Source organism: Ambystoma mexicanum, chromosome 5q (assembly GCF_040938575.1).
Source record: "Ambystoma mexicanum isolate Mex_15411 chromosome 5q, UKY_AmexF1_1, whole genome shotgun sequence".
In the NCBI taxonomy this organism is placed as follows: domain Eukaryota; kingdom Metazoa; phylum Chordata; class Amphibia; order Caudata; family Ambystomatidae; genus Ambystoma; species Ambystoma mexicanum.
The window spans coordinates 1,032,142,771-1,032,214,859 of record NC_090933.1 but is presented as its reverse complement, the minus strand read 5'-3'; positions in this window follow the sequence as shown (position 1 = coordinate 1,032,214,859).

Sequence of the window (72,089 nt, the reverse complement as noted above, 5' to 3'; positions counted from 1 at the left end):
ATGTATTTATTGCTTCCAGAGTACAGGGCATTGTAGTAGTCTAGCCTAGACATGATAAGGGCGTTAGCTAATGTGATGCAGTTGGCACTGGAAAGGTATGGTCTAGATGCACGGATGAGTTTGTTTGCAGGTGTAGGTGGTGGATGAGGCGAGGGAGTTGACCTGCTTCTTGAGAGTTAGGGAGGAGTCCAGATAGAATCCAAGGGTTTTAACCACAGACATCACCTTGATAGGATTATTATCAATGTTGAAGGATGTGTAGTTTGGGCATAGTTTTTGGATGTTGGCTTCAGAGCCTAGGATTAGTAGCTCCGTTTTGTCGTCGTTCAGGCAGAGGCCATGTGAGGCCATCCATGCCTGAATGGGGGTGTACATTTTGTTCACCAAGGCTGAGTCTGTCTCGTAGTCACCCGAAAGGGGTATGAGGATCTGGGTGTCATCTGCGTAGTTCGTGTAGATGACACCCAGTCTGTCCAACTTGTCAAACAAAGGCTTGGTGAAGATATTGTACATGGTGGGGGAGACACAGGATTCTTGCAGGACACCACAGGTTATTTTGATAGGGTCGGCTGAGTCGGAGGTGGAGAAGACTCGCATGGTGCGATTTGCTAAGAAGGATTGAACCCAGGCTATGGCATCTCTGGGTGAAGTTGGCAGCCGATTCGAGGTGGTTGCATAAAACTGCATGGTCCACCAAGTCGAAGGCAGCCGACAAGTCCAGTAAGAGGAGCAGAGCTGTTTTCCCATTATCCTTAAGTTCCTCAATTTGGGTCTTGAGGTCTAGCAGAGCTGTTTCCGTGCCATGAAGTGGACGGAATCCAGATTGCCATGAGCCAAGCAAGTGGTTCGCTTCCAGGTAATCCTGAATTTGAATGTAGGCAGCTCTGCCTAGGATTTTAAGTAGAAAAGGCACTGTGGTGATAGGTCTATAATTGGTGGGGATAGTGGGGGTCCAGGGTTTGTTTTTTCAGTAATGGTAGGACCCATGATTCTTTGAGGCTGGTGGGTACTGTGTTGGATTTAAAGGAAGAGTTTATGAGCTTGGAAATGAAGGGAGGTAGATCCCTAGCTGCGTCCATTATTAATTGTGCTGGGCAGGAGTCGCCCTTACAATATGAGGGTTTGAGGGAGAGTATTATTTTTTCTGTGTCAATTATGTAGATGGGCTTGAATCTAAATGGTGCAATAGTCTTGCTCTTCTGAGATTGGGGTGTTTGTTGGTCTGGTGGTGGCAGTGCAGCCTTTTTTTTAGCAATTTTACATTGAAGCGAGGAAATTTTGTTACCAAGGGCATTTTGTATGTTTGTGCACAAAGCTTTATTTTTAGGGCCATTGTCTATTGGTTGAATAGGGGATTCCATTTAGCGGAGGATGGCGAAGAGCTCTTTAGTATTAGAGTTGGCTTTTGTGATTCTGTCATTAAAGGTGTTTTTCTTGGTTTTGATAATTTCTTTTTTGTAAGATTTGGCAAATTCAGTTAGGTTGATTTTGTTGTATTCAGTGGGTGAGTGGCGCCAGATGGATTGGAGCTTTCTTTTCTGTAATCTCAGTGATTTGAGGTGGGGCGTAAACCAGGCATTTAAGTGGGCTTCCTGTTTTGCTTTGCGTAGTTTGGCTGGAGCAACTGTGTCTAATACTTTGGTCATAGCATCATTGAAAGTGTTTACCAGGGTGTCCGGGCTGTTACTTTCCAATCCTGATATGGCTGGGAGGAGGAGAGGTATAATGTTTTCAGCAGTCATGTCCTTCTTACTTCTGGTCGGGAGAGGGGGAACCATGTTGTTGATTTTGGGGCTAAGGAGATCTAGTGTGGCAGAGAAGGTTATTAGAGAGTGATCCGTCCATGTTTGTGGAGCAATATCGGTGATATTGATGTTGCAATTCAGTTCCGATACCGACCCTGGATAGCATTCATCTAAACGAAACATGAACTGTGAATTTTTGCCTGGGTGTTTCCGTTCTTCCTTTCAATGTTATCGGCCTCATCAGTTCACAAACAAGCTTTAGCAAGGGGACCCGGAACGGAGCACGTATCGGGCTGAAACCGAACCAGCTGCACTTCGTGAGAAAAGCCCATGCAAAGACAAACTTCTGAAATGCCATTTCAGGCTTAAAGATACACACATGAAAACTAGACGGGGATAAACATGGTGCACGTACCCACTAATCTGTCATCATAAATAAAAGCACTAGTTGAGTATTCGTGTATAATTCTCAACCATCTTTTGCTGTCATTTTTTTAACATAATTCCAGCGTATGTTTTCTATCCTGATGTGGCCCCTTAACCGGGGTACAATACGCTCCGAGCATGTGCTCCGAATGAGAGCACATGCAATCCTCAGATAGGAATCCTCAGATAGGAATCCTCAGATAGGGAGGTGGGTGTCTGTTACACCTCGCAGTTTAGTGAAGTATGTCAAGAACATGTCAGTGGGAAGGAGATATCCGAATATGCACTCTCCTCTGGCTCCTGAATATTGGGTGACAAAACATATTTAGTTTTTTAATATGTGTTAAGGTGGAAAGAGGCCCTAAAGCAGAAGCAGCACAGGCCGTTGATTTCACAACAATGTCTTGCAAAAATGACTTTTTCCAAGTTATACAACACCATGCTCATGCGTGAAGGAAGGGTGAAGGGGGATGCATTTATGAGATGTGATGACTGATAAGGACTTGAGAGTAAATTGATTACACAAAACACCTGGATGCGGTGACTGAAGAACGGGCTGAGGGGAGGGTGCTCTTCCTGGAGGTAATCGATTAACAATACTTGATGTATTTAACTGACTGCCAGATGGGGCAGAAGGGGTAGAGACAAATACAGTGCAACAGTGACTGAAACAGAATGCTTTTTTATTTTTTTTATTTTTTAAAGTGCTCACACAGCCCGGGGGCATCGAGGCACAGTTACAGGAGGAGAATGTCTTAGTTGCGTATTTACTACTAGCCTGTGCCAGCAGTTGCTGCAGCGCCAAACATGTGGCATGGAGCAGCAGGAGTGTGATGGGCTGGTGGTAGGCCGATCTAGGTAGGTCTAGCACTGAACTGGTGCGGCCGGTGCACCCGCGCTAAGGTTGGCGCCGGGCCTGCGCTGTGGACGGCGCCACGCCCGGCATTATGGGGCCAATATTATTTGGGCACTGGCACTTATTTTTTTACAAATTAAGCACTGGCATAGCGGCTGCAAGCATTAACTTTACTTGACTTGCATTGTAGTTAATAAGAACACGCTTGGCCTAAACCTCTGGACTGAAGCTATACGCCGAGTTCATTTTTTAAACCTGCAATGCTAGCCAAGCTCTACGGTTAGCTTGCTTTCCATTTTTTCCAGTCACTTAGGCCTGCTCGAATTGGGAGTTGCCCTTGCAAAGAGGAGAGCAGACTTTGCAGAGTTTGGGTTGCTTGGAAACCAAAATTATCGTCCTTATCATGAGTTCGGTGGCCTGGTCAAAAAAGGGGGATACTATCTTTCCCACTATTTTTTTTGCCAGTAATGAAATGATCACTGTTTTTAGCATACCATCGAATTCAGAAGGTGAACTTGAAGTGGAGGATCAGTTCTTTATTTTCTCGCACTTCTTGTCTGCTGTCCTCCAGCTCATAATCTGGTCTGAGGCAAAACACAGCGTGCGACCTCCAAGAGGGCACACTGTGTGACCAAGATTTGGATGCCAAGAATGTTTCCAATAGAAATGTTGTGGAAGGTAAGAAAACGATTACTAAAACCAAATGGGATGCTACATCATTACATGTCCATGGATGTCTAGAGCATCGATTTCCCCCACTTTCCGGCAACATATGCCCATGCCATTTATTAATGCAGAAGCTCATTGTTCCATGATCTGCTATAGCCCAGCCAGCTAAACGCTCTCAGGAGACATCTGTGTGCATTGTGTAAGGACTGCTCGTTCGATTCCGGGTGGTCTGACTCAGCCTTTCATTCTTAATATGTTGTGAATGGGCTGATCTCGTTAGTTGAAGTCTACTTTTGTAGATGACTATGTTAGTGCGTCTGGCGTGCTGCATGAAGCTGGGGTTTTTCCTTTCATATCCATTAGCAGAACTTTGATAATAGTAGATTTCGCAATGCGGCCTCCTTTTGCATGCGCACTTTAAAAAGCTGCACCGCTGCCCGACTCCTTCTCTGATACTCTACTATCAGCATTGACTTCCTTGGTAAAAACCTGCCCCCATCCGCATTTACTATATTATCGATTCTAACCTGTTTGCAATGCTGACGTGCCACAAACTATGCCCACATTGCCTGGATTGCCTTCTTTGCCCTCTTAAACATTTGCAAAACAGAACACTGAAAAATCACATAATCTGTGGTGTTGTATATAATTCTTTCAAAGAGGCATATATTGCGTCACATGTCTCTCCATAAGTATGCATTCTTGGGTTTTCATCACTTATATAATCCAAGTGGATATAATAAAAAGTCACTGGCCAAACTTTAAGGAAAGCTTTAAATACTTGTCATACTGCCCAATGCACGCTCTGGTCTCACCTCCTGTCCTTTCTCCTTCACACTCCTGTTTCACCTCTCAGACCTGTCTCTCCCCTTCTCTGTGTTTCCTTCTCTCTCATAACCCAGATGCTTTTTTCTAGCTATCTATGTTTTCGCTCTCCAAGGCTACCTTTCTTGTCCTGTGAAGCCCTGTTGTCTATAACCAGGCTTTAGACTATCACTCGTATTTATCCCAACTCAGGCTAATCTTTTTCTACTCCATCCATTCACTCTCTCCCTATCTCTATCATCTCCTCCTTCTCTTACCCGTCTTCCTTATGTCATCCTCATTCTATGCTCCTTGTCTCAATCTCATTCTCACCTTTCTCTCTTGTCTAGCCCATCTCTGTTCCAGCTTTCTGCCACCACCAAATGTTAACCCTATTCGTCTCTCTCCTCTTCAACCCTCGCAAGTATCCCCATGGCTCTCTCTTCTATTCCTGCTCTCTCTTCTCCCTTCTCATCAATGTCCCTCTTCTCAACCACTTTCGTTTCCTCTCCTTTACTGCTTCACCATCATCTCTCTCATCTCCCGTCCTTGCCTTTCCCCAATGTTTCTTTGCTTGTCCTTCTCCATACTCCTGATCACCTTCTTTGACTTTGCCTACTGCCTCATTGCTTTTTCCTCTTGTGTCTTTTCTTTGTCTTGCCCTCAATGTCTGTGCTAATCTCTGATTTGTCATTTTTTGCATTGATCTCCAATATCTCTCTTGGGGTGTAAATTCCTACGGCATCCTCTCTTGCTCACCCTCGTTTTCTGTGTCTCATTTTCTCTGTTCCCTAATTTGTCTCCTCCCTCGGTTGTCTGCTCCATCTGTTGTCTGTGCCTTCTTTTCTCTGTTCCATATTTTGACCTGCCCTGTCTGATTGCCCTTCTCCTCTAACACACCGTCCTTGTCTCTCCTTTCTCTCTGCTCCTCAGGCACACCTTCACTATCCTTAACTCCTTTGTCTTTACTCTATATTGATTCTCTTTGTCGCTCACTCACCCTTTCCCTTTCTCCCTCCTTCTACCACTCTCTGTCCCTCTACCACTCTCCCTTCTTCCCTTCATTCACTCCATCCATCTCACTGTCATTCTGTTTTAAACCCCCTTTAAGCCCCCTACATATCCCCAATCTCCGTTTATCTCTCTCCTCGACTACAAATGGTGTGACATAACCAGAACTAGCCTACAGTTGCATGTCACATTGCATACTGGTGCTTCTAATCCTGTATTTATATATCATAGGAATTCAAATGTATGAACTAATATTTCCAAATGCATTTCATGATTTGATACTCAGCATATTTTTACGAAACACGAATGTGCATGAAGTATCAATGCCTGGGGGGAAAATTGGCTTGTATGTTTTTTAATTATTATTTTGTAACATGCTACATACTCGAAGGCCTCGGAGCACACACAGAACAATCATAAGACATACAACAAAGAGCGGAGGAGGTGACGCCTATGACACAATATATATGCAGTTAATCAATTTCTCTGTTAAAACGTGGGTCTTCATTCCTTTCTTAAATGTTGTCAGACAGGACATATTCCTCAGTGAGTCTGGCAGCTCATTCCCCAGCGAGGGGGCCCAAACATCAAAGCACGCTCCTCCATATGGCTGATCTAGCATATTATTGTTATTGGAACAAATGACTCTCCTAACAGGAGCGGCCTTTAAGCATTCAGAGCGACGTGGAGCATTGCCAAAAAGGGCATTTATAGGTAAGAGTTAAGGCCGTATGCCATATTCTGTGCTGGACTGGTAACCACTGCAAGTCTTGTCGGGCTCCAGTGATATGATCTTGTTTGCCTAGGCCATAAAACCGACTGCACTGCTCCATTTTAGGTAACCCCAAGTTTCTTAAGATTGGACAATGAGGTGCAGACAAGTAGACTATTACAGTAGGCTAACTTTGAGTTAATAAAGGGTGGAGGCAACCAAAGTCCGGTTCTTCTCTGACAGACACGGATAAGTCATATATGAGCAGGAGGAACGAAAATATGCAATATGTTTGTTGAAGTACACCTGTGAGTCGAAAAAGACTCCCAGTATCTTCACATGCTGAACAACAGGATTAAAACAGCCAGCTATAGTACATTGACTATGGCAGGGATCCAATTTCTTTAATCTGGGACCTGATCCTATAATGAGCAGCTTTGTATTTTGTCATTGAGCACCAGAGAATTCAGCATCATCCAGGACATTTCATTGATGGCACAAGTATCCTGTGTATAGTCACCCATCAATTCAAATAGGATCTGTGTATCATCTGCATAGTTGGTGTAAAATACTCCCGAACTACCCAGCAGCTCAGACAGACATTTTGACTAGATATTGAACAGAAGTGGGGACAGGCATGAGCCTTGAAAGACACCACAAGTAAGGGAGACTGGAGCGGCCTGACAATCTCCCAATGCTACCCTAGGACGTAGGGCCCCAAGAATGATTCAATCCATGAAGCTGCTTCATTAGAACACTTTCCAATTTTATATAGTCCCTTAAGCAGTTGTGCATGACCGACCAGGTCAAATGCAGCTGAAAAGTCTAACAAAATCAGAAGTGTAATAAGGCCCTTATTGATGACATCTGCATATATATCATTAAGATATATGCAGATATTTTAAGTCCAATAGGGCAGTCTCATTCCTATGCTTCATACAGAAACCAGATTGTTTTAGCCCCAGCACATTACGAGCTTCAATAAACTCAGAGTTGACAGTAAGCAACCCAGTCAAGGATTTTTAAAAGAAAGGGCACATTTGTAATGGGTCTATAGTTAGCAGGAACTGCAGGGTCCAAGGTATATTTTTGGCAGGAGTAGAGTGATCCAAGACTCCTTAACGTTATCCGGTACACTGGCCTCAGTGAAAGAGAGATTAACAATTCTGGTAATCCAAGGTCATAAAAGTTCTAGTGATTCTTTAATAATATAAGCAGTGCACACATCTTCCTGGCATGTGGTTGGTTTCATATTCTTTACAATAGGGTGAACTTGACTCTCAGACACTTGTCTAAAGGAGAACAGAGACTGATCCTCTCCGGAAAACACAACATCTACAGGAGAATCAACTGAAACAGAGGAGGACTCCTTTAGAAGCAGCTGAACACTGTTAAGAGGTTGTTGGCGACAAAGAATGTTCTTCGTAGACTCATCCTGAATAGATTGACCCCAACAATGATCAATTTCAAATATAGGATTAGTGGAAGATTTTCTTTCTAATTCACACAGGATTGTGAATAGCTCTCTAGCGTTTGGCCTGGCCGTACTAATTCTCTCATTATAATTGGCTAGTTTGGCTGACAATATCGCTTTCTTATATTCCTTTACCGCATTCTTGTATGAGAGCAGTGTCAGAACAGGGATTTGTTCGCCAAGTCCGTTCATGAGCATGCTTCACTTTTCTGGATGTAATGACGTTATCATTAAACTAGGCATTCCTCTGCAACACCAGCTTTATTGGGTTTTAGAACTTTCATGTTGAGCAGTTACTATGCATGCAGGTTACTGCTGTGCGGTAGAAGAAAAATATATTTTGCCAATGAAATGGGTCATCCCATAGAGACAGGTACACACACACACATATGTAGATGCCACCTAACTTTGTTCAACCTGCATGCATATGTTTGAATTCTGACATGGATATCTCTGTTTTTCATTCTTACTCACTCTATACACTGAGTACCATTTAGTTGGGTGAAATCATTATCGCACTATGAAGCTACTGGCACTTACCTTGGTGCTGTATCTTTACTCTTTGTTTCAGGTATCCTTTAGACTGTAATGGAGTGTGGCAGACCACTAAGCAGTCTGGATACGCCTGTCCAGCTATTCTCACCACACATAGTGACAAACATGCATGATGCAGTATGATGCCCCCACCACAGAAAATGGATCCTAGAATATACTCTTAATTTTTCAAAGTATTAAAATAGTATTTGTTTGTGACCCCCTCAGGATGCCCATCCCTCTGGGTCACCTATATCTGCATCCGGCCTGCCCACAGAGACAAAGACAGGGTAGGGCCTGAGCGGGCAAGTCCCACTCAAAATCTGTAAATGTCCAGTCATCAGCGCTGTGTGGGCATATTTACAGGTGTTAATGTCACTGCGGTGGACAAAACTACACACACTTCAGGACCCACTTGTTAGACAATTCTGCCCGCACATTAGAATTCAGGCTTACAAAATACTCTTTCCACATGTCCATCCCCCTTGCGCCATTGAAGGAGTAGCTCTGCATCAGTGCGGTAACATGCAGTTTATCCCCTCAATCTTGCATTCATGTTCATCTGATAAGAACTGATGGGCCATGGGCCACCCATCTTTAGCATTCAAAAGCCCCCCACCCAGTTCCAGATTTCTGCTAGAATTTGTGTCTTCTCTCTGCACCATGTGTGTCTTCTCTCAAGATCATGAAATCCATTGCGGTAAGAGAACTGTAATTGTAACTTTATATTTTATTTTATATTGTACAATTTTTATATCATACATTTTATACCACATATTTTATAAACGATTTTATAACCCATTTATATGTTAAATATTAAGATGAATTTTAGACTATTCATTGTATAAAGATGTTGATTGGCAAATTGGAAGTATAATCATGTATTTTAATTGTGTTGTTTGTAAAGGTCCTTTAAACCATATACAAATAAATACATAAATAAAATTGCTGTCTTTTCAAACTGTTGAGTGCTTTTACATGGTGTCCATTTGTTCTTGGACTTCACATTAGGATTTACCGATTTGTCAGATTGTTTTAGTATATATTTTTACCATTCAGACCATACCTGAAAATATATATGATCAAGTGGCAATATTGCAGATTTGACTCAAATCCCAGCTTCATTACTTTACTAAAGAGTGTGATCTTGGGCAAATGATCTTCGCTTACTCTGCTTTAGCTGCTGAAATATTGAGTCAATAGAAGTGAAACAGTTTACAGTGTATGGTTTTTGAAAAAGCTACCATTGCCATTTAACAGGTATTCTTACTTTGCTATATATAATAATAATTAGCATTCATTGCATATAGCGTAGTTGTTTGTCTCTTGCTTTATGCATAGATGTTTCTTTTAATGTAATGTCACATGATTCATGCAAAAGAGCAGGGGTCTGCAAACTTTGGTTCTCCAGATGTTTTAGACTACAACTCCGATCAGCCCAAATCAGCATAGCCAATAGTGAGGAATCATGGGAGTCGAACTCCAAAACAGCTGGAAAGCCAAAGTGTGTAGACCCCTGCACTAGAGTATCAATGACTGGTTTCACTCCTTGCGGTGCTGTTTTCTGTATTGGTATGTTATGTTATCCAAACGTCTAGATCACAACTGTAACCAACAAGGGCATCTGGCGCTGAGAACTGGAAGGGGAAAAAGGATCAGAAAAAGCCTACAACATACCAACGAAATGGGAGGAGATTCTCAGTGGCCAGGAGGGAATAAGGAATTTTATTCCACAATGAAGCGACTGCGACCGTGAAAGTTGGACCACCAGTTAGAGAATGATAAAAGCGAGGAACCCTCAAGACGGCATCAGAAGAACAAAGAGGATGAGAAGGGACATGTGGGTGGAACTTCGCTTGTAGGTATTCCGTGCCAGTGTCCCTCACACAAAGATGACTGTCCAACTCCGCCCCTGCATACCTTTCACACAAAATCAGGAGAGCACACTTTGAGCCTTGCTCAACCGAAATGCAAATGAGCTATGGCAGAACGATCAAGTTTCCTTACAGTGGCAGCTTCACACTGGGACTAATTTCTGCCTGCCCTAAAAGCGAAGAAATCCTACTGGGTCTTCCGTAAATCATTGAAAATCTGGTTATTTGTTTAAGGATGATGTTCTGGCTTGACTGAAGCATGGAACGTGCAAACTTGATCCAAGCACGCAAACAAGTGCTCCCAGAGGTACAAATGATGAACACTGGAAACCTGGTTATTTGGTTCATGCCAGGGTCCTTGCATGATTGAAGCATGGATCGTGTGACTCGGAGCTAGCATGTAACCCGGTGCTCCTAAAATGAATAATATTAAGCTGAGGAAGTATACCACCTCTATCTTTCCTCACTGTGTGTAACTAGTTATAACAGCGCCCTGATGCCCAAGGGTATATGTGCTTTACAAATCTAAAAATAAATAAATAAAAAAATAAAAAGCACAATGTACAATGTGAAGTGCCTTAAATTCAACACGTTTGGAAACCGTGAGCCAGAAAAGAGTTAAGAGAATAGGGGAAATAGAAACGTGCAGAGGGTACCAGTGGTAATTCTGGCAGCCGTATTCTGGAGAATATGTACACTGTGAAACAAATACTGAGGTTGGTCCAGGTACAAATAAATAAAATAATCCAAGGTCCAAAAGACAGTGGAGGACACCACCAAAGAACAAAGGTGTGCAGGCAAGAAAGGCAGGATCTTACGAAGAATCCCAAGTTTAAAGTGACTGGGTCAACAAATAGAACTCACTTGAGCTTCCATAGAAAATGAGGATGAGATCTCCACCCCTTGTCTGTTCATTGAACAGTGCAAGCCGCCTTCAGCAAAGGCCCACGAGTAGCAGGCCAGAAAGAGGGTTTTCAAACAGAGGGAGTGGTGGGGGGCTACTACCAACACTTTGGTTTTATCACCATCAAGATAAAGTCAATTAGAGCTCCTCCATGTATTAACTGCACAGAGAGAGGAGCAGCAGTGCTCAGCAGTAGCTGATTTTGCACGCTCAAGACGCACTAGAATCTGCGTGGTATCAGCATACCAATAGCACCGAAAACCAAAAGAGTGTAGATGGTTGACCAGAGGCTGGCTATGAACATTAAAGAGTAGTGGTGAAAGAGCAGAGTTTTGGGGAACACCGCAAGTGATGGGAACTGGAGCTGGAAGAAAATAAGGCAGAGAAAGGCATTGTGAATGATCAGAGAGAAAGGAATGTAACCTGGCCAAGACCGAGTTGACGATACCCGCTGAGGAGAGCCTTTCAATCAGGATAGAGTCATTAATGGTATTGAAATCAGCAGATAGATCTAACAAAATCAGCGCTCTGACACCATCTTGATCCACTATCTGACCCAGGTCATCCATCACGGAGAGAAGAACTGACTCGATACTCTGGCCGGCCCAAAGCCTGACTGGAAATAATCATGAAAACAGGAATCCTCCAATGAGGAACGCACGAGGGGAGTAACCATAGATTCAAAAAATGTCATAAGAAAAGGGAGAAGGGAAATAGTTTGAAAGTTAACGGGGGGAGGAGAGGGTCCACAGATGGCCTCTTCAAAAGTGGGATCACCACTGCGTGTTTAAGGAACAGTTGAAGGCACAATCTCTTTCAAAAGCATGATGGCATTGGATGGAGAAGCCGATTTCAACAGTTTGCTTCTGGTATGAGGATGAGACCAACTAGAGAAACACATCATCACTTTAATAGCACGCACACATACAGACATCAATTGTGTGTTGGGACAAGGAGGAGGCCAGCCAGAGCAATGCAAGACTACCATTTCAGTGAGCAGTCTAGTCCTTTTTGGACCAATCGTGATGGCGGGAACTTAAAAGCAGGAAGTACTGTGGAGATTGAGTCAGCTGTGGAAGCAGTGCTACGGACTGCTTGGCGAAAGCAGACCTCTCCAGAAAAGTGGCATGGCAAGTGGAGCACTCTAGACCCTTTGGAAGATACAGAGTGTATGCAGCGGGAAGCAAAGTTGAAAGATGCTGGAGGCCGGTGGCGGACCATTGGAGGGAAACTGGCATGACCCAGAGTAGCGGTCGTATGAACCCCGAGCTGCAGTAGAAGCATTGCTGGGTGAGCAAAGCCACAGAGAGCGTCTGGGAGACTAAGCAAGGCACCGCATGGGAAAGAGAGAGCTTGTGGTGGTAGGAGACCTCACCGGAAAGCCGCAAGCTCGGACTAGTGAGTCTACCAAGTAGGCGGAACACCGGGATGGCAGGTGAACACACAAAGTGAGCAATGAACACTGATTTGAATGAAAGCAAGTATTTATTTGAAAACCGATTTGAGTGAAAGCATGTTTAAGCAATTTTGAATACCGATTTGGGTGAAAGAAAGTTTGTGAAACTTCCTGATTCAAGGAACTGTGTCATATGAGAAAATAAGCATTAGCAAGAGCCAAGATAATTCAAGGAACTGTATGATATGAGAAAACAAGCATTGCAAGAGCTAAGAGAATTCAAAGAACTGTATGATATGAGAAAACAAGCATGGGTGAGAGCCAAGAGAAGATAAGAAAGTGCAACCAGTGCATGGTAGAAAATCAAGCCACGATACAACATCAAGTGGGTGTGATATATGTGAATGAATCAAGCACCACTGTCAAGCTGAAGCAGTGGTCACGTGTTGATCGAAAAGAAGCAAGTATGGTGTTTCAGTTGCATGACCTGTTATGGGTGGAGTGCGTGGTCTGCCAACTGCGCCTAGACTGAGTGCACCCCTACATGGAAAAGCCACTGAAAGCACCCATGAGGAAGCTTTTGTTTGAATTGCAAGGAACGTTTATGTGATTTGAAGTCAAGGAACTGAACTACATATGTGAAAGGTGACCATATCAGAAGAGCTGGGAAGTATCCCAATGAATTTAGTTGTTTTGGAAAGACGAAAGCTTAGAACTCCTGGGGAGGCCAACCCCTGTACCTTGTGAACTGTTTTGAACTCTTGTGGAAGTAAAAACCTCTGCAATGTCAATTTTCTTGAACTTGGGGAAGGGAACGCTGGTTGCAAGCCAGGCGCTGGATGAAACTCTGAACTCTTATTTGAACACTACTTATTTTGTTGCTGACATCCCTGACATCCCTACACATTGTATACATTTAGATGTGAGGGCAAGTATAGGTTTTGGACACATACAGACATTTGCTTTAGACTTTCTGACACAGACCATCCTTAGTTGTCTTTAGGTAGGGAAATCCCACGTTAGCAAAGGGCAGGTTAGGCCTTATTCTATCCTGTATTTTTAGTTAATGAAAGATTGTAGATGAAACCGTAGTCTGTTGTCTGTAATCTGTTGTCTGTGTCTCGTTCGTGATGCCTTCACACCACCCCGTTCATGTATTTCATATTTGTTTCTGATTAGTATTAATTCTGCCTTGTTAACCTTTAAGGTAGCATACATTTGTCATCTTGCAACGTTCCTATCAAACCAAATATTTCAATTGAAAACAATAGGCCTCATTATAATCCTGCCAGACTGGAATGAACGTTTCCAGACCGACACAGTACAGGTTTGCTGGTGGGGTGGCCTGATTTACCTGCAGTAAAGAGCTGGAAGCAAGTCAGGCACCACACTGTCAAAACACAGCCGGTATTACTGGCACTGGTAATACCAGTGCCACTTATACTGGCAATCCCCCCACGTCGTCCTATGGCATCGATGGAACGGAAATTAACAAACCGTTGCTGGCAGGTGTAATCTGCCAGTAATTCCGGCAGATCAGTCACTGGTAACGGTATTGCCATTAGGGGTATCCCACTGTATTTACTGGCGGGATACTACCAAACCTATAATGAGGGCCAATGTGTCTAATGTAGCTAGTAACCACCTCATTACATCCTCAGAATCTTTGGGGGAAACCTACAACAGGCCTTTGTCCATTTCCACTGAAGCCTTTCAGATCATCATTATTCACTAGTACCCGGCAGTTACATTTTCTGCACACAAAAAGGAAGGGGGTTATGTCTCATTGATGCTGCAGGCACACAAGAGGGGTCCGCATCACATGCACGAACAGATGTGCCATTGTCCATTTCAGTAAATTAAACCTATCTCTGGGAAAGAAATGACTGTGTCCATGCTGTTGAGTTTGAATCCAGGGAAGCAATCTCTTAATTTTGTTGATTTGGAGTGGGAGGGTTGGGCTTGTCGTTCGGGAGGGTGGGGATCCCAGCTCTATCTGTGCCTGGGTCCCCAAAAACCGATAAGATAGCCCTGGCATGTTATTTTTACTTGATATTACAATAATGCACTGAACACTTAATCCGTGTTTGGGGTACAGTAATAGGACTGCCATGGAAAATGTTCAAGGTTATTTGTGGTTGGAAGCAAACAAGATGAAGGACTTCCACACAACAACCAAACAACTGCAACTTTTTCCAAAAGGTCACTTCTGAGACTGCACTTACTGGGCCAAACATTCCCCCTTTAATGCTGTTGCAGATTCTTTCAAGGTTCCTGTTGTATGGTTTGGAGAGTTATGATATGATATATTTTATTTATAGCACGCCCATACACAAATGTTTCAGGGCGCGACAAGGCAAGGGAGGGGTACATGGGAGGACCAAAACAACGATCCTACTAGGCCTAGTGACATTGAGAATGTGCAAGTGCAAGGGAGAGGGAAGGGCGAGGGTGCAAGGGACAGGGGAGGAGTGGAAAGTGCTGAACAAGTGGTCAACACAACAACAGGTAGTGCGAGCAGCAGGTGGCAAGTGCAAGAATTAAGCGCAGACAATGGGTGTCTAATAAGTGCAGGTAAGGGGACTGTAGGGTTGCAGATACAGACCCAAGTGCAAGGGTTGCCAGGGGGGCAGTGCGGGTTTGCAGCTGGGTGGGCAGGGATCTGGGCCCGAGTTGAAAGGGTGGCCAGGTCCCCAGTGCAGATACAGATTGAGATCAGCAGGGGAGAGGAAGAGAGATTGGTCGAGTATTAATGAGCGTTCCATTTAAATAAAGCGGGCAAGAATAATGTTTTCACAGCCTTTTGTGGCAGAAGGGTTTATGGCATTGCATATGAAATGATGTGCCCTACTTGTGGCCAAGAGGGTGTTAAAGGACTGGCAAGGTATCTTCCCTTTGTCCAACCCTACCCAAGTCCAAGATGCTAGCGTAGTTCACAGATATATAAGGCAAGCAATTATGTCTGTCATTTTCCTAATTCAGCGACTGCTTTCAAAGACATGGGGCCTCATTACGACTCAGGCGGTAAGGGTTTTACGGCAGCGTAAACAGCGCCGACCCTTACCGCCTGAGTACGAGGTCCCTTAGCGCCATGGCGGACTTAACACCTGCTTTTAGCAGGTGTTAAAATCCATGGCGCTAAGGGACCATGGAGTTAATTACGCCACCGTAATTTACGGTGGCGTAATTAACGCCTTCCCCACTCCCATTATGCCCTATGGGGCAAAATGGGAATGGGGAAGGGTTAATGGGAAAATGGGGATTTACCGCCCCGCCAAGGTTGGAATGGGGCGGTAAATCCGCCAACCACCATGGCGTAAACATAGTTTACGCCATGGCGGTAAAGTCACGGCCCAGGCGGTAACTTACCGCCTGGGTCGTAATGAGGCCCATGGAGCTAAAACTTTATCACTGCTTTTACGAACAAAGTTTTGGACTGGACGCCCTAGATTTCCATCACAAACTTGGCAACCCCGTGTTGCTAACCTGAATGTGTGGTCTAAAAAGGTGCCAACGCTCTCAACCTGAATAAATATATCACGAGTGATTTCCTCGCAGTAAAGAAAGGAGAGATTGTTTCCTGCAGAGGAAATGTTACGTCTACAGCTTAAAATGGTCGCGGATATTGAAGGTTTGGGCTTAGTCTATTAAAAGCCCATGCATCACTCCATTTCTGACAGATATATTGAGTTGAGGTAATAGTATGATATCAGTGGGGACATGGTTCATAAAATATTTTTCAAAAGCGTATGCTCTCACCTCGACTTTAGTGGGTCACTGATGACGGACGTTGCCTGCGCAAGCAGTTCTGGGAAACAAAAAGTTCTATGCTGTTGCTCCACAACAGTGTGACTCCATTGCTCACTATTTTACTCTACTGGTTCACCGTCATCTTGGGCGTGGATACTTAAGCGCACCCTTGTGTACCAACAGCTCGTTCATTTTATGGTACAGCATGTAACCTGTTTCACTTTTTGTGAGTAACCGCTCATAGGTGACTGGAAGCACCCCTATTGTTTAATTGCAGTTCAGAAATGTAGCGTGGTTCTTTCCAGAATGTGGACCTGCAGTATTTTCTGTATACATTCAGTGAGGTCGAAAGACCTATATTGCACTTCTGGCAAAAGGCCCCTGTGTTTTTTTCAATTTTCCTAACTGGCGAAACTGACTTTCATCCAGATGAGCTCGTATTTAAGGCTCATCAGGGTGGTGAATGCTGAATGTTCTTCTGAGAGACTATGAGCCTATCAACATCTGGATACTCCAAGGGCACCATTTTGTCTGTGAAAGTGTCTCTGAACATTGAGCTATGTTTGCTGCATTACTTGGTGCCAGCCTTTTGTGTATGGTTCTATTGGTGTTGCTAGGGGATGTCCCTACAGGGAAACCCCTGCGTAAATCCATTACTGAGACCCACAGCCTTACCTTTTTGACATGTGAGAGTGGGTGGAATACGGATGCTGTCTGCCTCCTGACATCCCCTGCTTGGCTCTGATGGTAAGAGATAGAGTTGTTACAACCAGCTAGGGCCAAATGACTGAATAGTGCATTAATTCATCTTGACCCCTGAAGTAGAGTGAAAGCCTGTAGTAATGCCTTTAAAGGATTGAATGTGGCCAACCCCATCTATTGGGTTGATACCATGAATGTGAATCTATGCAACCCTATGATTTGGTCTCAGCCTCAGTCCCGGAAATAGATGAATCGTCCAGAAAACGAAACATGAAGATGTTCCCGCTGGAAAAGTGAAGGCACCCAGACTCCTTTATGCAAGTGCAGCTGGGCCAGTGTTTGTAAGATTCATCCTTTTCCAGTACCATGCCTGCTACTTGAAGGAACAGATTCCTCCTGGTGATACATTAACCTCATCACAATATACCAGGAAATTGTTCCCTTTGGTGAATATCACTACCTGTTTGATAGTGAGCACTCATTCTAATTTTCATGAAAGTTGGTTTCTAAAAGAGGATACCCTGATTTGAAGTTGTGCATGGATTAGAAGAGTCTTGATTGTTTTTGCTTAAATTGTTGTATTGAAGTTATCACAAAAACAACAGTTTCAAAGGTCTGTCACAAGATACCAATTTGAAATCAACCACACCCATTACAAATCACAAGAACAGATAAATATTAAGCTGTGAGAACATTTCCATGCACATTAACCACTCTACGTCTTTGAATATATATGCCATATTACTTGCATATCTTCCCAGTGCTAAGAACATGACCTACATCATCTATAGGAGTTTACAGCTACTTGTACTTAGCACTGCATAAAAATGCATGCAGCAGCGAAGGGCTTAGCTATATTTAACTGATAACACCCAATTCGGCAGGATGGATCGGTAGTAACGGCCCAGCACCGCCCCGATGGGTGTTACTTAAGATTTTGTAGAGTCCAACTGGTGTGTGACTTTACAAGATTTATCTGCTTGGTATTAGTGACCCAACTCTTAAACACAGGCCTGTACTACACAAGTCGGTAGAGTGGCTAAGCAGTCAGGCTGATCTTAGAAGGTGTACTGTGGAAACCCCTAACTAAGGTGAAACAATATCTAAGAGGAAGTGTAAGCATGTACAATACTTTGCCACCCACAACCCCTCCAACCAAGATACCTGAGACCCAATCTACACCTGTGAAAGAGGTGGTGAGGAATCATCAAGACCCCTCTAGGTCGAGGGATTCCTTTATAAGAACCCCTTTGTAATGTTATGTTATGGTATGAAAATGTATAAAGCGCAGCATTCACCCGAAGGCATCTTGGCACTAAACCAAATGTAGACCGGAAGAACGATAACAGAAGGTTTTAAAAAAGATATGTTTTTTAAGCACGACGAAAGGACAAATGATGTTCCATTTCACGCAGGACAAAAGGTAGGGCGTTCCATGCTCTTGATACAGCCGCAGAGAAAGCGTGTCCACCCATACAGGAACGTTTAGTCCATGGAATTTGGATGGTCAGGGAAGTTTGAGAGTGAAGCGCTCTAAATTGAATATAGGCGGAAAATATGCCTGGAGATATTCTGTCCACTGCTTATAGAAAGCTTTATAAACAATGCACAGAGACTTGAATAACACCCTCTTCTCAACAGGTGCAGTTGGCGTGCACCATAAGGCAGGTGGATAACTGCTCTCACAGCCATGTTCTGTAGTAGCTGAAGGTGATGTAGTAAGTAGGAAGGTTGTGCTAAATAGAGCGCATTGCAGTATTCAATACCGCTCACTACCAAGGAGGAAACTACAGGGGCATGAAAATGTGATGGAATATAAGGACGAGTCTTGCAAAGAACCCTCAACTTAAAATGGCCTGATTGGCAAATAGATGATACCTGATCAAACATTGAAAGAGTGTTAGAAATTTTAACACCTACATCCTTCACCTTGGTGAAGCCAGCCAACCAGTTTGAACTGAATTCTCACAGTCAGGCTGGAAGACAAAGGGCTGCCGAGTTTTGTACTCCTCCCTTGCTTCCAGCCTTCACAGACACTCTGGAGCCTGGGCCGGGAATCCACAGTGTTCCCACCCTGGAACTCAAGGGAAGGAACAAGAAAAGATAAGGAATGCTAAAATGGTGAAAAACGAAGACAGGAGTGAAAGATGTAGGTGTTAAAAAGAAGGAAAGGAGGCCAGGCTAGAAGGACAGAAATCAGAAGTCAGAAGTCCAATACAATAGTGGATCAGCTGTACCCACAACCAGCACCTCTGTTTTATCAGCGTTCAGTTTCAGCCAGTTCCTGGACATCCATTTACCCACAGCCTCCAAGCATCCCCTACACCGTCAGGCAGTATCAGGACAGGACAGATAGTGCCAAAGGAGGATCTGTCTGTCATTGGCAAAGGAGTAGCATAGGAAGCTGTGGTAGTGGATGAGACCAAGAAGAGGCTGAATATAACTGTTGAGAATAGGTGATACTGCAGAGCCTTGAGAGACTCCGCAGGACAGAGGGGCTGGTTTGGATTTGAAAGGAGTCAGGGAGACGGATTGTGATCGACCTGAGAGAAAGGAAGTAAACCACTTAAGCACTATGGCAGATAGGCCAGCCGAGGAAAGGCAGGCAACCAAGGTGGGGTGGTCAACAGTGTCAGAAGCAGCTGATAGGTCTAAAAGAATCAGTGTTCCGACCTCACCCTGGTCTACCAACCATGCCAGATCATCCACTACTGCAACCAGCACTGATTCAGTACCCCTACCAGGGCGAAAACTAAACTGGAAAGGGTCTAGAAAATTTGAAGATTCAAGAAAGGCACCAAGTAGTGGAGAAATGAGGGATTCAAGCACCTTCATAGTAAACAGGAGGAGAAAGAAAGGATGAAAATTATGCAGAACTGCAGGATTCAGGGAGGGCTTTTTAAGTGAAGAAATTACAAGAGCGTGTTTTAGATCATTGGGGATGAAACCAGAAGCAAGAGAATCATTAATTGCCAGTGTTATCCAGGGACCAATGTCATTAGAGATATCTTTCAGAATAGAAAGAGGAATGGGGTCAATAGGAGAAGCAGACTTAAGCCTATTTTTAGCAAATATTTTGTATTTTATTTATTTTTATATACCACCTTGTAGCTGTAATTGGTTATTTATAACGCGCTTAATACCCAGAGGTTTCTAAGCGTGGACCCGGGGATCGAACCTGTGTTGCTCTGTGTGGTCTTGTTTCCAAGGCGAGCACGTTGCCCCTGAGCTATCCTCCTGAGATTTAAATGTACATAAGAGTAAAAATGGCACAAAAGATGCGTAAACGAAAAGTATTACAACAATTGCAATAACCTTTGTAATTAAGATTGCAGTATATGGGATCTTAGAGCGACCCGGAAAGATGAATAAACAGGCATAGAGCATAGAGAAAGTGGAAGCAAGTTCCATTTTAGAGGTGCTAAGAGAGAAACACATTGGAAACGAAATTGAGGACAAGGAGGACGCGGAACCATAAGAAGATAATGAGACGCCGAATGAAGTGAGCGAGAAGGACGATAAAAAGAAACATGCGAAGAGAGATAGGGTGCAGCGAGACCATGAAGAGCTTTTAAGACTAGACATAGAAAGTTAAACTTTAGACGATTATGAAAAGAAAGCCATCCAAGTTTAGCAAGAGAAATCAAAATAGAATCACACAGTGCAAGCAGTAGTACGGATAGAGGCAAACACCAATAGCTTTGTGGCATTAAATATCATGAAAGAGCGAGCTTAACAAATGTTATAAAGATGAAACCAACAAGAATGGGCAGATAATGAGATATGATGTACGAAGGAAAGATCTGAGGCAAAGAAAAGACCTCAGTTGAAGCCACTGATGAAATGCGTAACTGAGCTGGAGGAAAGGATATAAAAGAAGGTGAGACAGAAGATGAAATATTAGAGGCAGGAAAAGTGATAACCTCTGTCTTTGCAGCATTAAGAACAGAAAAGTGAACAGACATCCATGATTGGATAGCCAACAGACAAGCGCTATGTAAAGAGAGGAAATGAAAGAAAGAGCTGTGTATCATCAGCCTAAAAGTGATGTGAAAACACAAAAGAAGAAATAACCTCTGCTAGTGAGGAGGTATAGAGACAGAAAACGAAAGGGCCAATAACTGATTCCTGAGGAACATCGCAAGTGAGTGAATGTGTTTCAGATAAGATTCAAGCCAAGCTAAGGTAGAACCAGAGAACCAAAAGAAGAAAGAGCAGACAAAAGAAGAATGTGATCAACAGTATCAAACGCAGCAGAAAGATCCAAAAGTATAAGAAGAGAAGACTGTTTAGTGTAACGTGCAGAATGTAAAGAATCCAGGACAGACAGAAGAGCTGTCTCAGTAGAATATCCTGGATGAAACCCAGATTGGGAACAGGGAAGAATAGAATTACGAGAGATGAAAATAGAAACCTAAGTGTAAACTACGCTTTTGAGAATTTTTGAGAGATAAGGCAAGTGAGCTATAGGACAAAAAATAGAAGCAGAAGGTACATTAGCAGAAGGTTTTTTCAAAATTGGAATAATAGTAGCATGCTTAAATAATAACGGAAAACAGAAGTGGAGAGAGAAGAATTAAATAAGATAGTGAGATAGGGAACGAGTAAAGGATAGATTTTAGATACAAGTGCAGATGGTATAGTATCCGAGAGAGAAGATGTAGGATGAGCATGAGCAAGAAGAAAAAGAGTATCTTCATTAGAAATAGAAGTAAATCCAGAGAATGTTTCTTTGCGAGGTACCAAAGGTGAAACAGGTGGCAAAGAACAGGCCTGACTACGAGAAGATTCAATAGCTGAACGGAAGGAAGAAACTTTAGAGGTGAAATAGAGAGCAAGATCTGTGGCAGTTATAGTAGAGTTATTTGAGGTAAAAGTAAGCGAGACAAAGTTTGAAAAAGCCGCTTAGGATGAGAAGAGTGTGATTGAAGTAAATCTGAAAAATAATGTTTAGCTAAGAAAAAACAGTTATCCTAAAGAGTATGATAAGATCCATATTTGATTGTTTGTTTATTGCATGTTTGTATATATAATTGTAAATATATAAATAAAAAAAATAAAAAAAAAGATCCATGAGAAGAGTAATTCCCAGGTGTTTTTCAATTTTAGCCAGCTCTTTTCTATGTGCCGAAGGACGTGTCACAGTAAGCGAAGATTGGAGGAAAGCCATGGCTGGGGAGGTTTACTAGACGGGTGAAACGGAGTGGAAGGATAAAGTGAATCAAGAGATACAGAAAGAGAATAAGAAAGAGCATAAGTAGCATTGTCAGCCATCAGATTTGAGAACAATGCTTGAGACACAAGCTTAGAAGTGCTAGTAGAAATAAAAAGTGTAGTATTAAAATTCCGGCAGATCAGTCACTGGTAACGGTATTGCCATTAGGGGTATCCCACTGTATTTACTGGCGGGATACTACCAAACCTATAATGAGGGCCAATGTGTCTAATGTAGCTAGTAACCACCTCATTACATCCTCAGAATCTTTGGGGGAAACCTACAACAGGCCTTTGTCCATTTCCACTGAAGCCTTTCAGATCATCATTATTCACTAGTACCCGGCAGTTACATTTTCTGCACACAAAAAGGAAGGGGGTTATGTCTCATTGATGCTGCAGGCACACAAGAGGGGTCCGCATCACATGCACGAACAGATGTGCCATTGTCCATTTCAGTAAATTAAACCTATCTCTGGGAAAGAAATGACTGTGTCCATGCTGTTGAGTTTGAATCCAGGGAAGCAATCTCTTAATTTTGTTGATTTGGAGTGGGAGGGTTGGGCTTGTCGTTCGGGAGGGTGGGGATCCCAGCTCTATCTGTGCCTGGGTCCCCAAAAACCGATAAGATAGCCCTGGCATGTTATTTTTACTTGATATTACAATAATGCACTGAACACTTAATCCGTGTTTGGGGTACAGTAATAGGACTGCCATGGAAAATGTTCAAGGTTATTTGTGGTTGGAAGCAAACAAGATGAAGGACTTCCACACAACAACCAAACAACTGCAACTTTTTCCAAAAGGTCACTTCTGAGACTGCACTTACTGGGCCAAACATTCCCCCTTTAATGCTGTTGCAGATTCTTTCAAGGTTCCTGTTGTATGGTTTGGAGAGTTATGATATGATATATTTTATTTATAGCACGCCCATACACAAATGTTTCAGGGCGCGACAAGGCAAGGGAGGGGTACATGGGAGGACCAAAACAACGATCCTACTAGGCCTAGTGACATTGAGAATGTGCAAGTGCAAGGGAGAGGGAAGGGCGAGGGTGCAAGGGACAGGGGAGGAGTGGAAAGTGCTGAACAAGTGGTCAACACAACAACAGGTAGTGCGAGCAGCAGGTGGCAAGTGCAAGAATTAAGCGCAGACAATGGGTGTCTAATAAGTGCAGGTAAGGGGACTGTAGGGTTGCAGATACAGACCCAAGTGCAAGGGTTGCCAGGGGGGCAGTGCGGGTTTGCAGCTGGGTGGGCAGGGATCTGGGCCCGAGTTGAAAGGGTGGCCAGGTCCCCAGTGCAGATACAGATTGAGATCAGCAGGGGAGAGGAAGAGAGATTGGTCGAGTATTAATGAGCGTTCCATTTAAATAAAGCGGGCAAGAATAATGTTTTCACAGCCTTTTGTGGCAGAAGGGTTTATGGCATTGCATATGAAATGATGTGCCCTACTTGTGGCCAAGAGGGTGTTAAAGGACTGGCAAGGTATCTTCCCTTTGTCCAACCCTACCCAAGTCCAAGATGCTAGCGTAGTTCACAGATATATAAGGCAAGCAATTATGTCTGTCATTTTCCTAATTCAGCGACTGCTTTCAAAGACATGGGGCCTCATTACGACTCAGGCGGTAAGGGTTTTACGGCAGCGTAAACAGCGCCGACCCTTACCGCCTGAGTACGAGGTCCCTTAGCGCCATGGCGGACTTAACACCTGCTTTTAGCAGGTGTTAAAATCCATGGCGCTAAGGGACCATGGAGTTAATTACGCCACCGTAATTTACGGTGGCGTAATTAACGCCTTCCCCACTCCCATTATGCCCTATGGGGCAAAATGGGAATGGGGAAGGGTTAATGGGAAAATGGGGATTTACCGCCCCGCCAAGGTTGGAATGGGGCGGTAAATCCGCCAACCACCATGGCGTAAACATAGTTTACGCCATGGCGGTAAAGTCACGGCCCAGGCGGTAACTTACCGCCTGGGTCGTAATGAGGCCCATGGAGCTAAAACTTTATCACTGCTTTTACGAACAAAGTTTTGGACTGGACGCCCTAGATTTCCATCACAAACTTGGCAACCCCGTGTTGCTAACCTGAATGTGTGGTCTAAAAAGGTGCCAACGCTCTCAACCTGAATAAATATATCACGAGTGATTTCCTCGCAGTAAAGAAAGGAGAGATTGTTTCCTGCAGAGGAAATGTTACGTCTACAGCTTAAAATGGTCGCGGATATTGAAGGTTTGGGCTTAGTCTATTAAAAGCCCATGCATCACTCCATTTCTGACAGATATATTGAGTTGAGGTAATAGTATGATATCAGTGGGGACATGGTTCATAAAATATTTTTCAAAAGCGTATGCTCTCACCTCGACTTTAGTGGGTCACTGATGACGGACGTTGCCTGCGCAAGCAGTTCTGGGAAACAAAAAGTTCTATGCTGTTGCTCCACAACAGTGTGACTCCATTGCTCACTATTTTACTCTACTGGTTCACCGTCATCTTGGGCGTGGATACTTAAGCGCACCCTTGTGTACCAACAGCTCGTTCATTTTATGGTACAGCATGTAACCTGTTTCACTTTTTGTGAGTAACCGCTCATAGGTGACTGGAAGCACCCCTATTGTTTAATTGCAGTTCAGAAATGTAGCGTGGTTCTTTCCAGAATGTGGACCTGCAGTATTTTCTGTATACATTCAGTGAGGTCGAAAGACCTATATTGCACTTCTGGCAAAAGGCCCCTGTGTTTTTTTCAATTTTCCTAACTGGCGAAACTGACTTTCATCCAGATGAGCTCGTATTTAAGGCTCATCAGGGTGGTGAATGCTGAATGTTCTTCTGAGAGACTATGAGCCTATCAACATCTGGATACTCCAAGGGCACCATTTTGTCTGTGAAAGTGTCTCTGAACATTGAGCTATGTTTGCTGCATTACTTGGTGCCAGCCTTTTGTGTATGGTTCTATTGGTGTTGCTAGGGGATGTCCCTACAGGGAAACCCCTGCGTAAATCCATTACTGAGACCCACAGCCTTACCTTTTTGACATGTGAGAGTGGGTGGAATACGGATGCTGTCTGCCTCCTGACATCCCCTGCTTGGCTCTGATGGTAAGAGATAGAGTTGTTACAACCAGCTAGGGCCAAATGACTGAATAGTGCATTAATTCATCTTGACCCCTGAAGTAGAGTGAAAGCCTGTAGTAATGCCTTTAAAGGATTGAATGTGGCCAACCCCATCTATTGGGTTGATACCATGAATGTGAATCTATGCAACCCTATGATTTGGTCTCAGCCTCAGTCCCGGAAATAGATGAATCGTCCAGAAAACGAAACATGAAGATGTTCCCGCTGGAAAAGTGAAGGCACCCAGACTCCTTTATGCAAGTGCAGCTGGGCCAGTGTTTGTAAGATTCATCCTTTTCCAGTACCATGCCTGCTACTTGAAGGAACAGATTCCTCCTGGTGATACATTAACCTCATCACAATATACCAGGAAATTGTTCCCTTTGGTGAATATCACTACCTGTTTGATAGTGAGCACTCATTCTAATTTTCATGAAAGTTGGTTTCTAAAAGAGGATACCCTGATTTGAAGTTGTGCATGGATTAGAAGAGTCTTGATTGTTTTTGCTTAAATTGTTGTATTGAAGTTATCACAAAAACAACAGTTTCAAAGGTCTGTCACAAGATACCAATTTGAAATCAACCACACCCATTACAAATCACAAGAACAGATAAATATTAAGCTGTGAGAACATTTCCATGCACATTAACCACTCTACGTCTTTGAATATATATGCCATATTACTTGCATATCTTCCCAGTGCTAAGAACATGACCTACATCATCTATAGGAGTTTACAGCTACTTGTACTTAGCACTGCATAAAAATGCATGCAGCAGCGAAGGGCTTAGCTATATTTAACTGATAACACCCAATTCGGCAGGATGGATCGGTAGTAACGGCCCAGCACCGCCCCGATGGGTGTTACTTAAGATTTTGTAGAGTCCAACTGGTGTGTGACTTTACAAGATTTATCTGCTTGGTATTAGTGACCCAACTCTTAAACACAGGCCTGTACTACACAAGTCGGTAGAGTGGCTAAGCAGTCAGGCTGATCTTAGAAGGTGTACTGTGGAAACCCCTAACTAAGGTGAAACAATATCTAAGAGGAAGTGTAAGCATGTACAATACTTTGCCACCCACAACCCCTCCAACCAAGATACCTGAGACCCAATCTACACCTGTGAAAGAGGTGGTGAGGAATCATCAAGACCCCTCTAGGTCGAGGGATTCCTTTATAAGAACCCCTTTGTAATGTTATGTTATGGTATGAAAATGTATAAAGCGCAGCATTCACCCGAAGGCATCTTGGCACTAAACCAAATGTAGACCGGAAGAACGATAACAGAAGGTTTTAAAAAAGATATGTTTTTTAAGCACGACGAAAGGACAAATGATGTTCCATTTCACGCAGGACAAAAGGTAGGGCGTTCCATGCTCTTGATACAGCCGCAGAGAAAGCGTGTCCACCCATACAGGAACGTTTAGTCCATGGAATTTGGATGGTCAGGGAAGTTTGAGAGTGAAGCGCTCTAAATTGAATATAGGCGGAAAATATGCCTGGAGATATTCTGTCCACTGCTTATAGAAAGCTTTATAAACAATGCACAGAGACTTGAATAACACCCTCTTCTCAACAGGTGCAGTTGGCGTGCACCATAAGGCAGGTGGATAACTGCTCTCACAGCCATGTTCTGTAGTAGCTGAAGGTGATGTAGTAAGTAGGAAGGTTGTGCTAAATAGAGCGCATTGCAGTATTCAATACCGCTCACTACCAAGGAGGAAACTACAGGGGCATGAAAATGTGATGGAATATAAGGACGAGTCTTGCAAAGAACCCTCAACTTAAAATGGCCTGATTGGCAAATAGATGATACCTGATCAAACATTGAAAGAGTGTTAGAAATTTTAACACCTACATCCTTCACCTTGGTGAAGCCAGCCAACCAGTTTGAACTGAATTCTCACAGTCAGGCTGGAAGACAAAGGGCTGCCGAGTTTTGTACTCCTCCCTTGCTTCCAGCCTTCACAGACACTCTGGAGCCTGGGCCGGGAATCCACAGTGTTCCCACCCTGGAACTCAAGGGAAGGAACAAGAAAAGATAAGGAATGCTAAAATGGTGAAAAACGAAGACAGGAGTGAAAGATGTAGGTGTTAAAAAGAAGGAAAGGAGGCCAGGCTAGAAGGACAGAAATCAGAAGTCAGAAGTCCAATACAATAGTGGATCAGCTGTACCCACAACCAGCACCTCTGTTTTATCAGCGTTCAGTTTCAGCCAGTTCCTGGACATCCATTTACCCACAGCCTCCAAGCATCCCCTACACCGTCAGGCAGTATCAGGACAGGACAGATAGTGCCAAAGGAGGATCTGTCTGTCATTGGCAAAGGAGTAGCATAGGAAGCTGTGGTAGTGGATGAGACCAAGAAGAGGCTGAATATAACTGTTGAGAATAGGTGATACTGCAGAGCCTTGAGAGACTCCGCAGGACAGAGGGGCTGGTTTGGATTTGAAAGGAGTCAGGGAGACGGATTGTGATCGACCTGAGAGAAAGGAAGTAAACCACTTAAGCACTATGGCAGATAGGCCAGCCGAGGAAAGGCAGGCAACCAAGGTGGGGTGGTCAACAGTGTCAGAAGCAGCTGATAGGTCTAAAAGAATCAGTGTTCCGACCTCACCCTGGTCTACCAACCATGCCAGATCATCCACTACTGCAACCAGCACTGATTCAGTACCCCTACCAGGGCGAAAACTAAACTGGAAAGGGTCTAGAAAATTTGAAGATTCAAGAAAGGCACCAAGTAGTGGAGAAATGAGGGATTCAAGCACCTTCATAGTAAACAGGAGGAGAAAGAAAGGATGAAAATTATGCAGAACTGCAGGATTCAGGGAGGGCTTTTTAAGTGAAGAAATTACAAGAGCGTGTTTTAGATCATTGGGGATGAAACCAGAAGCAAGAGAATCATTAATTGCCAGTGTTATCCAGGGACCAATGTCATTAGAGATATCTTTCAGAATAGAAAGAGGAATGGGGTCAATAGGAGAAGCAGACTTAAGCCTATTTTTAGCAAATATTTTGTATTTTATTTATTTTTATATACCACCTTGTAGCTGTAATTGGTTATTTATAACGCGCTTAATACCCAGAGGTTTCTAAGCGTGGACCCGGGGATCGAACCTGTGTTGCTCTGTGTGGTCTTGTTTCCAAGGCGAGCACGTTGCCCCTGAGCTATCCTCCTGAGATTTAAATGTACATAAGAGTAAAAATGGCACAAAAGATGCGTAAACGAAAAGTATTACAACAATTGCAATAACCTTTGTAATTAAGATTGCAGTATATGGGATCTTAGAGCGACCCGGAAAGATGAATAAACAGGCATAGAGCATAGAGAAAGTGGAAGCAAGTTCCATTTTAGAGGTGCTAAGAGAGAAACACATTGGAAACGAAATTGAGGACAAGGAGGACGCGGAACCATAAGAAGATAATGAGACGCCGAATGAAGTGAGCGAGAAGGACGATAAAAAGAAACATGCGAAGAGAGATAGGGTGCAGCGAGACCATGAAGAGCTTTTAAGACTAGACATAGAAAGTTAAACTTTAGACGATTATGAAAAGAAAGCCATCCAAGTTTAGCAAGAGAAATCAAAATAGAATCACACAGTGCAAGCAGTAGTACGGATAGAGGCAAACACCAATAGCTTTGTGGCATTAAATATCATGAAAGAGCGAGCTTAACAAATGTTATAAAGATGAAACCAACAAGAATGGGCAGATAATGAGATATGATGTACGAAGGAAAGATCTGAGGCAAAGAAAAGACCTCAGTTGAAGCCACTGATGAAATGCGTAACTGAGCTGGAGGAAAGGATATAAAAGAAGGTGAGACAGAAGATGAAATATTAGAGGCAGGAAAAGTGATAACCTCTGTCTTTGCAGCATTAAGAACAGAAAAGTGAACAGACATCCATGATTGGATAGCCAACAGACAAGCGCTATGTAAAGAGAGGAAATGAAAGAAAGAGCTGTGTATCATCAGCCTAAAAGTGATGTGAAAACACAAAAGAAGAAATAACCTCTGCTAGTGAGGAGGTATAGAGACAGAAAACGAAAGGGCCAATAACTGATTCCTGAGGAACATCGCAAGTGAGTGAATGTGTTTCAGATAAGATTCAAGCCAAGCTAAGGTAGAACCAGAGAACCAAAAGAAGAAAGAGCAGACAAAAGAAGAATGTGATCAACAGTATCAAACGCAGCAGAAAGATCCAAAAGTATAAGAAGAGAAGACTGTTTAGTGTAACGTGCAGAATGTAAAGAATCCAGGACAGACAGAAGAGCTGTCTCAGTAGAATATCCTGGATGAAACCCAGATTGGGAACAGGGAAGAATAGAATTACGAGAGATGAAAATAGAAACCTAAGTGTAAACTACGCTTTTGAGAATTTTTGAGAGATAAGGCAAGTGAGCTATAGGACAAAAAATAGAAGCAGAAGGTACATTAGCAGAAGGTTTTTTCAAAATTGGAATAATAGTAGCATGCTTAAATAATAACGGAAAACAGAAGTGGAGAGAGAAGAATTAAATAAGATAGTGAGATAGGGAACGAGTAAAGGATAGATTTTAGATACAAGTGCAGATGGTATAGTATCCGAGAGAGAAGATGTAGGATGAGCATGAGCAAGAAGAAAAAGAGTATCTTCATTAGAAATAGAAGTAAATCCAGAGAATGTTTCTTTGCGAGGTACCAAAGGTGAAACAGGTGGCAAAGAACAGGCCTGACTACGAGAAGATTCAATAGCTGAACGGAAGGAAGAAACTTTAGAGGTGAAATAGAGAGCAAGATCTGTGGCAGTTATAGTAGAGTTATTTGAGGTAAAAGTAAGCGAGACAAAGTTTGAAAAAGCCGCTTAGGATGAGAAGAGTGTGATTGAAGTAAATCTGAAAAATAATGTTTAGCTAAGAAAAAACAGTTATCCTAAAGAGTATGATAAGATCCATATTTGATTGTTTGTTTATTGCATGTTTGTATATATAATTGTAAATATATAAATAAAAAAAATAAAAAAAAAGATCCATGAGAAGAGTAATTCCCAGGTGTTTTTCAATTTTAGCCAGCTCTTTTCTATGTGCCGAAGGACGTGTCACAGTAAGCGAAGATTGGAGGAAAGCCATGGCTGGGGAGGTTTACTAGACGGGTGAAACGGAGTGGAAGGATAAAGTGAATCAAGAGATACAGAAAGAGAATAAGAAAGAGCATAAGTAGCATTGTCAGCCATCAGATTTGAGAACAATGCTTGAGACACAAGCTTAGAAGTGCTAGTAGAAATAAAAAGTGTAGTATTAAACTTCCATAAATCACGACGTGCATAAGAAGGAGAAGTTGCAGAACTAGGAAAACTGGATGGTGGAGCAGGAAGAATCGAAAATAGAAGAAAGTGATGGTCAGATAGATAGACTGGGAGAGAGGACACAGAAGATGTAGAAATAGAGGCGTAAATATAAGATCTTAACTAGAACCAGAAATATGAGAGGGAGAAGTACTGAGAGGCTTGAGATAATAAGAATCAAGAATAGAGAGAAAAGGAAGAGTAGAATGACTAGTCAAAAGGCAAAGGTTAAAATCACCAAGAACTATAAGAGGAAACGTTGTGGGAAGCAAAAAAGACAACAATACATCAATGTCTTCGCAAAATGAGGTTACATGAAATTGAAGATATAGAAACACCAGAAAAAAACTAAGTATGAAAATCCAAATATAGAAAAGGAAGATTAAGATTATGGGGAATAAGAGAAAAAGAGAAAAAGATAAGTGATATAAAATTCCAGTATCACCTCCCCGAGAAGATATACGAGGGTGCGGCAAAAAGATGTAACAGAAGTAGTAAGTGATGCAGGAATTAGTGGATGTAATCCAGGTTTCAGTAATACATAAGAAATGTAGGTTCAAGCATAGAAACATATCAAGTACCATGGTTGATTTATTACATAAAGATCTGGCATTCCATAACCCAAGATCCAAAGCTGTAGATTTAGGAGTAAAAGAAGGATAAGTCAGGTTAGCAATGTTGCATGTCGTAGTAGGGTGCCTAACATCTTCGCAAAAAGGTGGCATGAGCAACCCAAAAGATGAGGCAGCCAACAGTATAGATAAAGTGGAGTATGAAATCACGGTCACACATGAAACGCCAATATGGCCCTTAGTCGGATGAAAAGGGAGTGCCGGTAACACAAAATCAGGTAAAGTGGAAAGTACTTGCAATGTCATAGGCTGCATGGCATCCTGATCTGAAAAGGAAAACCACATGAAGGCGGAGGCGCTGCCCACTGCAGACAGCAGGGGCTTTGCCTGACTTCGCCTGGGCTTTGCCCAGTTAGGAAATAATGTTACTTGGCCAACAGTTGGATTGGCTAACACGGTGGGCGGGGCCCACCTCATCGCTGCCCTGGCAACAGGAACACTGAGGAATTCACTGGAGGAGCGGGCCGTCAGATTAGAGACTGCACAGCATTGCAGTCAGCTGTGATACACGTGCACTGCCCTCACAACCGGAAATAGATTTTAGAAGTCGCTCGAAGATTTATTACATAGCACCTCTTGCAAAGAAAAGGTAGGAAATATTGACCACCCTGCCATGGGCCCAATGTAAGTCAGCAGAAGAGCATACACTGTTGAGGTGATTCTTTTCCTCAAAGAGAGAAAGAGAGCTTGCGAAGATACAATATTAGAGGAGATTTTTGCAGGTGAGGATAATGACTTAACTAACTTAAAGAGAGCTTTCAGTTGGTTAATGGTATCTGCAACTTTCTCACTAAAGAAGGATTTTTTCACGAAGAAAATTGCTTCCTGGTATTTGATGGAGGCTTGACGAAAAACAGGATTTTATCGCTGGGCTTATAATGTTATCTCCATCTTCTTTCCGCCTGCCTATGGAGAAGCTTTAGTGCTTTTAAATCTTCTGTATACCAGGGTTTAGAGGAGTGAACCTTTCCTACACTGCACTTTACATGGTCAATGGAATCAGCTGCATTGCCAAACACCTGTACGAAGGTGGTTAACGTGCAGGGAGCTGCCCTAGCAGAATATAGTTCAATTTGAGTGCATAGGTTTTGGTGAGAAGTAGAACACCAGCCACATTTCCAAAAAACCTGTGTTGGTCAAATTTCAGGGCATAGCATGGCACTGATAGAGAAAGGAGCAGCACAATGGTTAGTGGGAGTGCGGAGAAGATATTAATTACCTAATTTGCAGCAAATGCAAGATATAATGTATTGCCAAGATGATGGGTTGGGTAGGCAACTTGTTGCGGTAGGCCTAAATCTAACATGGTGGCAAACTGCTGAGATATCAAATGCTCATTACTTTAGTAATCGGAAGATTAATGTAATCTACAGTAAGAAGATTAGAATGCTTTAGTTGGAATTCAGAAGCTAAAGTGGGGAAATCAACAAAAAAAGAGTGGTCATAGCTAGGAGGGCGATAAACCTACAGCACCACCAGGGACATGGAAGCAGATACTGGGAGACGCACCAGTAAGGATTGAATTTTAAGGTTATGATCAGTTTGTATAGGGGAAATATTAAATGTAGATTTAGAAATCACTGCAGTGCCCCCACCCGAATGGGTTGATACTCGATCCCAGTGGAGAATGCTGTAATTGGGGGGTAAAGCAAGGATTACAGAATGCTCACAAAGCCACATTTCCGTGATGAAAAGGAGATCAGAGTGATAATCCTCTCTCAAGTTATAGCAGTCATGAGCATGAGCATGAGCAACTAATGAACGTGCATTTAGTAAAAAACTATTTAAAAAACAGTTCCTAATGTTGGACTGTTCAATGGTAGTTTGGCATGTCCTTTTGAAATTTTGTAGGAAAATGGTACTAGAAGAAGCATGAAACAGCAGATTTTCGTGTGATGAATGGCCAGCAGATAGAGCATGAGTAGCGAGAGTAGGTGACAAACTCCAAGGTCTGGTCTGCGCATGGACGAGCACAGACAGGCTTGACTTAGTCCTTTAAAAAGCCTATTATAGGTTTAGAAGGTTTTACAAGTTCTGAGGGACTGTTAAAATTGATCCCCTATCCCTAAAACAATAGAAAAGTGACCAACAATACTTGTAAGTCATATAGTTTGCAAATGATAACTAATATTAAAAAGTATCAGAGCAAGGGTTACACAAAGATTGCTGGTGGTCCCAGCAAGCAGTTTAACCGACTAAAACAAGAGATCCATTCTGGCAAGGATTAGATCCTCCTGTTCCTTAGTCTTGGAGGGACGAGTGTTAGGTTAGATTTTTATAGCAATGATAAATCCTCCAGACTTGTGTCAACTCCAGAACTTTTTGCTTTACTGGTGGATTATTTTTCTTTATGCCTCAGCGAGTGGGAACCATTTTCCACACTCACAGACTATTTTACTCTTTGTATGGGTGTCATTTTTAAGATTCTTCATAGTGTATTTATTGTTTTATCCTCTTTGACAACTTTTGGCACATTGGGGCTCCCCTTTTAACTTTCTCTGGCTAACCTTATGAGAATTACAGTTATCAAGGGTAGAATGGATCATTGGATCCCTTTTACTTTTTTAGGTGAGAACAGCACCCCTCTGCCTTTTGTGGAGTGCGGGGGAGATACTGAGTATCCCCTTTTTCATTTTAAATTAAACATTTATGTTACAAGGATAAACTTATCTTTAATGCCTGGTGGCAGTGGACCTTTTTATTAATTCGGTTCACCTTTACCGCGGGCATGCTCCTGTCTTCGTTTTTCACCATTTTAGCATTCCTTGTCTTTTCTTGTTCCTTCCCTTGGCTTCCAGGGTGGGAACACTGTGGATTCCCGGCCCAGGCTCCAGAGTGTCTGTGAAGGCTGGAAGCAAGGGAGGAGTACAAAACTCTGCAGTCCTTTGTCTTCCAGCCTGACTGTGAGAATTCAGTTCAAACTGTTTGGCTGGCTGTCCTGGAAGGACCACCAACCCCTGAGTTTGAATGTTGCATGGCTGTTTGATTGACTGTTTTCCTGCAGAAGCATCTGATCCTGGAAGCTGAAGTGGTAGTTAACCACTGGAACCAAAACCATAGAGGATGATGAAGAAAATGTGGCTGAGACGATTTCCACCGACCGGAGAGCCTGCTGCGTAACCAGAGCATGCTGTTGCCCTTCCTTCCAATTAACCTGGGGATTCCACAAATGATGACCCCAACCCAGAGCTTGGTGGGACCCACTACACTCAAGACGATCTGGATTTTGAGCCATCCTGCATTGTACTGCTATATTGCAGGGCTGCAATGCCCCCATACCATGGGACCTTAAGTCATTGTGCAGTGCATGGTCTTCTGAATTCTGTATCTTGATGAAACTTTGTGAGCATCCTGCTGAATCTCCAGAGATGTGAATCAAGCCTGAAAAGTCCCCTCGGCAGAGTGATGGCCTTGCAAAACAGGAGAATTTGACCAGCAATATTCTGTCTTCTTCTCTGCTCCTAAAAAGGCACCAAATCCACAGAGCCATGTCCAGCCATGAAGAAACTCTTGCCTGAAGCATTCTGTGTCGATTTCTGCTGAAAAAGCCCATCCAGGGTCCAGTCTTCTGTCCCTTTGACAAGGAATGCAGAGCCTGGGATTTTGGCTACAGATCCTGAAGTCTTCCTTCTGCAAATGCCTCTTCTGTGCTAAGGTACTGGGTTGGCTTGGGTATTTACTTCCCTTAAGTCTCTTGTGATTCCTGTGTAGTTTTGGGGTGTTTTCTGTGATTGGGAGATCTTTCATCCAGCTCATCCAGTTCACCCAGGCCCACTGCTGGTATGCAGTGATTTTAATGAATACAAAACAACGAATTTAATGATTAACGAACCCAAAATGTCTAAAAAAATATATAAAGAATTTTTTAAAAGCTCTATATGTAGTTGGGAATGGGAATAGTAGTTTTGGGGGTGGGAGAAAAGTATGAATTTAAAAAAGGAGGGCTTAGGGGGGAACCCCCCAAAAACAATGACAAAAAATGAGTTCTTTTTTTTAGACATTTTGGTTCGTTAAAAATGTATTTGTTGTTTTGTGATTCGTTAAAATCACATGTAACTATGGAATCCTCATAAGGTGTCTTTTCTGAAGTCCCTGGACCCTCAACTAACTCTAAAGTAAAAAACGTATGTGTTTGAACAGTTTTCCTCTGGAACTCTGAACTTTGCCTGCAACTGAGCCCTATCTCCCCCTGCCTATTGCTGGCTCCTAGACAACTAGGGTTCCTCTTCTGCCTCTGAGAGAAGTCATGTACTAGAATTGGGAAGGGCTGGATATGTTAAGGGGTCTCCCTTGAAAAGTAAAACAAGTTTTGAAAAGTTTTCTTACTTGTGAATGAGTTATTTGATAACTTTAAACTCTCAGAGTGAATAGTTACAAAGAGTTATGTTCTGCGATTCTGAAAAGTGCATATAGGATTTATTTACCTTGAATAAGCTTTGTGCCTTCTTAAATAAGTATTCTCAAAGTCTTACTTTCCTTAAAAACTGTCTCACCATTCTAAAAGAAAGTAGATACTAAGTTAACTTACTTACCTGTGAATTGGGTCCCCCTTTTCCCCAAAGTTGATGCGGTTGGTTTCACTTTATTATTCCTGTTAGGATTTTCTTGCTTCCTGCTGTCCATTTAAAGGTTGGAGTCGATGCTTTTTTGGGGGCTTGCCATTTCATGATATTTGATTTGCCAATATTGATAGACAACATGTTTTCTCCTGCATATTTTGTTAGTTCTTGAAGTTGTCTCTGCAGGCCTATTGGTGTCTGGTCAATTGTGACAAGTTCGTCGGCATAAAAAAAGATGAGGGAATGGATAATTACTTAGTTTTGGGGGAAAGGCTGACGCATTTTCAAAAGGTTTAAGCATGTCTTTAATGTAAATGTTAAATAGAGTTGCAGCTAAAATACAGCCTTGTTTCAGGCCACGTTTTGTCATTCTGGGATGGGATAGTAACCCTGTTGGTACAATTTTACTTGCATTGAAGTATTTGCAAAAAAGGTTTGAAGAATGTAATTCAGACACCCAGCTTAGATACGTTTTTCCCATAACATTTTCCTTGAAATTGAATCAAAAGCTAATCTAAAATCTATAAATGAAAGATAAGCGGGTTGTTTGGTGGACCATGCTTGGTTTTTCAATACTGTCAAGTTAGTAAGTCAATAGAAGTATCAAGACATGCAACAAACCCCGATTGATATGGATCTGTCATTTTTGCAGATACTAGCCATTTATTTTGATGTTTGAGAAGCAATCTCGCTAATATTTTCCCCAGAATATCTAAGAGGGCAATCGGTCGGTAATTTGATGGTAGGCTCCGGTTGCTCTTCTTAAATATTGGTATCAGTATGGATTGTTTCCAAGAATCTGGAATTTTCCCCTTACTTTCTATTCTACGAAACAGCAAATATAGAATTGAGGGCCATTCTTCTAGATTGGCTTTCAAGGTCGCATTAGAGAGCCCACCCAGCCCGGGGCTCTGGATGCACTTAGTTTTTAAATTTGTACACTAATAGCTAGGTGATCAAAATAAAGTGGGCTTAGATCGTTTTGGAGGGCATTTGTCAATTTAGTCAAATCAGTCAGGTTAGCATAGATATCACTAAAGTAAGATGTCCATGTAGATTCTGATATGGAGTTTAGCATGGGTGATGCTGTGCCTATATTTGGTCCTTCATTCAAAAGTTTACAAATTTGAGTACTCGATTTTACTGCTAAGGTTGCTAACATTCGTTGATTTGCTTCTTGAAACTTCTTTGCTTTGTATTGTTTTCCAAAGTTGTTATATTTAGTGCGAAGGTTAGTGGTTGCATTTTTATAGTCTGTACAATTTACTATTTTTAGATTTTTTTAGTTGAGCCCTCATTGTCACTTTAGCATTCTTAATAGTTTGGTGAAAAGGATTTTTACGTTTGTGTGTTGTATGAAGGCCACATTTGGCGGATTCAACAAAAACCAACAATGTTTGTGTGTATTCTGGTCTATTTACCATATTTAAGGAGGAATCCTCTTGTTGTAACTTTTCTAACAAATATTTCAGTTTTGGAACAGTCCATTTAATTCTGTTCCGACCTTGCAAGAGTTGAATCTTAGGAGTATAGTATTGACGTGGTGATGTGTTTATTTTCACCGAAGTTGTCTCCAGAATATTATGATCACTATCTGTGGTAGTTACTATTGTTAAGTTAACCACAGCAGATATAGCTTTAGAAGATACAGAGACATATTCTAAAATTGCGAAGCAATTGTCCCTTTTCCACGCTGGGTGTGGAGCAATGTCATTATTAACTGTCCCATTTAGTATGGTATGGTTTTGTTCTTTCATTAAACTTAGCCACCTAGTTGCTTTCAGTTTTAAGATATTATTCTTTTGGCTAAAGCATGATATGTTGAGATCTCCCACTACTAGAAATGTATGTTTTTCTTTTTCAAGAGCAGTTAGCTCTAGCATCTGTATTACATGGGCAAAACATTCCTGATCCTTCAGTAATGCAGGACTCCAATAAAGATTTAAAGTGGCAGTATGGACCGCCAAGGGACAAGGTGCGTTTGGTAAAATAAGTTTAAATAATTGAATGCACAGTGTGGCGAGGCCCATGGCGTTAGACTGCTATTCATATCCCGTTTAAGGGCAATCAATAGGCCTGCCATCGGTCTGCTCTAGGATGTTTAATGACAGAACTCCATGAAAGATCATAATTTGGCCATATCAGTTGAGTAGTAATCCATGTTTCCTGTAATATGATTATATTGTATCTTGCCAGAGGATTATTTTTTATCTGCAGACATAACAGGGGTAAACCCTCTGGTATTCCACACTTCCATCTTGATGGACTGAGAAGTTAAGTTTGTTTGGCATTACTGATTTAGATTATGCTTTGTGTCTTTAATTGCATTTCTGTGCCAAGCCCATGATTTTTCTTGCTCTGCGTAGTTATTATTTTAAATATAAACTGTGCTCTACTACCTTTGCAATTTATATATAGTGTAATAAGTTCTTACTGATCTTAGACTGTGTTTCGTTGAGCTGAAAAGTAAGTTTAATTAATGGGTATATCACACCCCAAGGTCCAACTCCCCTAGAATAACTGTGTTATCCTGAATCAGAGTTATAGGTTTATACTGTTCCTAGAATAAGTGTTCCTCCATCCTGAAAAGTATATTGTCCAGGTGACTTACTATGTGATTTCTTGCTGAGCGTCACTGTACTACTGTTAGGATCTACTACCCTGGTATTACTGAAGGTACTCCAAAAGTAACTATTGGTTTGGACCTTCCTAGTACTACTTTTCGGTTTTCCAAACAAGGTTATATGCTTTGGTCTGTGAACATGCAAGCATATTGTTTTTGTGTTCTTTATAATGTGTTTATGTGATCTGTGATAGTACTTATTTCCCCCAAGATTTATCTCAGCTACTTGTATATAAATAAACCATTAATTGTTACAATATATAGTGTTTCAGTGTTTCTTTGGACCACATGTGTATTACAGTTTCTTTTAACCAATTGTACAGCTCTCCCTCCTAAAATGAGCCTGGCTGCTCTGTCTATGCTACCATGAACTCAGGTGGTACAGCCTTATGCTAAGAGTGGAGTCTTGTACTGCCTCAGGTGAATAGTTTTACTAAGCTCTTAGTTAGACTGCAGAAAAGGTGTCCTGACAATGGGCGCCAGCGCCTTGACCACCAAATTCGGTGGCTGGATCAGGTGTTATCTCTATTAGCATCCTGGGTTTAAAATCCAGGAACCCGAGGTGCTAAAAGTGATGTATTTTGCTTCAACTAATGGGATGCCTTGCGTCATTGAAACTAAATACTTACTTAAAGTGGTTGCTATAGATGTTCAGTAAAAAAAAAAACATGCCTGACCCCTGTGCCACCCAGTGCCTCGCACACACACAATCACATTCAACATGTGCATGTGAGGCACTGGGACCCAGGGGGCAGGCATGTCATTTGCCCAGTAAAGAATGCCAGCCCAGTCCACTGGATTCCTAGCGCCTCACATGCGATGTCATGCCTGACCCCTAAGCCCCCCAGTGCCTTGCATTCACACATAATTGATTATTAACTGTGCATGTGAGGCACTGTATCCTCGCTCTCTCTTCGTGCCTCTCTCTCATCTTGGGCATCCCCCACTTCTTGGGCTTCTCTCACTTCTTGGGCTTCTCTCTCTTCTCTGATCTCATGTACGCTCTTCAATGTACTTGTCCAAGTCAAGCAGGTGTTTTGATTAAAAGGGGCATGATCTTTTCATCACAGGTAATGATATCCTTTATGATTTTATTCATCTCAGTTTTTACAGTTCATGTTTTCTGCATATGATATCCTCACTCTCATGTCAAATTCCGCCCCCAAATACTTGCCAGATAGTCAACAATCGCCAACCAACTAGACAAACTAGAGCCGCATACTCACACTGCCTTGCCATTCCTAGATTCCGACCAAAAAGAGCAGGGGGGGGGTGAGCTTCCTGTGTTAGCCACCAAACAGTGGAATGCCCTACCCCTCAGCCTTAGAATGGAACCTTCATTCTGGACCTTTAGAGCCAAAGTAAAGAGTTGGCTCTTCAGTAAGAAACAGGAGTGATCAGCTATCTCACCTGCACTCACATGCTTGCTTATTCTCTTTATGTCTTCTGTAACACTAGCAGACCGATATTGTATCTGATTCTCTCATTCCTCGACCCCCATGTAATCATGGTCGACCTGCACTTATTTCTGCTGTTGTTTTTTTCTCTTTGTTGTTGTCTAAACTGTCTGTAACCCTTGTTTAAGCTGTGGGCGCCCATTTACCTTAGGGTTTGGTGCGTGGTACAAATAAAGAAACTAAACAAAACTAAACTTAACTAAACTAAGAGAAAAGGTCAATGAAAAGCTGAGTAATAAAAAAGAGAGCCAATGGATGAAGATACCCTGGGAAAGGGAGAGCCTAACACGTATATATAAAGGTTATGAACCAAGAGAACAGGTTGATGAAAAACAGGTTAATGAGAAAGAGAGCCAATGGATGACAACCACCTGGGAAAAGGGGACAATAACTCACTATCCTGAACATAAACAATATAGTACTAACGAGAAAGAAAGACATAGGCACGAGCCTATACATGTAAACCAGATACAGAATCAAGAACAAGAGAGTTGGAACTATTATAAAGTAAGAGTGAAAACAACAAAATATCATATTCCCTCAAAAAGGCACGCTGACATTTCTACTGATAAGAGAGATCCAAAAGGGAATCCAAGTGAAGTACTGTAGGAGAAGGGAGTCATTCTCCTAGCTTAAGTTAGTTTATTTAGTGGTGTGAGAAACCTGAGGCGTTTCTCCCATGCTATTCCCGGGGATCCCTGACTCAGGTGCCCTGGGGAGGACCATAGCACCTGGACCCTAAACCTGAGGACAGACAAGCAAGGGACGATCACCTGTGAAGGGGGTCCTTGGGGACTGCAGTAGGAGCGCCTTTGGGCGAGACATGGTATCCTTTTTTTCCGCTATCTGGAACAATCAGGCTAAATGGGAAATGCTGCTATCTGGCACAATCAGGCTATCTGGCACAATCCGGCTAAATGTGAAATGCTGCTATCTGGCACTATCAGGCTAAATGTGAAATGCTGCTATCTGGCACAATCAGGCTGTCTGGCACAATCTGGCTATCTGGTACAGTCAGGCTAAATAAGAAATGCTGCAACCTGGTACAGTCAGGCTATCCAATACAAAACTGTTTTTTGTGAAATGTCATCCGATATACATCCCACCCACAGGTTGGTTAGTAACATATACTTTGTTCTATCAGGTGAAAGATGTGACCCTCTCTTTAAAAAATCTGTGTTCTGTAGTCATCAGCTCTGATTGGTGCTGGTAGCCCCATAACTCAGATCAAATATCCATTTGTACTATCAGGGGTGCTCCCAGGTTATGTCAGACCTTCCTTGGTTGAAGTGCATTGTTGGGCTACCTTAGTTTTTAGATCACAAGTCAAGCACTATTACCTGAGTGGGAAATGGCCCAGAGGATGAGATTGGTTGTTTTTGGAGTTATTAGTGGTGCACTTCGTCTGGATTGTCAGCTTCAGCTGCCTCTTGGATGTGAGAGCATAGTTGCTTTGCAGTTCCGTTCTTTACACTTCCCCTCTGAGAAATTGTGAACCAATGTTAGAATAAGTGTCAAGCAAGCCATGCTTGGTATACAATCAACATAACAATGCAGTTGGTGCATCCTACTCAGATCTTTCTGCCTGAGATCGAGACACATCGCCATGTTTCAACTACTGAAGCATGGCCTTTAGCTGAAGCAGGATCATGGAATTTCAAAGTCTTGTTCTATGGTTCCCTAGCAGTGTTTTGACAATGGAATCAGCTGCTGACAGGATTCTTCAGTGAAGAGGACTACTCATTTTGGAAGCCAGTCACTTAAGATGGCATGGTGAATGGTTCCTTGATTCGATTCAGGAAAAATTTGGGTGGACTCTCGCTGGAGCACTCTCTTCACATTTATCATGCAAAATCTATCTTGGAGGCTACCTATGACACATAATTTCTGGCGTTTGCAAATACTTACATCCTTTAGGCCAGGACAAAATGTTTTTGCTATCTTTCCCTGACCTCATGGGCCCCTATGCTATAAATGCATTTAGAATGATACCTGCCTGTGTGGTGGTGTGACTATTATTTTATAGATTTTATTTGAATTTTTGACCAGCGCTGGTCCTACCCAGAGCATCCCAAAGCGCCTTACAAGGTTCAACGATTGTGATGGTGGGATGTGAAACCGAAGTTGCAAAATGTTTTCAGAATAGTGGTAAAAGGGTAGATGGAGGGATGGGGTTATGTATGGTGGAACAAGTATGTTTTGAGGGTATTTCTGAAAGTGGAAATGGAAAGTGCAGTGTGGATGTGAAGAGATAGGGAGTTCCATGCCCTGTGTGTCCAGTGAGTAAATGTTTGCTTTTGTGTGCATGTTAGTTTGCAAAGTACAATGCGTATAATATGCTGACTTGCTTGTCTGCTGTTTGTGTGGTTGATGTTTGAGTTTGTCATGTTGGGTGTCCTGACCCACGTTTGGACTATTATGCTGCAACATTTGGTGCTGTGGGATTAGGAAATCCAAGATGGCGGAAAAGCCCACATTGCGCCAGAATCCAGGAAAACAGCGCAGTTTTGGCGCACACCAAAATGTTCCCCTGACCTGCCACCCACCAGTGCGAGCGTGATGGGCCAGGAGTGCCAATGGGTGAAATATGTGCCAAAGGAAAAACAGCAGTGCCGGTGGCTCAAAAAGCGCTTTGAAATCACCTTTGTTTCTCTGAAATGCAAGCTAAAAATGCCTATTTTAAACATTGCAAGATATTCAAAAATCTCACTGAACACCAGCAGACATTTGGCAGAATGTATTGTTGTGTGCATACAAAATCTGGAAAGAGAAAGAGCCCAAAACAATGTTTATAACAAAACTGGCTGAGCTGTGGATGTCAGCAGCTGAAGTGAAATTGGACTGAAAGACACTAAAATCTAAATGTTTAAAATAAATGAGTGACCTACTGTTGAGTGTCACATAGTTTGCAACTGTTAAATGTCATAGTTTTGAACTTAGAATCAGCCTTCTAGCTGCATGTGTAAAAATTGTAAGTTTGATTTGGATGAAGGCTGGCTTGAAGAGAGTGAATTCTGCCCGGCAACTACCCCCGACAGGAGTTGAAACTTGCTCAGCCACTCTTCCCAGGCCTGGCTGCATTCTGCTCCCCCCACCAAAAGGAGATGACACCCCCATGATTGGATTAGTGGAGGAGCAGCTGGGGACTGCAGGAAACTGAACAATGAGCCTTCCTTGGCTCAGGCAAATGTTAAATTAGGGGGAATCGTAAATGGCTTCTTCTTGAGAGAAACGGGGCGGGGCAGTGCCTCTGTGAGCAACTTGAGTTGGAGGAAGTGGACAAACCAGAAATTCCACCATGTGCTTTGGGAAACCACACCCCTCTGGGCCAGAGCATAATTTTAAAAAGATGGATAATTCATAGTACGGACTTGTCAAAATGATATAATTAATATCATTATTCTTGTGATTTTTCTGTGCACATTTTAAGAGGTGTTAGAAATCTGTACCATGTTCTGAGGCAAAACCCCATGAATTATGGAGATTGCAGACACAGGGTTCACGCTAGAAAAATGAAAATTTACTGGAATATGTGTAGAGAGGCGGTGTACATCTGTGTCATTTTTGGTAAAAATCCAATATTGGTAAACCAACCAAAAAGCGCAACATGTTGTCATTTCTTAATCCAAGCTCTTAGAAACATCAGAGTTGGAACAGAAACTACCTTATGTGATATATGATGTGTATAGGTAATGTCAACCACTTGTGTATCTGGGAAACGTGTTTAGTTATGAAAATGATTTTCTAAGGTAAAAGCAAAGGGGAGTGTTCTTTCTGTATGCCATAAAGATGACACCTGATGACTCACTGTTCCCTTCTCAAATCAGGTCAAAGAGAAATCCTTGACCTATCAAATCGTGAGTGGGTTGGGCACAGAAAGTTAGCATCCACACCCATTTTCAAAAGACATAAAAAGAGCCACTGGAAGCCAGACAGGGACATTCACTTTCCACTTTCTTGCGCAGCATTTTGACGGGAGACTCCAGACTTCAAATCCATCAATCTCCAGAGACCCGAACTTTGAATCCAGACTCCAGAACTTGTAGCAGAGGGGCCAGTCCACAAACTGAATCCTTTTCAGAGGCCTCTGCATCCAGCAAACCTAACCAAACTATTCAACAGCCGGGCTGAGCTGTCTGATTCTGGCCTAGGACCCTGTGCCAGAAACACCCAGAAAGCAGAGCTGTATCCAGAACCAACAGAACCAGAGATCCGTGCAGTGCCGAGTGCCAGACCAGACTGCTGTATTCAGAGCCGCAGACCAGACCCAGACCAGATCGCTGTGCGCAGAAGTCCAGTCCAACCTGTTGACCAGATCCATGACGAGGCCCATTCCTTCCAAAATTAGGAGTGAGTATCCTGAGAACTGTGCAAAACCAATCTCTTAGCTTAAAATAATCTGATTCAAAACATTTGAACCTGTCCAGAACTGCATCATAGGAATCGTGTGTCCCTTCTCCGATTTTAAACCTGTAAAAGTGTCATTTTGCCATTTTGAATCATTATTTCATTTCTGAAAATCTACCTTCATAAAATCGTCCGTATCTCTTGAACCATTTGTGCTAGACTTTCATTTTAAAGCTAAGATTCTAGGCTTTCCAACAAACCCAGAACCGACTTTCTATTCATTATACTTTTTCCGTAATCGCGCTCGACGCACTCGGAAAAAGTGCCATGATTTGCGATATGGCTCAAATTTCTTCACTTGTCAAAATAGCAGCTTCTTGCTTTCCTTTGCTGAAATTCGTTTGCAACCTGACAATCATTCATAGAGCATTTCTAAAGTGATCCTGAACTAATTTAAAGTAGCTATCACCCACCCTGAATCTCTTATAGGGAATTAAAAACCATTTTTAGCATATTTTACTTCATTGCCACCACATTTGAAAGGATTTTGCCTGTGTTTTAAAATTATCTCTGTGATCTAAGCTTGCTAGGGGGAACTGAACTACATTTGATTGTATTCCTGTACTGCATTCTTTCCATCATTGTTTTTCCTTCAAACCATAAAAGCATTCTCAGTTACCTTTTCCTCCCTATACCAACTCTTAAGTAATTAAATCAGTGTGCTAGTGTAACATCACCCAGTGTTGATCACTGTCATATTTTTAAGTGTGATATCAAATATTAATTTATCATAAAAGTGTAATATATATATATATAAATATTGTTTAATTTTCCCAATAAATCTTTTATATTGCAAAACAAACCTACTTCTTGGCTCAGTGAGGTCAGGGGGATTCAAAGAGAGGGGTGTTATATAAGGGTTTATCATCCAGATTATAACTTGTCATAAAAATATATAAAGAAGGGCTTCCCTTGAGCAATCCCAGACAAGGCACTGACTTAGTGGGAATGCTTGATTGGAGTCATTAACAGTCATGAAGGTATTATGGGGTTTTGTGGTGGATGGCTTTGAAAACAATTCACAATCCTTTGCAGTCAATCCTTTGGGTTACTTTGAGCCAGTATATCTGGGCGAGGGCTGGGGTGATGTGTGAATGTTTTGCTTGGCGTCGGATAAGTCTGCCGCATTTTTATGTCTTGCCATGGAGGGTTGTGGGGGGTCAAGGGCGTTGCTGGGAAGTCCAGTTAGGAGAACAATGTTTGTTGCGGCTTGGCAAGAATGTTTTGATGACAGCAGCTATGTGTTGTGCAAAGACAAGGTGGGGTCGATAGTGAAGATGTAGGGCCTCATCAGGAGTTGGGCGTTAGGCCTGAAACCTGGCGGTAATGGTATTAGCGCCGCCAATACCGCTACGCTGGATCAGGACAATGTGCAATTAGCGCCAGACCCAAAAGGTACCAGCACTATTACAGCCGGTGAATTTACAGCCGGTGCTAACAGCGCCGACAACACACATTGCTATTACACACAGATCACAACTTCATGTACAGCGGTATTAGTGCCGAAAACCGGCTATAATACAGAGATAAACACCTACAGCCTGCAGCTTGAGGTAATTTAACCCAGGTGCCATAAAAAAAGCCACAGGTGCATACAGTGCACACCAGAGAGCTACATAAAACACACCCATGCATCAAACACTGTTACCAACACCTATGCTTTGCCTGGAGTTTGAGATGCAGGCCAACCAGGCCAGGGCACAGAGTGCATCGAGGTTGCAGGGTGGAAGGAGGAAGAGGCAAAGGAGGAGGAGGAGAATGCCTGCCTTAAAACACTTGTGTATAGGCACATTACAAATGCCATATCATATCAATGACACCAGCAAGGTAAGCACCCATCGCCAGGACCAGGCCCTCATCCTGGGCACTCAGCGACACCGAGTTGGTTACTGAGTACTGACTGAACAGAGAGACAATCACAGAACTGCTGGACACAATACAGAACAACATCGGGAGCAGCATCCGATACGCACAGCAATGCCCTCACTGCTGAAGCTGATGGCAGTCCTGCAGTTCCTGGGGACTGTCAATTTCCAGTACTCTGTGGTCATGATGCATGGCATTGCAAAACCCACATTTTGCGCAGTACTGCGCCAGGTGCTGGATGCCCACTTGCGCCAAGTCAACCGACACATTGCACTGCCCACTACCCATGCCCGGGTCAGTGACATGAAGGCACAGATTTATGCCACTGCACAACTGCCCAATGTGATAGCAGCCATTGACTGCGCCCATGTAGCATTGGTGGTGCACCCAGACCATGAGGCCGCATACAGGAATCGGAAGCACTACCACTCCCTCTTCGTGCACGTGACATGTGGCCCAGACCTCATCATCATCACCTACTGCTGTTCCGGCTACCCTGGTTCAACACATGACTCCAGGGTCCTATGTGACAGCACACTGCCAGTGTGGGTGAGTACAACCACAGCCACATATGCACAGTGAGGCACAAGAACAGAAAGGGGATAGCCACAACTAAAGGAAGCACTGCATCAAGGGGATCTACTGGCAGCATCCGTACATCACCTGCACCTATTAAGGCAGGCATTCAAGGGTGCATGCATACGTTGTACACACCTGGCCACACACATGCTGACAGACACGCACCACTGCCATCATAATGACAAATCAAACCACATGGACCACAATGCATCTTGAATGTGGCATAGTGCATATCCACACAGCAGCACTAACAGAATATCCACACATGCCACAGCTGTCTGCCTATGTGCAGTCACCTGGGACACGCCACCAAACACCCACCAAAATAACACAGGGTGCACGTACAGGACAAGGACTGTATGGCATGATATACAAAGGATGCACACCCATAACACATACACATTGCATGAGCATGATGCACACAATAATGCTCACCGCTAACAATGCCCAGATAAATTGAGACTTCAGACCCATGCATGAGACAAATGACTCATGTCTGTATTTCACTCCATGCAGGTGATTCTGATATCCACAGCTGACGTGGATGATGATCGTTGTGCATGACCCACATACACCACAGGAGACTGCCTACAACCATGCCCACAGTCGGACGTGCGTATGCATAGAGGGCACCTTGTACTCCTTAAGGCACTATTCCGGTGCCTAGATCACACTGGTGGAGCCCTGATGTATGCCCCTGACAAAGTAGGGAAAATAGTATTGGTGTGAGCAATGCTCCATAACATTTGCCTGAGGAGAAATGTGCCTCTACTCCCGACGATGGCAGGCCACACCCAGAGGAAGATGGAGAGGATGACCATGTGACAGGAGCCAGATCAGGTGCTCACAGGGATGATGTGAGGGAAGGAAGTCTGGCCCGACAGGCACTAATAGACCATTACTTCTAGAACGGTGATCTGACGCAGTACACAACCAGAACAATGTAAATAATGTGCACACAAACACAATCATGAATTCTTTCATGATTCCAGTTAAACAGATTTTTATGTAACTTGGTCTAACACTTTTCCCCCTCCCACTACCCTCCTCCCACCCCCTGCACACTTTTCCCCTTCACCTAAGCCCCACCAAAACCCCAGCACACTATGCACCCACCACCCAACAACACCCCAGCACACCATCCCCCTCCCACCATTGTGTCCATGGCAAGGCAATTGAGACCAAATAGAGTCATGACTTTCACAAAGGCCTTGTCCTCTTCTCCCGACTCCCAGCATCTGGGAACATGAGCGCAGCTGGCAGAGGAACCTCCGCCTAGGGGTGCACTGATGAGATTCCTCCATTGGGGTTCTTGAAGTGGAAGGAATTGATGCAGTCACCTGCAGCTGCTGACGTTGGGGGGCATTGCTCTCCCTGATTTATTCTGCAAGGGCTGAGACCCCTCGCACAACTCGTGCACCCTTTGCCCAAACCCAGTCAGTGATACCATGCATGCCTTGATGACAATACTGGTCCTCGCATTGTCGCAGGCCATCCTCCTCGTGGCACCAGGGATCCTCTCCATTTGCCTCTACCTTGCCTCCATTACATTTAGATGCTCCATGACGATGCCCAAAGTGGCCGTAGGCTGGGATGGGGAGGGGGTGTGTTGCCTGGAGGGGCTGCCAACAGAGGAACCATAGGAGCTGGTGTTGGTGTCAGGTTGGGGGTGTGGAAGCACTGGCGGCATGGTGGGCCCTATGAGCTAGGGCTGCGCTCCATGACATGCACTGGGCTCTCAGGTGTGGTGGGTGGTAGATGGTGCAGACTGCGGCCTGGTGTCAGGCGCAAAGCCGCATGGTGTCTGTCACTGCTGCTGCTTTCCCCTTGTTCCTCCAGAGACATGGTTGGTGGGGGTATGTTGGACTGCCACAGCGGTGTTCTCAGTGGCAACAGGTGTACTCCTAGCGGGCTGGATTGGTGTTGTAGGTGAGCGCCTGCTGTGGTGGGGTGTGGTGGGGTGCGTCTTGCACCCATGTGTGGCATGTTGTCTCCTTTGCAGGGTGCTTGTGGTGGTGGTGTTGGAGGGTGCATGTGCAGAAGGACCCACTGCGTCCTCATCCCCTGATGCCTCTGGTGATGTTTGTGTGCCTGTAGGACACATGGGCATGGCATTACGACAAACTTTCTCAAATGTTTTGGCATGCATACCGGTAAATACATGGTGATGGGTGTAGCCCCGGGCTGTTGGATTGATGCGTGGGCCTGGTCTGGTTGCATTTGGTAGTGGACTGGCAACAATGGCGACACGTGCTGGAAGGGAGGCACATTGGGGGATTGCATTTTGCTGTGGTGGCATGGCAGGGGTGCCTTGCTGGCCTAGTGGTTGCTTAACTTGCATGCAACTTCACAGTTTTACATGATGATTTGGGAGAAGCTGGTACTTGTTACTGTCAGGTCCTGATGGGGCACTGCTGTGCCTCCGTCATGGATGTGCGGTGCATGCACATGATGTGTCCCTTGGCTTCCCTCCCCACTGCTCTGGCTAACAGGGGTGGCCTTGGTGCACTGGCACATGGGCACTGCGGTAGGTGCCTGTAGTGGCTCCCACACACTGCCACCAGTCGCAGTGCCCAGCTCAGGGTCATTCCACTGGGGGATGTTGTGCTAGGCTGTTGTAGTTACATACAAATTGGGGGGAGGGGACTCACCTTCTGCCTCCTGGTTGCTAGCACCCACCTCAACTCCTCCAACACCCTCGATCCCCTCTATATCGATGACAGAGCTAAATTTCTCTTCCCAGGTTGTGAAGTCAAGTTCCGGTGGTGGGCCTCCTCCTGTGGTCAGGCTGTCATGTCTGTGCTGGGACAGGACTCCCCGGACCCGCACATGCAGGCTATACCACATTTCATGGCAGTCTTCCCATATCGGGGGACACGGCCGACTGCACACACCTTCTGGCTCAATGCCTGCCAGATTTGTGTGCAGCGCTGGGATGATGTTTTCCGTTGTCTGGTGCTATGGAGCTCTGCATGGTTGGCCACAACCTCATCCACCCAAAGCCCAAGCTCTGCCTCAGTGAATTTGGGCTTACGTGGGCGATCTTGTGCTGCCTTGCCCCTTACCCTCTCCTGAGACATTTCAGATACTCTGGGAGTGTGGATGGCTGCCAAGGGCTCTGATATTTTATGGATTTTGATTTTCAAAGTTGCAGTGGCAATGCTTCCCGTTCCGGAGGTGACGCCTTACCTGCCGGCGCTAATAGCACGCGCTAATAGCTCCAGCAGAGGTAGCGCTATTGGGGCAGGGTCTTTGGGTGGTAGCCCCCTTTCTGGCACTGCTTCCGCCAGGTGCATTTAGTGTTACTGTCGGGGCCATATGCGCGTGCCCGCATACTTGTGATGCAGCGCTATTTGCTCTACTGGTCCTGCCGGTGAGCTATACCGCCCAACTTGTGATTAGGCTAATAGTCTTGACTGGTGTGTCGAGTGATATGTGTGGGGTGTCCATTTTGAGTTCTTTAAGCCAGGGGATGAGTTTGAGCTTGTGTCTGGTGGGGCAGATTAGGAGGTATTCTGTTTTGGAAAGGTTGAGCTTGAGGAAGTGGGTGGCCATCCAGGTGGTGATGGTGGAGAGACAGCTTTTGAGGATGTAGAGTTGTGAGGGGGAAGAGATGTGGAAGTATGTTTGTGTGTCATATGTGTATTGGTGGAAAAGTATGTTGTGTTTGCCAAGGGTCTGTCCAAGAGATTCAACATATAGGTTGAAGAGGAGTGGAGACAGGGAGGAGCCTTGCAGGGTCCCTTACTTCACCATAGTGAGGACAAATTGAAAATGGGGCATGGAGAAATAGTGCGTCCTGTGAGGAAGGAATCAGGTAAACCAGTTGAAGACCCTGAGAGTTTCATCCTGTGGGATAGGATGTTGGAGTAAAATGGTGCTTTTGAGGGTGTTTCAAGGTCAAGGCTCATGAGTAGTGCTGTGTGTCACCAGTATTATGGAGGTCATCAAGCATGTGTAGTGTCACAGTCTCAGTGCTGCACCCAGGTTGAAAGCCAGATTGGAAGGGATTGAATTGGTTGTTTGTAGTCATATATTGTTGAAGTTAGGATCAAGAAATGTTTTTTTGAGGAGGGCTGAGATTTGTCCAGTTCTGAGAGCAGAGGGGATAGTACCTTGTGAGGAAAAGGTGTTGATGATCCTGAGTCAGTGTGGGAGCGAGGGTTGTGATGCAATTGGATGCAGCTTGAGATGGGCATGCATCATCAAGGAAGTGTACAGATTTTGTTTTGGTAGTAAGGATGATGAGGGAGTCTCTGTCAATGGGTGGAAGGTGTCCATGTGGTGGAATGTTTGGGAGTGGGGTGGGAGTGGCAGCAATCCGTAAAGCACAAAGTGCTCTGTATGTGCTCAGTCACTCTTAGTTGTTTAGATATAGGCATAAGGCAATGAAGTTGTCACTCAGTGCCAGTTGCAGCATGGGTCCATAACTGTAGACTGAGCACTGCCCTTCAGTGGCCCCTGGACTGTATGTGATCATAGATGGAAATGTAAACTACCCCAAGTACGAACTCTGGTGCTATTTGAGAGCTGTGCATTTCAGTTGACCTTGCGTCTGTCCCTTTCATCTATGATCACATACAGTCCAGGGGCCACTGAAGGGCAGTGCTCAGTCTACAGTTATGGACTCATGCTGCAACTGGCACTGAGTGACAACTTCATTGCCTTATGCCTATATCTAAACAACTAAGAGTGACTGTCAGACCTAAAGTAACTTTGCTGCTGGCCAGTAGTATTGTCAGTGTACATTTTTATTTGCTATGCGTTGTCTACCTGTTTTTTTTAATTTTACCTTTACAAGCCCTAATCCATGGAGGGTGTCAAGGATGCAGTCCTAAGGCAAGGGAACACTGATTGTGAGGCACTAAACTGAACATTTGACAAGTAGAAGCCATTCCGAGCCATGAAAACTCAACCCAAGCTAGTACACTGGCTACTATGCTGACTCTTGCTCTTCCTGGTGGGGATAAATCCACTTCAGATTCTGAGGAAGCAGTAAGCTGGCTGGAGCCATTGCTCAACAGAGACATTTAAAGGTACTTTTAATGTTTTATCATTGGTGTTTTATTTATTATTTTTTATTTATTTATTTTTTTCTTTCAGTTTGGTAATGTTAAGACAAAATGGCACTTCAAGATGGCCACAGTTGAACGTTTTCGATTTTGAAAAAGGCACTCACTCTGCTCGTGCATCAGCTCGCCCATGGGCTATTTCCAGAGGATATTAGAGGAAGGGACCTTGCTGGATGGCAGAATCACGTGACACGACGCAGCGTGTACTCTTGGATTTCTTTGTGTGGCCCTGTTCGTAATATGGTGGCGGATGGACTTGCTGCCGGTCTATGGAGTCCTGCATCGATCGCGCTGTGAATTCCCTGGCTGGTTGATCTGCAGCGGGAGGAGCGGGTATGGGAGGACAGTCCTTTTTGTATTTGGAACTTGATTTGTATTGCCGGGGAATGTATTTGCTGATAGCTCCTGGTTGCGGCCGCTGTACTTCCCGGGATGTTTATTGCTCCTGTGGGGCCATTGATGTTTTGCCCTCTCTCACGTGACCACGACGGCTGATAAGTTATTGTTGAAGATTGTCTCTGGTGGGAGGATGGGGGTTAAGGTTCAGGTTGCGCTAGTGACTCTGAAGTAATCTGTCACTTGTGCCACTTTGGTATGCAGGGTGATAGATTTCATCATGAGGAGTGTGGTGTGTGTTCTGGATCCCGGTTATGGAGGTGAAAGCTCTGTCCCTGATTACATTGTCACAGTGAAGGAGAAATATAGGATTTTAAGAATGTTTCTGATTGCACTGCAGTGGGTCAAGGGGCCTGTGCTTGGCTTTGTACTGTGGTTTCATTGTATGCTGTGAATTGCCCACACCCCGGCTCCATTGTACTCTGTCACGGATTACAGAGTGAGAAATGACCAGACATGGCCTTCATTTTATTTATGGAATTGAACGCTATGCCCTTGATTGCACTGGGGGGATGTGAGATCTGTGCTTAGTTACATCACGGAGGTCAGTGAACCTCCCTGTTTCGTGTGGGGAATACCGTCTACTGGACTGCTTATATATGTTGTTTTGCTGCCAATTCATTATTATTGGCTATTTTACAGTGAATTTGATTGTAGTTCACGACATGCACCGCATTTATCGGTCTTATGGGTTACAGCTCTGGCACCTTCAGGTCATTTATGATCGTCATCTCAGCTGTGCAGTATCAATTGCTAATATGTGGATTAACTCCAAATGTGGTGCATTAGGGATTGCTGTTACTGTATTATGTAGGCAATGTAGATTTTGTGTAGGTGGGTGTGGGTAATCATCACTGTTTGCTGTGTGCTGGTTTTAAGATGTTCTTATAGATCCATTATGTGATAATGGGTGTTAAGGGAGAGCTGATCGGAGTTAGGTGTTGTGTATTGGTTGGTTGGGATCACATCTTGCTGTTTTGTGGTGGCGTGGGCGGGGCTCAAATACATCCCCTCATGCTGGTGGGGAGGTGTGGATTGATAATAGATGGTTTTATACCTGTTGCGCTGGGGTTAGGGGTCGTGGAAATATTTGTGGTTTCTTTTGGTGGGGTATGACTCAAGGGTGTTCGTGACGTAAGTGTACTTTGCCTACCAAGCATTGTTTCTGGTAGGGGGGGCTGGTGGGTGGTAGTACAATTGACTATCCTAGAGTTTATGTTTGTATTAAATAGTTGGACTGTTTATGTAGAGGTAATTCATGTTAATGGTGGTGGGATTAGGAGTTCATTGTGTCAAGATGTATGGGCAGAGTGAGGTGGGTTTGTTGCTATGTGCTTAGATATGTTGTGTGGGATAGGGGTGAAAATGGGTGGAGTAAGATGTAGAAGTTGGGGTTTTCAGATGTTTTGGTTTGTGCTATGGAGTCACAGATTGGGTTCATGTTGTATGGGGAAGGGGGTCAGGACATTGGGACTTTCGAATGTATTTTTTGCGTTGCTACTTGGGTTTTTGGTTGTGGTTAGCTAACTGCATCTGTTTCAGCGGGGTGGATTGGGTGTTCTAGGTGTGGGTGTACATATTTAGCCAAGTTCTTTTCGATTGTTTAAGGAGACTTTGGATGTTAGCTGGAAAAATTCTACAATGAACATGACGGGTGAGGAATTGAAGTTTGTGACTTGGAATGTGAATAGATTGAATAATGTTAAAAAGAGGATGAAAGTTTTGAAGTTCTTGGATGAGCTCAAGAGTGATGTATGTCTCCTGCAGGAGACTCATTTGCCTAAGGATGAAAATGAGAAATTGAAGAAAGGTTGGGTGGGGACGCTGTATGGTGCATGTAGGGGCCCATAACGACAGTAAAGCCCGAGGGCCAGGACTATAAAACTATTGGAACCCATGGGCAAACACATGCCTGCCTGCATTCTGTTGTCCTGTTGTGGGCCAGCCCCTGCCCCCCTCCCATTGGCCTCTAATTTGCACCGGATCATTGTGCTTGCCTCCTCTGGGTCTGGCGTGCCCTGCATGGCGCGATTAGCGTGAAACCCACTTGGGTACATTTCGAATTGCTCTGTGTGGTTATGCTGCCTCCATGCTTTGAGGCCCTCAAAGATGGCCGTCGTTTTTTCTTGCCTGCCTGCATTCTGTTGTCCTGTTGTGGGCCAGCCCCTGCCCCCCTCCCATTGGCTGCCAAGGCCCCTTTAGCCAGTGGCTGAAGCCGGGAGGCGGGAGCCGGCCACACCGCCTAAGGCCCACAACGAAGGCCCTGTCCACCGCGGTACGCCGGATCGCCGCCCCCTCCGTGCGAGCGTCTGTGTGCCCCCCCTGCCCCCCGTGAGTGTCTGTGTGCCCCCCCTGCCCCCCGTGAGTGTCTGTGTGCCCCCCCTGCCCCCCGTGAGTGTCTGTGTGCCCCCCCTGCCCCCCGTGAGTGTCTGTGTGCCCCCCCTGCCCCCCGTGAGTGTCTGTGTGCCCCCCCTGCCCCCCGTGAGTGTCTGTGCCCCCCCTGCCCCCTCCGTGTGAGCGTCTGTGTGCCCCCCCTGCCCCCCGTGAGTGTCTGTGTGCCCCCCCTGCCCCCCGTGAGTGTCTGTGTGCCCCCCCTGCCCCCTCCGTGCGAGCGTCTGTGTGCCCCCCCTGCCCCCCGTGAGTGTCTGTGTGCCCCCCCTGCCCCCCGTGAGTGTCTGTGTGCCCCCCCTGCCCCCCGTGAGTGTCTGTGTGCCCCCCCTGCCCCCCGTGAGTGTCTGTGTGCCCCCCCTGCCCCCCGTGAGTGTCTGTGTGCCCCCCCTGCCCCCCGTGAGTGTCTGTGTGCCCCCCTGCCCCCCGTGAGTGTCTGTGTGCCCCCCCTGCCCCCCGTGAGTGTCTGTGTGCCCCCCCTGCCCCCCGTGAGTGTCTGTGTGCCCCCCCTGCCCCCTCCGTGCGAGTGTCTGTGTGCCCCCCCTGCCCCCCGTGAGTGTCTGTGTGCCCCCCCTGCCCCCCGTGAGTGTCTGTGTGCCCCCCCTGCCCCCTCCGTGCGAGCGTCTGTGTGCCCCCCCTGCCCCCCGTGAGTGTCTGTGTGCCCCCCTGCCCCCCGTGAGTGTCTGTGTGCCCCCCCTGCCCCCCGTGAGTGTCTGTGTGCCCCCCCTGCCCCCTCCGTGCGAGCGTCTGTGTGCCCCCCCTGCCCCCCGTGAGTGTCTGTGTGCCCCCCTGCCCCCCGTGAGTGTCTGTGTGCCCCCCTGCCCCCTCCGTGCGAGCGTCTGTGTGCCCCCCCTGCCCCCCGTGAGTGTCTGTGTGCCCCCCTGCCCCCCGTGAGTGTCTGTGTGCCCCCCCTGCCCCCTGTGAGTGTCTGTGTGCCCCCCCTACCCCCCGTGAGTGTCTGTGTGCCCCCCCTGCCCCCCGTGAGTGTCTGTGTGCCCCCCCTGCCCCCCGTGAGTGTCTGTGTGCCCCCCCTTGCCCCCCGTGAGTATCTGTGTGCCCTCACCCTGCTTGCCCCCCCTCATGCTCTGCGCTCCACCCCCCCTCCTCATTTCCATCCTCTTCAACTTCCCTCCTACTCCCCCCTCCTCTTCTCCCCCCTCTTAGACTTCCGCCTCCTAGCACTTACTCCTATCATCTGTTCCGTGACTCTTGATAGCAGCTTGTCTGTCCCCCCCTCCTTTTTGTTTTCCCCCTCCCCCCTCCCCTACTTTTCAATTTGTCACTGACTTTTTGATCAGTAGCGTGTCTTGTTCTCCTTTCCCCCCTCCGTCCACTTGCCCCCCCTCCCACCCCGCCTCTTGTTACCACCTGCACTGCGTAAATTGTCGTCAGACTTAGTAATGTTACTGCTTGCTCTGTTTTCCTTCCTTTCCATCACCTCTTGCCTTACTTGTTCTATGCACTTGCACTATCAGAAATGTCGTCAGGCCTATTATGATAGTTATTTTCACATTCTGTATTGTTTCAAGGACTTTTGCTGAATGTAACTGTATTTTTCCTATGTCCCCTCCCTCCTTGAAGCGCTTTGAAACACATTGTGTATAGGCGCTATATAAATAAACTATCATATCATATCATATCGTTGAGTACTAAATCCAGAGGTGTGGCGATATTGTTCAGAAAGAATATTCCGGTGAAGGTTTTGAAAGAAGTGTCGGACAAAGAAGGGTAGGATAGTTGCTCTGCTGCTAGATATACAGGGCCTTGAGGTGTCTTTATGTAATATTTATGTGCCCTGAGTGGATGACGGGTCTTTCTTTAGAAAAGTGGCGCAACTGTTGCAGGATTTGTGGCCCAGGAATATTGTGTTGGGTGGAGATTTTAATATTGTACTGGACGCAAAATTGGATAGAAGTGGGAATACCCTTAAGGGAGGTGCAGACAGGCAACATTTAGCCTTACCGGATCTACTTTTGGAGCATGATTTGAGGGATTGTTAGAGGCTGGAGAATCCTTTGAATAGGGAGTACAGTTTTTTCTCGGGAGCACATTCAGTTTATTCTACAATAGATATGTTTCTGACTGCTGGTATGAAACAGAATGTTGTAAAACGTGAGAGATTGGTAGCATACTTTTAACTGATCATGCCCATGTGGTCTTGCATCTGCGGTTGAGGTATACCTTGAGTGTACATACATTTTGGAGGATGAATATTTCACTACTGCAGAAGGATGAAGTGGTGGAGGCATTGAGAAAGGAATTGGATTGGTTTGTGGAGTGAAATCATACTGGGGAGGTACGTCCTAGTATAATCTGGGAGGCTTTGAAATGTACGATACGGGGCTACCTGATTGGTGTGTCATGTGAACTGAGAAGAAAAAAGTGTTGAAAGGGAGACATTACTAGGGAACAGGCTTACTGAATTATCGAGGAGGGATATGGCGGATCCAGTTTGTATGGAGACGGTGTGTGAGTTTAAAATGGTGAGGAGTGAGTTGAAAGCGCTAATAGATGAGCGTACTGATCGAAATAACTTTTATCTTCGATGTGCCTATTATGAGAAGGGTGAAAAATGTGACAGGTGGTTGGCTTACAGATTGAGGAAGTGGGATGCTGAGCGCTCTATACCTTCAATTCGGAGACAGGATGGCAGTATTAGTTATCATCCGGGTGAGATTAACAAGATTTTCCGGGATTTTTATGCAGATCTATACAAAAATGAACTGGAGGTGTCGGGTGAGGGTGCAGAGTTTCTGGAAAAAGTAGGCCTCTCTAGGATTACTGAAAATGATTGAAAGTTTTTGGAGGAGGATTTTTCACTAGAAGAAGTAAAGAAGGCTGTTGGTAAATTGAATGCGGGGAAAGCCCCGGGGCCTGATGGTTTCCCAGTAGAGTTCCATAAATTGCTGCCGGATTCGGCATTGCAACTTTTACGGGATATGTATACAGAGTCATTGATTAATGGAGTGCTGCCGGAAACCACTAGGCATGCCATGATTTCGGTCGTCCTGAAAAGAGGGAAAGATGATACTCTTCCTTAGAGTTATAGACCCATAAGTCTTATTAATGTTGATAATAAGATTCTGGTGAAAATGTTGGCGAGCAGATTGGAGTGTCTGCTTTCTTCTTTAATCCATGTAGATCAATCCGGTTTTGTGAAGGGTAGGAAGACCTCCAGTAACATTAGGAAGATCTTGAATATTGTTTCCAAGGCGAAAAGGTCAGGAAGGGGACAGTGCTGTGTTGTCCTTGGATGCGGAGAAAGCATTTGATAGAGTGAATTGGAATTTTCTATTTTCAGTGATGGCCAAGATGGGTTTTGGTGAGAAGTTTGATTCTTGGATCAGGCTGCTATACAACGATCCGACAGCGGAGGTTATCACCAATGGTGTGAGGTCTGGAAAGTTCAGGCAGGAGAGAGGAACGAGGCAAGGGTGCCCTTTGTCTCTACTATTTGTAATAGCTTTGGAACCGTTAGCTGAGTTTATCAAGGAGACTGATGATGTGGTGGGCCATTCGTGTTGGGGAATAGAATAGAAGATTTGGCTGTTTGCGGATGACATGCTCTTAGTCCTTGGTGAACTTAAGAAATCTTGACCGGGGGGGTGTGGCCAACAAACGTGGCATGAAGACGTGAGCTTTCGGTGCTCCCGAGGCCGCCAGCCGTATCCTGTAATATCCTGCCAGAATAACGACTGCTCATGTGAAGAAAAAGGTGTTTTCGGGCGTCGGAACATAACTGATCTCACGTCCGGTGGTCAAAGTGTGAAACCGGCTACTAACTCCAAAGAAATTAGCTGATGAAAGGTGAAGTGACGGCGTCTGACAAGAATCCAAGATGGCCGCCGGGCGCTGCTGAGCGCGAACCCATCAACGCTGCATATCCTGGTGCCCGTAGAAGGGTAGCTGCGCAGAGACAACCGCAGCTTCAGTAGGAGGGGACTGTCTCCTCCTCCTTGCACGGACCAACACATTACCGGAGTGCAAGCAACACTGACTGGAAGAGAGGATCGACTGCATGAGGCGATTCACGCTGAAATCCCTGCTCCCTGGCCACCGGAGTGGATGCGGGCGCTCTGTGTATCGTTGAGCGGCTGCCGGCCTGCTGCTCTACCGACCTGCGGTGACCACCGGAAGATGGAATCCGGAAGACATGGTAAGGAGAGGCGGGGGTGGGCCCTGAACTCTGTCCCCCTGCCCGGAAAACAATGTCGGGAGATTTTGACGGAAGGCTGGGTTCAGATACTAATGTTCCCTCGGGAGGTAGCCATATCGACCAGACTGCGATTAGTCCAACTGAAAATACTACACAGAATTTATTACCCGAGGGTAGCCCTGTACCGCTGGGGTAAGATAACAGAACCTAACTGCCTACGCTGCCATAGAGAAGAAGGAGCTTTCTTTCACACACTGTGGGAGTGCCCACATATCCGCGATTATTGGCAGCAATGCTGCGACATCCTTACCAGAGTGCTAAATCGGACAATCCCCAGAGACCCTAAGCTACTACTGCTTGGAGCAGGCAGCGAAATAGACTTGTCAAGATATGAAAAGCACTGCTTCATGACAACAACTGTAATAATTAAAAGGAATATAGTGCAACTATGGGGTGCTGCAGAGACTCCGCAAATAAGCCAGTGGATAACTGATGTACAGATTTGCATTCCCATAGAAAGGAGAGTGTATAAAGCCAAGGGATGTCCCTTAAAGGCGAACGAGATATGGCAACGATGGGAAGATGTGGTGTGAGCTCTGAAACCCGACTTGATATGACACCGTAGAATGTAGAATGCGCATGGCAGCAGGGGACCCTTCTCCTTAGTACAACAATCTTTATGTGACTTTGTGTGATTTACTTGATTGAGTATTGCATCAAACGTTATTACTATTGTTGTTTTTCTGTCCTGGCCCGGCGTGGACTAGTGTTTGTATGGTACAAAACCAATAAAAATGTAATATTAAAAAAAAAAAGAAATCTTTACCGGCACTGATGGGTGTTATGGCCGAGTTCTGTTCGTGCTCTGATTACAGGATTAATTGGACGAAATCGGAGATTATGCCTTTGACCTATTCTGTTGATAGGAAATTTGTGATGGACTTGGGCTTTAGATGGTGTCCAGATAAATTGTTATATTTGGGAGTTTGGTTGACTCTGGAGATTGGAGACATGGTTAAAGAAAACGTGCGGGTCATGTGTAGTGGACTGCGGACTGATCTGGAGAGATGGAGTCTTTTGAATCTCTCTCTGTGGGGCAAGGTAAACGCCTTGAAAATGGTATCTGCTCCAAGGATGAATTACGTGTTGAGTATGATCCCTTTGATGTTGCCAATGACATTTTGGAAGGACATAGACAGGATGATACAGGAGTGCTTGTGGGATAGGAAGCCCCGAAGTTGAAATTGTGGAAGCTGCAATTGCCGGTACATGGGGTGGTCTTGGAGTGCTGAATTTCAGGGTGTACCACCTGGCTTTCCTATCAGATTTCATGGTTTCTTTTGTGGAAGAATTGCAAGATGTTTGGGTGGATGCTGAGACTAGTTTTAATGGGGCGCTAACTTCACGAGCAGTATTGACCTTGGTCTCGAAGCGGAGTTGTGGGAAAGATCTGTGGATTGAGAGCATGAGAATCGCATGGAAGAATCTATGTAGGATCTTGGATGTGGATGCTTTAAGAGAGCCTGGTGCTTCGGTGTGGCTGAATCCTGCTATTAAAATAGATGGCAAAGTGACCTTTTGGGCGGATTGGTTACTGGGTGGGGTGCGGTGGGTGACTGATCTGTTTAGAAATAATCACTGGATGTCTGCGAGGGAATTGCAGCAGCAATATGACCTAGAACATTTCAGAGCAGGGCGTGTGAATTTGGAGCAGAGAGTTGATTTGACTCTGTTTGGAAGGAGCACAGCTGGGGCAGAAGGAAGTCTGGCCAGTCGCCTGTATAGGGAGATTGTATCACATTATCAAGGCAATGATTCATTAAGGGAGGAATGGGGCAGAAGGATTGGGTTAGACATCACGGAGGATATATGGCAGCAAATATGTGTGAATGTAAAATTGTGCTCGTTGGGACTCACGGAGAGGTCAAGGCAGATACAAATTCTAAATCAGATTTTTTGAACTCCAGAGAAAATGTGTAAAAGAGGGATGTTGGAGAGTGCTGAATGTTGGAGATGTATGTGTGAGATTGGCACGCTGGAGCATCTACTCTGGGATTGTAGATTGGTGAGACTGTTTTGGGGTGAGATTGGATGGGTGTGTGGTGAGGTGATTGATGGTCTGCCTGCATTGGGGTCTGCCTGCATTGGATTTTAGTGTGGTGATACTGGGGAGTGATGAACCTTTGGATGGTCTTAGTCAGAATGAGAAGAAGTGGTTATACAGAGGGGCAAAGATGTGTAAGAAGATTATCTTGCAGAATTGGAAGACTACCTTGACATTGAATATTGAGACATGGATATCTGAAATACATGAATAGGCAAGTGTGGAGAGGGTGCTTTATAGGAGAATTGGAAAATTGTGTTTGTTTGAGAAAATCTGGGGTAGATTTCTTCAGTTGTATTAAACTTGGCTTTGTACATTTGTTGGGAGGCGGGTAATTAAGAGAAGTTACTGATTTGGTGGGGGATTGGTTGAAATTTGTATCTCGTTCTGTACATAGTTCTGTGAAAAATGAATTGATTTTCAAACTTTTTTATGGAGATTGTCTAGTGATATGTAACATGATGTTTTGTAAATAAAATTTCAAACTGGATGTTTTGTAAATAAAATTTCAAAGTGGCCATGTTTTATTTCTGGTAGAGGTGCTTTTTGGTGGCCTTCGTTTTGAGTCCTAGGCATCCTACAACACAACAATAGAGGAACATCACAACTACATCCTTTATAATAAAAGGCCAGGTGCATGTTTGTCCAAGCCAGTCATGTGCAGTGGAGACTGCCCACTTTGCCTGTTTCACAGCTAGAGGGAGCTGTTCTCTTAGGATAAATGGTGATCCTACTGTGTCAATGAAAAATGACTGTATAATATTACGTTGAGGTATATCCCATAATATATTTACACTCTGAAAATGTCTTTGTTTACGCACTTTGGCCCGTATACAGAGGCTTTCACACTAGTACATCAGTATTCTCTCAAAAGACATCCAACCTCAGCATCAGGTCCATTTCTTGCTCGTTATTTGTCGTACCCAGGATTGGAATCAGCAGCATGGCAAGATGGTGAACCCGGTTCGTAGTAGTGGCTTTGGGTGTCAGGATCAGCGTTGCGAACAGGGGCATTAGGGGCAGAGATCCACCATTGCATACTTTACCTCCATGGCATTCTTATGCAGCCGGCACAGCTGTGGCATGAAAGTCATTCCACATTCGGATGGAAAGGCACTTGGTGCCTTGGAAAAAGAGTGGAGTTGCACATGCTGTGCTGAAGAGGTTCCTTTCTTTTAGTCTCCAGTCTGAGGATTTGTCCTCGATCATAAGTCATTGATGGATGCCCTATCCCGTTCACATGCATTGAGCAGTATAAAAGGGGCCGGTGACAGATGGGTTTGCCTCTCATCCCCCTTTCACCCCATTGAATTTGTCTTCATAGATTGGTTGTTTTTCTGCTGGCCTTTGAATGTTGGCTTGGAGACTCTCTAAGGTGGATGGGGTTTGGTTTGTGGTGCAAAAAAGGATTACGCCCCTGTGAGTACTCTACATATACTCGGCGTTACTTGTAGTGACTGTACCCTGCCTCAGGGAAGGGACACTCATATTCACAGGCTAAGTATGAAGCAGTTCCTTTTATGAGGTCCAATCCTGACAGCCTATAAACCAACACTGTGGTTGTAACCTGCAAACTAAGCTTGCATTTAGACCTAGGAATGTTCAACGTACCTAGATGAGACTGAGCATCAATGATGCTAGTGTGGCACTGCCCTTGCAAAAAACGTTAGCGCTAGCGGCAGCAATACTTTTTCACTCTTCCACATAGATCATTGAGATTTCCACTGAAGACTATCACTCAAAGTGCATATCATGACTATCTTTCAGAGATATAAAGTACCTACACCATACATCTGTCTGGGCAGTCCCTGATCATGTGCGACTTACCTCGTCCGCCCTGCTCCCCTCCTGAGAAATGATGGCCTAGATTGATCAAACAGGACTGCTAATAGGTGGAGGAGCCCGTTAGTCAATTTTGGAAGCATCCTGTCCCTCCTAGAGCCTGGAGTGAAAGCCTGAAGGAGGCACTAATGCATGCGTTTTCCTGCATTCCTTCCTGCAGAGAAGAACTATGCTCATCCCTGCATATTTCCTTGGGTTGCCCCCATAGCTGCATTTCTGACCTATCTGCAGGGGGTGAACAGAAACACGTGGGCTCTTTGCATATTTTGCGTCTCAGGTCCCAGCTTTCTGAACACATTAGCAAGGAAATAACAATAAAATGCAATTCACGTCCTAAGGTTTCCGTTTGAGAAAATGATTGCTAAAATAATGGGACTCTCTTTCCTGTAGGAACTTTTCACACTTGTCCAAAGGGTTTGCTACTGCAGACTAAAGGCTCATTTTTCACAGAAAGCCCGACAGTCCATTTTCTTAAAACACCTTTGGTACTTTATGCGAGTGACTGCTGTCTGTAAACCATCAAAAACCAAGATATGGCTTGCAACACTTAGCTGATTAAAAAGCGTCTAGACGTAAACTCAGGATGGCGAAAGTCTTTAATGCATTATAACTTACAGTGCATGCAGCACAGTTACATTCGGGACAGCTGCACCCGTTCAGGAATTATGGCGGGGAAGTTCCTTTGACTCAAGAAGTGTGCCTGAAAATGAAGGTTGTAAATTAACAGCGGCGTGCCCTAACACTGCAAGAAATGTAATCTGCGGCCAAGCACTATTTCTAAATGCAGTTCTGATGTTGGAACGATGAAGACGTTTTTATAACTCTTGTTATTTCATGTTCGAGCCTGAAGGACATTTTATAAGCAGAACCATATCTCTGCGTAACAAACACAGCAGCTCTGACTTTCTGTCTGAAGTAGGACGCAGACGACATTTTGTGAACATCATTGAAATGGCGATCTCAGCACAAGAACCACGGTTTTTGGCCTGGGAACCTTAAACCACTGTCTTCCCAGATGTCTGAAGCCTCGGGCACGCTTCTGGCAAATTAATTACGGAACATTGAACATGACCCTTGGCTACTGTATCATTTATCCTGAAGTTACAAATGCTGTCGTCTTTAGGGACACTCGAGACGAGGGCTCGTGGCACCATTCGGCGTTGTGATTAGCAGAACCATAGTGTCGATTTTGACAAACTCACCTGGGCTGAAGCGCTGCAGCACAGACGAGTGACCAAGTCTGCTCTGATATTCTGGGATAGACATTTCCAGGAATATTTTGATTTATTGTAACATGTAGTGAAGGGCATTTCGGGTAGTATAATGAATCTCACAAGATCAAGCGTGCAAGCTTTTAATTTTTATTTTATTGGCCATTTGTATGGTGCCTATACACAAGTCTTTCCAGGCACCACAAGACACGAAGGGGGTGGGGGGCATGGGATATCATAAGAAAAACAATAAGAATAAAGAAATGGTTATATTTGCGTTCTGACAATCCTACCGTGCAAGTGCATGACAAGGTGGTAAATGCAAGGGGGGATAGAGGGAGAAGTTCAAGAGTGGGGGAGCCCCACAGGAGGGGGCGGGCAGTGCTAATAAGGCAAAGGCGGCTAGTGCAGGGGAAAGAGGGGGAGGTGAGGAATAGTGCAGTGGACTGTTGGGATAGTCCGGGAAATAGTGGCTGAGGGCAAGTGCTGGCAACGGATGCTGGGAGGGACTGGTGGGGGGGTCGGGGGGTGGTCTGGTCCCTATATGACTCTGGGGGTACCAGGTCCTAGTCATAGTGGCAGGTGGAGAGTTTAGCACGGGAGTGGGAGAGGGAAGGAAGAGGAGAAAAGGAAGGTCTTGAGAAGTTTCCAGAATTTAAGAAGGTCCGGCTCAAGTCTGGGGAGGAGAGGGAGGCTGTTCCAGAGGTAGGAGCCACCCAAGAGGAGGGATCTGGCTCCCAATCTCTGCTTGGAGAAACGTTTGACTTGCAGAGAGTTGGAGCCAGAAGGACAAAGGATTCTGGCTGGGCGTTATTTCAGGAGGGAAAGTTGGATTTAGGGAGGCCTCAGGCCCCAGACTACCTTGTGGATGATGCAAAGGGTTTTGAATTTGATCCTTGCAGTTACCAGGAGCCAGTGGAGAGACTTTAGGGCTGGAGAGATGTGGCCCCTGGGCTTGAGGCCAAGGATATTATTTCTATTAATATTAATGTTTGCAGATGCACAACATGCCCACAGGCCTCAGTGTGCAACCGATAAGTCTGGCAGTCCTATTGTGGATTAGTTGGAGGGGGCAAAGGGAGGAAAGAGGAAGGTTGAGGAAGAGGCTGTTGCAGTAGTGGAGCCTACAGAGAACCGGGGCTCTGGAGACATTGAGCTACTGGGGGAAGGTGAGGAAAGATAGAATGCCCTTGAGGAGATGAAGCTGAAAATCTGACTTCTTGGCAAGGCGTGTGATGTGTGGAAAGAATGAGAGAGAGGAGTCAAAGATGATCCCAAGGTTTTTTGCTTTTGTAATGTGCCAGATATCATAATTGGTGCACTGGCTGGTGACAATGTTTAGCAATGGGGTCATTGCTATGACTATAATGAACAATTAGGCTTCCCATATTTTTGGGATGATAGTTAGATAACACGATCTTCAAATTTTGTCTATTTTCCCCAAAAATCGAAATTTACACTAAAACACAATTGTGCAGGTCAGTCTCCCTTGAGGAGTAGCCTGGAGTTTGGCAGACCATTGCCTGGGTTTGAGAACACCCTGGCCAAATGGGAAGGAGTTGGTAAGTGATTCAGCATGGAAAATGCACCATCAACTTGTTGTCTCTTTTTGCTATTTAAGGAAGAGTGACCCAATTGGTTCTTACTTCTTTGTTTAGCCTGGGAGACATTGCCTTGAGAGTTATCGATCAACTAAAAGCATTGTGTGTGTGGTTGAGAACCAGTGTCACCCGCTAGTGCCTACATATTCAGAGAATGGGATCTGGGCCCGCCTTTATTGTTATTATTAGGATACTTGCTGAGCGTGGACTTAGCTTCAGGAAGCAACAGAGAGCATTACAGGTCATAGGCAGAAATACACAGTGATGGAAGCAGATGGCTAGGGTTCAATTGAAAGGAGCAGGAAGCTAACCACAGGGGAGGGCAATTTGGCAGCAAAGGATCAACAAGCAACAAGGGGAGGACATTGAGGGAGCAGATCACCCAGTCAAAGGCTCTATTACAGTAGCTATGGTCGAGCAATCAAGGCCTAGCTTCTCAGGAGGTGAGGTGGGCTTGTTCTTAAGTACAGTGTAGTCCCCAAGGACCCACAAAGGAATGTCTACACTTTGTATTAGTTAAAACACAGTCTTTATATAATTAAGGTTCAAGGTTATATACACAATCACAATAACTCACTTTGTGCTCAGTTAATCTACAATGGCAAATATATACACAGCTCTACGTGGTACCACAATTACTATCAGATTTCATTAAAGTGCATCAACTGGACTTAGTTTGAATGTCACACAAAGTAACAAAGAGAACCAACAATAGACATAGGAGGAAAAGCAGTTAGTTAGAACAATAGGCAGAATCCCGATCCCCTACCAGAAGGCACAGTTCTGTATGAGGATATTTACAGGTTGCCCACCTGGGCAACCTGTAAATAAAGATATATCGTACAAGCCAGTCCATATATTGTTCACAAGAGTCTTATTTCCTCCTAAGTAGTTCTACAACCTCAATGTACCTGGAATAATAGATTTCGACATTGGGTTGTCAACGGATCCTTCTTGAGCGGCTCCCTTTAAGGCAGGAGCCACGGATCGTCGAGAAAAGAGGAAAAAAGGGGGAACACTGTCGTTGCGGCATAAAGAAATTATAAAAAGACTGTATTTTAACTAATACAGTGTGTGGACATTCCTTTGTGGGTGCTTGGGGACTACACTGTACTTAAGAACCAGCCCGCATCACCTCCTGAGAAGCTAGGCCTTGATTGCTCGACCGTAGCTACCATAATAGAGAATCTTGGCTAGGGTTCTCTGTGCCTCTCCTCTATCATTAGAGAGCAGGAGTACAGACACCCCCCTCCAATCTCTACACTGGTGGCAGAAGTGGGATGCTTATGGTTTTAAGAATCAGTGTGTAACCTTGCCACTAACAAAATATCTACACTTTGTTAAATTGAGGTTTAGTTGTGTACAAAATAACTAAATTACAAGCAATGGAATCTATTGCGAATGGTACATTTACTTGGATGAGCTTAGATGCTCTCCAAAGTGCTCGTGAAGCCAGGGAATTCGACTTTGAGTACAATCTAGGGCTGAGCTTATTGCTGACCTGGTGGACTACCAGACTGATTGTGAAGCTCTTGAAAATGGGGGGATGTAACCAATGAGGGTCCTACTCCTGGGGGTTTTGATGAATCTGATTCTGGGAACACCACCATTCCTGCTGCCTCTGTTCCGACCTCCAGGAATGATTCCTCAGGGAATGCCTTGGAACTTGAGTTATTAAGGATGAAGTTAGCCTTTGAATACAAAAAGTTGGAAACAGAAGCTGAGCTCAAGAAAGAGGAGTTGGCACAGCAAGTGATCCTTAAAGCCAGGGATCTGGAACTAAAGGATAGGGATCTTGAACTCAAAGATAAGGACCTTGAACTTAAAAACAAGGATACTGAATGTCAGAAAATCCAGCTAGAGAAAGCTAGAGTAGAGACCTCAGCAAAGCCAGTTGAGAGTGTCAGGTCCCCAGCCACCATGTTTATGAAAGATTTGGTTAGTGTGTATGTGGAGGGTTCTGATATCCTCCAATGGATTGAAGCATTTGAGATGGCTTGTGCGATTCGTGATGTTGATAAAAGAGATTGGGCTGTTTGCTAAGCAGAGTGCCTCAGACTGGATATGACTGTATTCTGAAACTGAGGGCCCTATTATCAACTTGCTGCAGTGAAGGTGCTAAACAGCAGGATTCACTGCGCCAAAAGAGGATGCCCAGGCTCCACTACTATTTTCAAGTGGGCCTCGGCGTCCTCGTAGAGCACGACAGTGATCTGTGAGGAGTGCGCCTGTTTTTAATTCTAACGGGCACAATCCAATCTCAGCAGCATTTTTGTAAAATAACGACATATTCATTATTTTACAAAAATGCTGCCGAGAACACAGATGAACACGTACCTATACACCAAAGTGAGCAGCTTCAACAATGCAGGATGATGAAGCTGCTTACTTTGGTGTATAGGAAAGTGTTCATATACACCTGTTTGGTGTATATGAACACTTTCATTTAAATGGAGCAGCTGCTCGCTTTGGTGTACATGAAAGTGTTCATATACACCCGTTGGATGTATATGAACACTTTCATTTAAAACAAGCAACTTCAACGTTGCAGGATGCAACGTTGAAGCGGCTCGCTTTGGTGTAAAAAAAAGTGTTCAGATACTGCCGTGCGGTGTATATGAACACTTTCATTTACACCAAAGCAAGCAGCTTCAACGTTGTAGGATGCAACGTTGAAGCTGCTAGGTTTGGTGTAAAAAAAAGTGTTCATATACACCCGTGTGTTGTATATGAACACTTTCATGTACACCAAAGCAAGCAGGTTCAACGTTGCATCCTACAACGTTGAAGCTGCTTGCTTTGGTGTTCATGAAAGTGTCCATATACAACACACGGTTGTATATTAACACTTTCATTTACACCAAACAAGGCTTATTGTGGCACTCCTCTGGTTTAACGGCACCAAAAGAGTACCATATATGTGCACTAGTTTAGCGCACATATTAAACTGGCGGAATGCCACTAGAATAGGCTTCCAAAAAGGCAGTTTAAGAAAGTGGCGGTTGCTAGGTTGGTTTCCAACCCATCCCAGCAACCGCCAAATGTATTCCGAAAGTGGTGCATTCCTTCCGACTCCAGAGGAATGCGCAACCTTCAGAAGAGGTCTTAAGTACCGAAAAGTTTGTTAAGCCTTTTAACGTCCTTTTCGGAACTTAACACCTGGATGAGAATAGGACCCTGAGTGTAGAAGAAAGGAGTCAGTGTGAGTGCATGAAATCTGCTTTGATTGCCAAGTTTGGCAAGACACCTACCCAATACCTTAAAAGATTCAGGGAATTTAGGAAGAGAGAGAATGTGTCTTGGATTGACTGGGTGAGTGCTGCACATATGAACATGATGGAGTGGATGGATACAAGGTGAACACTTTTGTTGAATTGTCCCACCTTTTGTTTTTTGAGCATTTTTTGGATGCCTGTTCATCAGAGCTGAGTCAGTATGTTGCTGACCAGAACATGTTAGATCCCTTTAAGCTGGCCAAGCTGGCTGACAAGTGGGTCTCCCACTGGGTGTCCTCTAAGGACTCCAGTGGGAAGGACAAGGACAAGGAAAAGGGGACCTCTCAGAAGGCTGAGGAGTCCCAGAAGCAATCACAGTGTAATAAACCAAAACCTTCCTCTCCTAAGCCCCATGAATCTAGTGGGGATACGTCTGATGTGGGTGGGAGTAAGAGTAGTGGTCCACCTGCTGCAAAGCAGGCTCTCAGTGGTTCCAATACCGTACCCCGCCTTCCTGGCACTTGTTGGGACTGTGGGGTTCTGGATCACAAAAAGGGTAACCCCAAGTGTAAAGGTAAGGCACTTGGAGTCCAGGCTGTCAGCCTGACCTACCCTTACCCCATGCCTGAGGGGGACGCCATTGTCCTTCCCTCCTCTATCGGGATCACATTCAGTCCTCCCGTAGATATTTCCCTAGTGTCCCTTGGGGCCTGGGACCAGTATGCAGAAGTACTGGCGACAATCCCACAGAACACCCGTAGGTTTTTGAGGAGTGTCCTCTTGAATGGCCAGCCTTCTACTGGTTTGGAAGACACTGGGGCAAGCATGACAGTGCTGGATAGGACCCTGCTCAAGCCAGAGGGCTATGTAGGTGCTCCTCTGAGAACTACCAGGTTAGCTGGTGGGCATCACAAATTATTGCCTGTAGCCTTAGTCAACATTACGATTGGAGACAAGACAGCAATGCTTCCTGTCCAGGTTCAGGACAATGTGACTGCTAACATTTTGTTAGGAAATTATTTGGTAGAAATGGGGATGATCTCGGATGTTCTCCCCATGGCCGCTACAGCGGTCACCCGATCACAGATCACACTGGGTCCGGCTGTGAGTCCAGTACCCTCGCCAATGGGGAAACCCAAAGCACGATGAAGGAAGAGCAAGAATGCCACCTATGCAAAAGGGACCCCTTCTCTTCCTGTTGCTCCTGCTGCACCCACAGGGATTCATGCTCCGGACGGGCTGGATCCAGTGGTAAACCCAAACTCAACTCCTGAGGGAGAAGAGGCAAAAGACTCTCCTGTGGGAGAGGTGCTCAACCCAGAGGACCACCCCGACCTTCAATGCCTGCTGGTTGAAGGGAGGCCCTCCCGGGCAGACTTCTGTAGGGCTCAGAGAGAGTGCCACTCTCTCGATGGTTTGAGGAAACAGGCCCTGTCCCAGGTGCGGGGAGAAGTGCCTAGGACATTCCAGATCTATTGGGAGGGTGAGCTCCTTGTCAGTGAGCCCACTAAGCCTGAACCTGGTACCCTCAAGAGGTTGTTGATACCCCAGGTTTACATGCTCTTCCTACTGCAGTTGACGCATGAGGTGCCCTTGGCTGGTCATCTTGGTACCAAGAAGACTAAGCAGATGCTCTCTGCCCACTTCTACTGGCCCTGGATGGGAGTAGAAGTGGAGGCCCACTGCAGGACTTGCCCAACTTGTCAATTGTCTGGCAAGACTGGAGGCAGTGTCATTGCCCCACTGCAGCCATTGTCAGTGGTTGGCACACCGTTTGAGAGGGTGGGCATCGACATTGTCGGTCCCCTTGACCCTCCCACTTCAGGTGGACATCGGTTCATCCTGGTCTTGGTTGATCATGCCACCAGGTACCCTGAGGTTATACCCCTTCAGACTATTACTGCCAAGGTGGTTGCCAGGGTGCTCCTGGGCATTTTCACGCATGTTGGATTCCCTAAAGAGGTTGTCTCTGACAGAGGATACAACTTCATGTCAAGTTACATGAAAACCATGTGGAAAGAGTGTGGGGTAACCTACAAGTTCTAATGGTCTGGTCCAGATATTTAAAAAAACTCTGAAGGGCATGCAAGGTGCTTTGGAAGAGCCCCTAAGGAGGAAATGGGATCTCCTCCTGCTATGCCTGCTGTTCGCTTACAGAGAGGTACCTCAAGAGGGTGTTGGTTTCAGCCCCTTTGAGTTACTCTTAGGCCATCCAGTGAGGGGCTCCTTTGTCTTGATCAGACAAGGTTTGTAAGCCACCCCTCCAGGTCCTGCCAAGCAAGTGGGGGACTAAGTGTTAGGCCTCAGATGGAGGATGACACAAATGATGGGTCAGGCGACAGCAAATCTCAAGGCCAGCCAGGAATTTAACAAGTACTGGCATGATCTTAAAGCCTCGCAAGTGGATTGGACTCCAGGACAGGAGATCCTTGTGATGGAGCCTACCAAGCCTCGAGCTTCGGTGGATAAGTAGACTGGACCCTTCAGGATAATCTTCAAGATGGGCAAATTCAATTATCTGGTTGACAAGGGAGTCCCGGGAGTAGCCCCTCAGGTATTCCATGTTAACAGGCTCAAGCCTTTCCATAGGCGAGCCAAAGTCTCATGTCTCTTGCTGGCTTCAGAGCAAGAAGAGGATGAGAGTGAGCCCCTTCCTGATTTGCTGCACAGCAACCCTCAGGATTGTTCAGTGAAGGGAGTGCATCCCTCTCCAGATCTGACAACAGAGCAGCAGAGGGCCTGCAAGACTTTGCTCCGGCAGTATGCCTCTCTGTTCTCATTGACATCAGGCCTTACACCGCAGTGTAGGCACGAAATTGACACTGGTGACAGTGTGCCTGTCAAAAGCAGGTGCTACTGTATGTCAGATACAGTTAAGAACCACATCTAGGCTGAGGTCGCCAGGATGTTGGCTTTGGGTGTTATTGAACCCTCAAGCAATCCCTGGTCCAGTCCAGTGGTCCTTGTCCCCAAGGCAAGTCCCCAGGCAGGTACCAAGGATTGGAGGTTCTGTGTGGACTGCCAAGGGGTCAATGCCGTCACCAAAATTGACGTGCACCCATTGCCCAGGGCTGATGAGCTTGTGGACACCATAGGTGCTGCCAAATTTGTGAGCACCTTTGACCGTACCTCAGGCTATTGGCAAATAAGGGAAAAGACTGCATTCTCAGCACCTGAGGGGCTCTACCAGTTTAGAGACATGCCTTTTGGGTTGAATAAATCCCCTGCCACTTTCCAACGTTTAGTCAACCATTCACTCAGTGGGATGGAGGCTTTTTGTGTGGCCTACTTAGACGACATCGCCATCTACAGTTCCACTTGGGAGGAGCATTTGATTCACTTGGATAACATGTTGCAGGCCTTGAAAAGGGCTAACCTCACTATCAAGGCCATCAAGTACCAGAAGGGCATTCAGGCAGTCAGGTAGCCAAACAGGCGGACGGTGCATTCAGGCCATTCTTCTCCATCC